The following is a 72089-nucleotide window of genomic DNA, read 5'->3' as shown; positions in this document are numbered from 1 at the left end:
TCCTGTTACCCCAGCAGCCAAGGTGCTGGGATGCTCTGGAATTCCCCCAGAATCCAGCAACTTAATGAGGTAGTAACCAGCACAGGTGAGGAGTTCCAAGCCTTTGCTCCTACACTTGACCAACATTCATACCAATTTTTAAATATCCCCACTACCAAAACTGAACATGATGTAAATTTGTTTTTTAAAAGTGTTCTGGATACCAGATGATGAGGTGATTGATCCTAATGCTGGAGACCTGGGTCACCTGTAGAAGGCAGTTGAAATGTGAGTTGAGTTGGTGGGAGACAAAAATAAACCTTTTTTCCTATCCAGTCTTCACTCCTTTGCTGTTTCTAATTGCCTCCATGTTAAGAAATAAATCTCTTACTTTGTTTATTTGTTAATAATAATTGTGTGCTAAGTAAGAGAAAGTGGCTTCTGACCAAAAGCTAAGGATCTCTCCTGAAGACAATGTATGGTTTTTTTGCTGTGAAGATTTAAGCCAGAAGCTTCAGTTGTGCAGAAGCCATTTTGTTTATTTCCTAGTCCTCAAATCTCTTCTCAGGTTGAGATTAGAAAGGCAGAAACTTCTATGTAAGTAAATAGATACTAAAAACATTTTGAAAATATTTTCAAGTGAAATGACTACTGAAGTCAATTTTACAATATGCAACTGATCTAAAAGTGTATTTGACATCTAGCTTTTTTAATGCTACTGTACTTACTACGTTTAGAAATGTTAACGTGAAGACAAGGTTTAATCAAATATTTTCATTAGACCTACATCTCAACCAAGAAGATTTTGTTGCTGTTACCCTTCACATGTGCCTTAGAATATGAAAATGATAAAGTAATAATTTCAGATGAAAAGCAAAGTGACAAATACTTTAAGCATAGCACTTAAAAGCTCTGTTGGGTAGGAAAGTCCAGTATTTTTAAAAAGCCATATTTTTATGCAATATTAAAACAAGAAATCTTCAATGATAGTTGCTTAAAATGTCTGCTATACACATAGGATTCAAAAGAGGCACCCCCGACTGTTTTCCATTCATATGAATGGGAAGTACATGGGTAAATTACCGCCTGCAGTGCAGGATAGTGGACGTTGTACACAGCTGTTACTGTAGCCCTGTAATTATGCAAGTATCCTTCCACTGTTATACAATTAGAAGGACCTGTCTTTCTTTCTTGCATTAGGCAATGTTTTTGTTGGTGTCAAGAGCACTGAGCTATCTGTACATGTTCGGTTGTTTGTGTCTGAGTTGAATATAACTGGCACATTACAAGCAGTTCATTTTTAAAATCATGTTTTAAAAATTTGAAAAATTTCTATCATAATAAGAAAGCTTATCTTATTCCAGCTAACTTATTAAATAATTTTTAAAAATTTCTTCCCAGTAATCGACTCTGTTTCACCCTTGCATTTTGTCAACATGGAATGTAGATAATATCAAACATTCTGCATAATCTTTCAGTATCACAAGTAGATCAGAGGACAGAAGTAAAAGTGTACACGCAGTCATTAAATATTTTGTCTGTTACCGTTGTAATTTAAAACACAGATTTTAAAAATCTAGAGGTAACCTTTAAAAATGGAAATTTGTTAAGATCATTGAGGGATGGAGATTTCATTGAAACTTAGATTATATAAAACAAATTATGACTTGCCAAAAAAAAAAAAAGAAACCTTGTAAAAGTTTACATATAACAGAAGGCATGTGATCAAAAAGATAAATGTTTTTTACTTGACTCAGATACTCAGCAACAGTTGCATATGGTGCCTGAACCATGAATTTACGGGTCACTTTTACAAAAGGAGCAAAGTTGGGTGGGTGGGTGGTTATATAAAACTGTTTTCAGTAACACTGACATGTATATTAATGGTTAGCAATGTATTTCTATTTTAGAGCCTAAATATAAATCTTAATTTCTAATTTTACTAATTATACACTAGCATTCATTTGCCAAGTTTAAATATAGACTAAATTGAAGGTCACATGGAAAACTAAGAAGAGTCACTTTTTTAACTTTTTAAAAATTTTTTATTATTTTGTTTTGTTTTGTTTTTTGAGACAGAGTCTTACTCTGTTGCCCAGGCTAGAGTGCAGCGATGTCGTCTTGGCTCACTGCAAACTCCGCCTTCCGGGTTCATTCAATTCTCCTGCCTCAGCCTCCTGAGTAGCTGGAATTACAGGTGCCCACCACCACACCTGGCTAATTCGTGTATTTTTGGTAGATATGGAGTTTCGCCATGTCAGCCAGGCTAGTCTCAAACTCCTGACCTCCAGTGGTCTTCCCGCCTAGGCCTCCCAAAGTGCTAGGATTACAGGCATGAGCCACTATGCCTGGCCTAAGAATGCCAACAACCAGGTTATTAAGGATTTGAACTTAGCATATCATTAGAAGAGACTAAATTTCAAAACAAATTCAATATCACATGCTAATAAAACCCCTATTTATCATTCATTCCAATCAGTTAATGATCAGATGGCATCAATAAGTCAATATTACTTATACTTCCCAGATTTCTTAATAAGTATGCAGGAGAGAACGCACAGAATTATGACAAGTACACAAAAATCTAACAATGCATTATTATATTTTAAGAGGCTTATCTCTTTAGTTTTATGTTTTCACTAAAATTACTACATTAACTTTTACATAGGAGAAAAATAATTCCAAAAACACTAGAAAATTCAAGTTGTTTTAGCTTATTAATTTGGTAAAACAATAATAAACCTTACAAAATTGTTGTTTAAAATGATGCTCCTTTGATTGATATTAAAATGCTTTTGTATAATATTTCAGAGAAGAGTACCTGAGATTTAGGATGTAGGACATTTTCAATCTCGTTTGAATTTCACTTTCAATGTCTGCCTTAAAAAAAAAAACAAATGGTTGCTAATGTCATAATGATGTTTAAACTCTGCTATATATTGAACACAGTGTCGAGAGTACTCGTAAATGCTTTGCATACAGTATCTGACTTAATCCCCATAACAACCAAATAAAACAAATATTTTGTATCCCAATTTGTCAGATGAAGACTGTGGCTCAAAGACCTTAAGTAATTTGTACTAATTAGTGGCTGAGATGGAATTACAAACAATGTCTCTCTGACTTCAGTTATAATCCGTTATGCTGCTACAATATAATATCTACTTAAAGCCTACTCCAAGCTGGCTTTGGTTGAAATTGAGTCACATAACTTTCCCTAAAAAGACACAGTCTTTCCATTGGCCAGGCCTAAATCACTGCCTACCTCCAGAGTTGGAATGGAATCAACACCACCAGAACTGCAAGGGGCTCAGAAAGAAAAATACGTGATTCCTTCTAAAGCAGCACTGTCTAGTAGAAATATAATGTGAGCTGCATATGTAATTTTAAATATTTTAGTAGCCACGTTAAAAAGGCAAGAAGAATTAGGTAAAATTAATAAATTAATTAAAATATATTTTGGCCAGGCGCGTTGGCTCACGCCTGTAATCCCAGCACTTTGGGAGGCCGAGGCGGGCAGATCACAAGGTCAGGAGAAGGAGATCATCCTGGCCAACACGGTGAAACCCCATCTCTACTAAAAATACAAAAAATTAGCTGGGCGTGGTGGCGGGCACCTGTAGTCCCAGCTACTCGGGAGGCTGAGGCAGGAGAATGGCGTGAACCAGGGAAGAGGAGCTGGCAGTGAGCTGAGATTTTGCCACTGCACTCTAGCCTGGGCGACAGAGCGAGACTCCGTCTCGAAAAGAAAAAAAAAAAAAATTATATATATATATATATATATATTTTATGTAACCCAATATATCCAAAATAGTATCTTTTCAATCTTTTTAATATAGATAATTATTAATAAATGAGATATTTTGCATTTTCTTTATATTTAAAGTAAGTTTTCAAAATTCAGTGTATATACACTTTCGTCACATCATAATTCAATTAGAAATTCTGTTCCTCAATTGCACCTTATTTCAACTGTTTAATGTCATATGTGACTAGTGGCCACAATATTGGGCAGCACAACTCTGGAGTCTAGAAGGCACTTGAAATGTAATGTTATCAGAAGAAAAATAAACGCCATTAGTTCACAAGACAACACACTATGGCTTCCTAAATGGTTTCCCTGTTTTCTGTCTTTGAACATTCTGATCATATCAGTAAGACCAACCATATGACCAACAAGTTAAGCAATACAGACTATCATTTAAATCTTTTTATCAGTTTGTCTCAATTTAGTTTTCAACTTAGTGTCTAAGTTCTGACCCAGCCTGAGAGTTTTCATTACTGCACTGCCACATGTTGCTTAGTCAACCCTGCAGGACTGGGTGTCATTTGGAAGGGGTGATATTCTTCCAGGGAACATTTAGAAACCTGCAGGGGCATTTTTACTGACTTGCTGACTTGAGTTTGCTATTGTCATTTAATGGGCAAGGAACAGAGATGCTAAATATCCTGTCAAGGACAGGAAAACCTTTTTTTTTTTTTTTTTTTTTTTAGGTGGAGTCCTGCTCTGTCGCCAGGCTGGAGTGCTGGAGTGCAGTTGCACGATCTCCGCTCACTGCAACCTCTGCCTCATGGGTTCAAGCGATTCTCCTGCCTCAGCCTCCTGAGTAGCTGGGACTGCAAGCACATGCCACCACGCCTGGCTAATTTTTGTAGAGACAGGGTTTCACCATGTTGGCCAGGATGGTCTCGATCTCTTGACCTTGTGATCTGCCCACCTCAGCCTCCCAAATGCTGGAATTACAGGTGTGAGCCACAGCGCCCAGCCCAAGAAGACATTTTCTAACCAAAATGCCAATAGTTGCTCCAGCTAAGAAATACGCGAGCTCTCCAGAAAAAGGAAAAAGAGCCAAGATGTGTACAGTTTGCTAATTTTCATGGTGTAAATTCTCTCATTATGGCTAATTTCGGGCAACCAACCTGAAATTTTTAAAAAGTGGATATAAAGTATTTTTAAAAATTCCTTTTTTTGGTGTAAAATTAGGGCTCCTAATGCCAAAAAACATGTTTGAAAAATATATTATAGTCACTTTTACTTAAATCATTAAAAAGCATATATAACAACTTCATAATAAAGATTAACTTTATCTGATAAGGGAACTGCAAACCGGAAAAAAATTAAAAGTTGACTTTAGAATATTATTTAATGTTTTATTTTTTGTGAAGAGATAAAGAGAGTACAATAATGTAATAGTTACATGTGCATATATATACATTATGTGTGTATATATACAATTTTAACAAAAATTTAAAAGCACTGACAACTGTGATTCTATTTGAGAGGGAGACAGAAATTATAATCTTACATGGGAGTTGTATTATCCTTAGTTTACTTGTATCTACTTGAAGAAACAGGGAAAACATGCTTCCCATTGAAATACATATATTTTTCTATCCCAAACTGTCAATTTTGAACTTAAATATTTAACTTACAAATTACTATTTTATCCTATATTCTTTCTGAACCTTAAATCCCATATAAACTTTGAAAATATAAAATATCCAAATACTACATTGAAAGAAATTCTTAGTTGATTTAAGAAAATCATGTAACTTTGAAAAAATTTTTGTTTTAATACTTTGTATCCTTGTTGTCTGAAGATTTCAAACTTTTAAAAGGCCAGGTACATAGTTTCATGATTTTAACCTAAAATTGAAGTATAACTCTACATTTTTGCATTCATGGTAATATATAATGAAAAAGATTAATGAAAAACACTTGAAAAGGTAAAATTTCTGAATTTAATGAGAAACCAAGCCAACGTATATTTGGAAACTATTATCTCTGGATTAAATAAGTTTATTGGATATTTATATCAATTTAGAAATACATACATGTATTGAAATACTAATAAACTGGCATAGAATTTTTTCTCTAAGAAATTACATCTCCCAAATATGTATAATGAGGCTGATATTTATTGCCAGTACTGTCATAATAAAACAAATATGCTTTTCATTTTAGGGAAGCATTGTTATCAAGAAAAAAATTAACAGGGCTTATACTATGAAAAATACTTTCATAGAGAAACCAAAAACATGACATCATATCGCCCCCTATTGTTTATAATGGGGTATGCGTCAGAAATAGTTTCCAAATTGTATACAAATAAATGGAAATTTTGGTAACTAGTGGTGACTTTCAGAGTAGATACAAATATTAAAAAAAAAAGAAACTGGGTTCTTAAGAGGGCACTTCCAAAGAGTTTAAGACTTACAACTTGAATAATTTGCCCACTGAAAAGGAAAATTTCTAAGAGCTCCAGAAGATACAAAGTAAAACCCGATTGAATGACAGTAACAGAAAATTTAATTTAATGTCTATTTTGAATTAATATGCTTAAATATTTTCTATCTTATGAAAATAATTACCCCAACAGACACCATACATGCCCATATAAAATGGGTATCATATAACATAACCCAAACATTCAAGCACCATATAAAAATACCCCGAAATACAATCTCTCCCAGAGGAAAGCAGGTGTGATAGACGGACTAGCCACATGATGGCAATATTTCACCATGTAGATGCAGATAAACCAGCATTTGAGAGTGAAAATCTTGAGTTAAAGAAAGTGCTTAAAATATGAAGTAAATAAAGGTCTATCTTCTGAAGTAAATATTACCTAAACCCCTACCAATTATCTCCATTTTAGTATGAATCAATATACCTTTTACAATTTTATTTGGTGGCTATGTTAATTTTCACATATAATCTACTCTACATGCAATGCATACATTATTTCAACCTTTTAAAACATTCTATTAAATTTAAATTTTTGATATGTGAGGAATATGATGACCCTCCCCCTCAGAACAGTTATGTATTATTGAATACTATGTTGCAGAGCTGAGCTATCTCCCTCATCTATTCCAAACCTAAGGCATCTCCCTCAACCAGTCCCCCAAACCCCTTCCTAGTAGGAGAACCCGACACACACCTTCTGGACTCCACAGCTGTTCCTGCCATCCAAATGGCAAATAGCCCTAGGGTTTGTGGGAATCTGATTATCCTTTAATGGAAATGCCTAGAGTGGGGAAATAAGACATTCTCGTTCTCCTGACAGCTGGGTCCAAATTGGCTTTCTAAGAGAATCTTCAAATGTCTATGATATTGATGACAATTAAACAATTGGGTCCACAACATTTAAAAGAACCAAGAGGTAATATTTGATTAATTACTGTGATAAAGATAAAAGCAAGTGACTATTTTTCTACCATGTAATACCTTCATGTTATATCTGTAACTTTATATGTAGTGAAAGTTAACTCATTTTCTGAAGTATTCTCATATATGCACTATTTATTCATTCACTGACTTATAAGGTGATAAGGGTGATAACTTCTCTACATATTAGCATACAATCCAGATCAAAGATGCTATCTTCTTAGAAATTAACTTATGTCATTGTATCATTCTGCGATCAGAGGGCAAGTTCTCAGCCCTCTCACGTATGGGTACCCTGCATCATGAGGAAATTCATTCAAGAAAAATACTAATTTCTTTTTACAAACCCACCACTACTGAAAGAGAAAGCTGCACACCACATTTCAAAAACTAACCAATAGCAATATTTTGGCTAAAAAAAAAACATGTTCCATCATTCAGAAATCAGTTGGAAAGCAATGAGTATAAAATACATACACACACACACACAAATACATAAAATTAGGACTACATTGCAGTTTGCATGACTAACGTTCAAGAGGACGTAATAATAAATATGCATTTCAAGGAAATCAATTAGAGATGAAAAATGATTAACCACATAACAAGTAACAGGTTACTGTGAACATCATAGTCATATATATAGATGTGTGTGTTTGTGTGTGTGTATAAATATATATATTTGAAATTACAGAGCAAAGATGAAAGAAAATATACTGAGTTATTCATAAACATTTTTGTACACTGATTCCACTTGTATTCAAGATCCCAAAACCTGTGCACCCCCAAAGCAGATGAAGCAGTTATAGTACAGAAATTCAAACTTGATAGATTACTGCTATATATATTTACAAAATAAAGATGTATTTTCTTGTTTCACTGATGTTACAGAATATTTCTAAAAATACATTTCTTTCATAAGAAAAAAATGTGCCATTAGAAATTTTCTTTTAATTTACAGCTAACCAAGAATTTCAGGATGCCTGATCAGTGTTGTTCCGTAGATCAGCGATCTGAGGAATCATTAGTAACCGTAATTTACACGCAGGATGACTGAGATGTAAAAAAGCCAACGAGTAAGTTGTGTCCTGCTGACTTGTTGTAGAGAGAAGAGGGGAAAAGGATTCTAAAAATTTTGTACAGGGGAATTTTGTTTCTTGGCAATAAGAAGCTCATACACACAAACATGGGTATTCTCATCCTTTACTAATAATATATATGGGTATACAAATAATTATGGATTAAATTATTTCATTTACCATTTAACTGTAAAAGATGAAATGTTAATGACAAGTTACTAGCAAAGTATTTTATACTATTTATATCTTATAAAAATAGTTATTTCTTGCATCTTTAATTTTATTCCACAGAACTTCTCTGAAATATCAAAACAAATGATGTTTTCGTCCTCATAGCATATTCTTCTTCCCACTAGGTGGCTCTGTTCTGAAAATTTTCCTTCTTAATTTTAAAATTATGAATATTTATAGTTTCTGTTTTTAATTGTATAGATACTTTTTATTAAACACACATTTACATTGTGCTAGGCACTTAACTAAATGCTTTATTAGTGTATCTTAAGAAAAAGCAAAAAAAGTAAGTAAAAAATACTTTAAGTATTTATTTTAGTGTAATAAATATTAGCTACCTGTTCTTGGACACTTACATATCAGGGATCCAAACTTTTGCCCTAATTATAGATCTGTTAGGATAATTTCAGCTACATTTTACACAGAAGTCAGTTCAAAATGGCCTAAACAAAAAGGAAATTTGGGGCCTATATATTAGATAGTCTAGGGTTGAATAATCTGTCTGTTCTACTCTGTCATTAAGGACCAGCTCTTTTGGTGTCTCCATTCTGCCATTAGCAGCTTCAGTTTAAGGCAGTTTCAAGCCGCATGGCTTTAAGATAGTTACCAGCACCAATCAAAGCCACATATTTTCTTGTTCCTAACTAGTTCAAGAGAAAGAAAACACCTCTGCCCTAACAACACACCAAAATTTCATTCTATTGGGCTAACTTGGCCAATTTGGTTATATGCCCAGTAATGTCAGCAGGGGAATGCAATGCACTGGCTGCCATATACCTAAGTTTCTGAAAACTGACAAGAGGAGCAGGAATTTCAGGATTTCCTGGGAACCCTCAAGTATCTCCTCTTGGATTTGGGGACAATGTGGTAAGTCGCATGACACCTACATGTATGTGAGGAATGCACAGATGTTGGGAAGTCAACCACAATCTCAGCTCCCTCACTGAATAAATACACCATCCAACCTAAATTACTTAACATTCATACCTAATATTTACCATCCCAACTCTGTCAATATGTTTTTGTTTCGTTTTAAAAAGACTTCCCTTTGAAGTCTTTTGAGGGTTTGTTTTTTTTCCGCAACAAAAAGTTACCTTCAACTCCTGAGCATACCTTTTTATAATATAGACATAGGTAAAATCCACATCCCTTTGAAAAAATGAACATGAAGAAAATATTTCACTTTCAAAGTAGCAAATATTCTTAGCTCTGGTATATGTGTACACTATGTATTTTTTGATACATAGCATATACATACATTATGTACTTTTTGATAATTTAGACATAAAATCAATTACCTATTCTAGTTAAACTTTCTTGTGCCTCACCCTAGACTGTGTCGAATAAGGCTAGTTTCTAACAGTGCATTTAAAGATAATAAAGAGCCCACCTGAGGTAAACATGCATTTTGAGGGGCATTGTATACAGGGTTTGAGGTCCAACAGGTTCAGACATTTGCATGTAATGAACACTGGTCATGCTGTTTTAATTTTTTTTATTCTTCCATTGCATCTACTATTTCTTCACATAATATTTGCCTCAAAAATAGTTAACTAAAGTTTTTAAATCAAATATTTACTTATCACAGTCATGATTACACTTAGAGCAGATTCATATTCTAATTACATTTTTTTCAGTTGTTTTAGATTTATTTCATTATGCAAATTTAAGATCAAGATGATGCTGAGCACTTCACAAAAGAAAAAATGCTATACAAATTATTTTAAAAAGAGAAGGATGCTTATTCTACAAATTAAATTACTTATTCTGCTGAATTATCAAAGAACTCCTATTTTCTAATCCCCAGTGAGAGTGATTTTTAATTTTTTACCATTTTGTTGTAATTTACTTTGCATTTTTAATTTATGTGCTTTTTCATACATACCACAAGGGTATATAAAGTCTTGACTTTTTTAAGTTATAGACATTATGTATTTCCGATCAATAGTTAAATTGACGATCAGGCATTTTCCATCTCTCTCTACTCTGTTAACTCTAGGATGTGTGTTTCACGTACAATAAGGAAAGTCTCCATGTCTTTCTGCTCAAATCTGTATTACCTTTCATTGTTTCTTTTACATAAGGAGAACATCTGGCTTTATCACCATTCAAATGCATGAAGTACTCTTTTGGATGCTTATTCTTAAAGGTGGCTGAGTGGCCAAATGCTGGCAGTCTGGTAGTTTACCAAAGGTCTGTGGTCTAGTCTGCTGTGATGGCTGTCGAAATTTGTCCAGAGCTGTTCAACCATCAGGCCTGCAATTCCTGCACCTTTACTATCAGTTGAAACTCCAAAGCTGAGAACAAAAGAGGATACTTCTTCCCATGTTGAAAAGAGAGATCAGAGAAGCTGTGTTGGACTTGCTAAATGATGACCGTAAAATAGTCAGACATCTTAGCCCACCACCTACCACAAGGCTGTATAAGAGGCAGAGGGGAGAGTGATTCTTGGATGACTTTGAGAGAACAGGTTTTTGGAGAGAATTGTCAGAGACCCCTGCTATTTTCCAGCTCTATAGAAAGGGGGAAAATGTGCTTCCTAGTCACCTCAAAACAACAGGAGAGCTTCAACCCTATCACTTGGAAAACTTGATCTCAGATTTTGGGAGTTGATGGGTTGCTAGAGTCAGTGCCTGATTCTCAACTGGAAATGTGTGAAAATTAAAAATGCAACAGGAGGCATCTTGATATATGAATGATAGGTGTGAGATGGGCAAGCATGTGTATGTATATTCCTTATAAGCCACATTGACCCAGGGAGGTCCCCAAGTAGTGGGACATGAAATGTTTGCAAAAAGGATCCAGCAGAAAGCAAAAAGAAGTTTGATCTATTATAAAATAAATGAATTCAAGGAGAGTCTAAGTCATCAGGAATAGAATAACTTTTCTATTTTCTGTGTGGTTATGCAACCAATAATATTTAGTTAGACTTATTGTATTTTGAGTTTGGCTTTTCAGCATTGAAGCTTTTAAATTTAAATTAGTGTTACAGTCATGGAAACAAGTAGATGGTTGAAAAGCCAAATCTACAAAACAAAATATATTCAATGACATCTAGCTGATATCCTGTCCCTTCTGCCCTGCTCCTGTACTCTGTTTCCTCTTCTCCTATAGGTAACTATTATTTTGTGGTTGCATTTGAATACACACCCATAATATATATGACATATAATATTTACACACATAATGCATATCCATATGTGTGTATATATAATATATTCATATATTGTATATTATATGTGTATATATAATATATTCATATATTGTATATGTATATATAATTAAATATGTATATATTATTAAATATATATTATATATGTATATATAATATACAATTTATACATATATAGTATATTATATAAGTATATATAATATACAATTTATACATATATAGTATATTATATATAGAATATATAAATATATTGTATATGATATATACATATATAGTATATTATATACAGAATATATAAATATATTGTATATGATATATACGTATATAATATATGATATATAATATATACATATAGTATATGATATATACATTTATAATATGTGATATATACATATAGTATATGATATATACATACATAATATATGATATATGTATATACATATATAGTATGTTGTATGTACACATATAATATACGTATATATAATATATAATATATAGTATGTTATATATACTTATGTAATATACATATATTATATGTACTTGTATATAATATATGTATATATAAGTATATAATATATGCATATATTATATATAGCATATTATATATACATATATTATATACAGCATGTTATATATACATATATTATATATAGCATATTAGATATACAAATATTATATATATACACACACACACATACAGACAAAGCGGTGAAGTTTTCCATAGAACTCCATTGTGTGGATATACCATAATTAATTCAAATTATTCCTTGTTGATGTATATTTGGTTATTTCCAGTTTTTGCCATTACCAATAGTTGTTGGAGTTAAGACAGAAACTTGGAGAAGTGAGGAAGATGAGCCTGGGAGCTAAGAATGGAACAAAACTTATAAGGCTTAGAAGGTCAGTAAAAAGTTTTGACATTTTTTTTTCCACGTCTTTTTTTTATTTATTATACTTTAAGTTTTAGGTTACATGTGCACAGCGTGCAGGTTTGTTACATATGTATACATGTGCATGTTGGTGTGCTGCACCCATTAACTGGTCTTTTAGCATTAGGTATATCTCCTAATGCTATCCCTCCCCCCTCACCCCACCCCACAACAAGCCCCGGTGTGTGATGTTCCCTGTCCTGTGTCCATGTGTTCTCATTGTTCAACTCCCACCTATGAGTGAGAACATGTGGTGTTTGGTTTTTTGTCCTTGCGATAGTTTGCTGAGAATGATGGTCCAAGGGCATCCATAAGCCATTGAAGAGTTCCAAGCAGAAAACTGACATGGTGTAATTTTGCCTAGGTCTGTGTGAACTGAAGAAAAGAGGACCAGGAAGGTGGCTATTGCACGAATTGCAAAAGCAGTTGTCTGGTAGGAAGATAATTTTTATTTTTGAAGTATGTTCTTTGCTTATCCTAAAGCCTACAATTTGAAATCATTTCCTAGGAGAGCGGATTGATATACACAAAGTTTGTAAGATACTTCAAAATAGGTTTCCAAGAATAAAAGTTCAAAATAAACTTTGATATTATAATATATTGCCTAGCCCAAATACATATATTTATCTAATATATTTAGAGCATATCAAAAGTTCTATATAAGTTATAAGCTGTTTAAGAAATATGCAGAGTAATTTCTATATGTGTACAAAGATATAAATCTAAAATCATTTTGTGGTCAATTAGACCGCTAAAAATTATTTAGTTTTTCAGAATCTCTGATATGATTTGGCTGAGACCCAAGTCTTTTATTTATCTTCCTACTAATCTTCAGTAGCTACTGTGGCTAATTTCATTGTCCGCAATATCTGTGTATATCTCCATAAGTACACTATGGCTGCACAGTGTGGTGGCATATGACCAGCTGAAGGAGGAGAAAAAAGCTGGGATTTGGTTTATTAATGGGTTAGCTTAGGATATCAACATAAAATGAACATGTACTACATTGCAGTCGTATTCAGGTGCAGCTTTGAAGATATTACAGATGGAAAACTTTCCAACATGCTGAGCTGCAAGCAGTATTCCTGTTCATCTATTTTGTGAAGAAGAAGTGACACAGAGTCCACTTCTGGTGGAGAGAATATACACAGATTCCTTGGCAGTAGCCAGTGGCCTGGGCTTCTGGTCAAGGAACTAGAAGGAAAGGATCGAGACAAAAAGTTATGGGGCAGAGTTACATGTCTGGCTATATGGAGTGGGCAGAAAGTATGTATATTTTTGTGTCAACTTTAATGCCCACCACAAATCATACACCATGGAAAGGGACTGGAAAAACAAGTAGTCAAAATTACTTGACTAATTGACATTAGCGTATGTCATCATCAACAACCCCAGATCTGTCACAGAGGGTACATTAAAGTAATAGTCATAACAGCAAAGACGGACACTATATAGGGACCCATGAGCACAGACGTCCACTTATCAAGTTCTGCAAAGCTATTCCTGTTTCTGAATGTGTAACTTGTTCAACAACAGAGACCAACTGTGCACCTGATTATTGAAAAACAATTCTCCATGTGTCTCTCACATGTCTGCATGTCTGCAGTGGCTCTGGTTTTCTTCAGAACCATCTTTTCAAGGGTGTTTTTATAGCAAATAACCTTGAAAGACAGATCTTGGCTTTCATTGGAGGAAAGGGCAGGTTTGTTCACTAGTAAAATAATTACTCCTCCCTCTAGGGAAAAAATACAAGTTACTTGTCATATAAAATATCTGTGTTCCCTAAAATTGCCCCTTAGTTTAGCTTACTGCATATGTATTCCTTTTCACAAACCTCTTTGGGAACTGGAGCTGGGGAAACCAGAACAAAAATGATGATTACTTTTAGAAGACGAGATTTACCGGAGGCTGGGGGTTCAGGTGGTGAACAAGGGAATGGGGAGTTGTTGGTCAAAGGGTGCAATGTTTCTGCTACACTGGAGGAATAAGTTTTGAGATTTATTGCACAGTTGGGTATCTATACTCAGTAGTAAAATATTGTATATTTCAAAACAGCTAAGAGAGTAAATTTCAGATATATCAACACAAGAAATCTTAAATGAGATGATGGATATGTTAATTAGTTCAGTTTAATCATTCCACATTGTATACATGTATCAAAACATCACATGGTACTCCATAAATGTAATACAATTATGATTTGTCAGTTGAAAATAATATTAATTTTTTAAAAATGATCCTCTGACTAATGCTATTCCTTTAAGTATTAACTGGCACATTGTCTCCTATCCAAGAGTCTCATTTTTTCTTCCAAAATCAATGAAACGATGGCAGACAAATTAATTACTGACAAATTAGGTAAAATGTCAGATTCTTCACAGTTCTTGACATCAATATGTCCTTATTAGTTGGGGAGAGCAACCAACCACTTGGCCCCTCCCATACTGGAAAGGTCATCAGTACATTTCTCTTAGAGGGATATATGCCTGTTCTGGGTTTGATTTTGCCATTTTTACCCACACAGTTTCAATCAGTCACTTTATAAGAATTTATGGAATTTCTAATCTAAAAGCAAGAATTTCACATAGCATAGCATCTGAGCAGGGGTTCTACAGAGCAGAGGTGTAAGAGGGAGCCTATGACCATGGAATCTACAGGTTAAATCACACACCTAACATCCAGAAGCAGCTGGTTTTATCAAAGGCTGGAACAACTTTTTAAAGGCAGAGATTTAGTACCAGCCCAAAGGTAATTCTCTGAAAAGATGAGATGCCATTCTTTGGTATGTTTTATATGAATTAAAACAGAGAACTTGGTATGGTATTTTGTCCTCAATAGTAAAAATACATGGATTCAAGAACTAAAGGATATACACAACAGTGACCCTACTTATCATCGCTCCCAATTACTCACTGGGGGATTTTGTGTTGCTCATCTCTACAATACTGGGCTGTACAGGAATGGGGGTCATGAAATCCAAAAAGAGTATCCTCTTACCTAGTAAAACAGCAAGGGTCTCATTAAATTATAAGCTACAACTGCCCCAGAACACCATGTCTTCCAAGGCTCCTTATATCCAGGGACTAAATAACGAGAATAGTAATCAACATACTAACAAAAATAATGGACCCTGAGCAACAGGTGAAGATAGGGGTGTGTTTGTTTATTAGTTTGTTTGTTCTGCAGTGGGGACAAGGAGAAACACATGGAACTCAAATTATTCACATGAGCACCTCCTGGTACTCCCTTGCCCATTGAACATGCAGCAACCCAGGCCTGAGTAGGGTATATTCATCAAGCATTCAGATCCTCAGGAATGAAAGTTTGAATCACACCACTAGGGAATCAATCAATATTTACTGATGTGATAGCTGAGCACAGGGATTTAGAATGGATTTTGTAGATGGAAACGAGTAAGCACCAATTGCAGCCCAAGATCCCCTGCAGTGACTGGGGCTGTAGGAGGAAAGACCCCTGGAAACAAAGATGCAACTTCTCCCAAACCAGGGTGGAGAAGTAAATCTATTTGGAGGAAATGGTGGACTATGGCAGCCATGAAAATGCACCACTCAGACCTCTTGCTAAAGGGACTGTAATTGACTGACAGCCATAACTGTTGCACCCAAATCTGCCAACATTATTATGCTGAGGCCACACTTGAGCACAGCAGAAATGCCTCTGATGGGTGGCTTTGGCTCAAGGGCTCCCCATTGGCTTGCCCAAAACTTTTTACAAACTACACTGCAGACACTCATTTCTTCTTTTATTCATGTGCGTCAGAACAGCATTGTGTATAGTCCAAAGAATTCCCCGTCTCCTCCAGCTTTTTTACACTTGTCCCTTACAAATGTTTTCCCCAATACATTTCTTGCCTGTCAAATTCTATCTTAGTGTCTGCTTCTTAGAGGACCTGAACTAACTCAGTGACTTACTGTCAATAAACACAACGAGAATAAAAGGTTTTATATTAGGTAAGCCACTACCAATACTGTCAACAGTGATCCTCATTGGCTGTCGTGGATACAATCATCATTAATTTCGTGAATTTGGATAAGAAATAAAAGCTGAATATCCTGACTTGCATTCTAAGTTCAAGGGATATTTCCATATTTTAAAATGGAAGGAGGTTCTATCTAACCTTCAATTTTAAGTAAATAATCTGAAATGCGGTGACATACTAAAAGGCAGTATCTAGAGAAGAATATATCATAATTCTTTAAATGCTTTCTATATGCTCTTGAGTTAATATCAGTATTTGGCAGTACCTGTCTGTGTGAAAGACATTTTCAAAGATTAAATATAGAAAATCTCATTACAGATCAGCATTAACAGGTGAACACTTGCAATTTAATTTGATCATAGAAAACTCTAATTTTGAACCCCAATTTAATGATGTAGTATTTCTAAAAGATAATCCCATCTTCCTAATTAGTAGCCTTGGATTTCCCAAAATCATCTCCAATTTTTATGTTTTATAATTTCATAAATAAGATTTGTAGAAACCTATTTTCTCATTTGTTACAAAAAGACCCGTAAAACATTCTTGATTTTGCCTCTTGGCTGGCCCACAAAACCTAAAATATTTGTTATCAGTCTCTTTAACTGTGACAACATACAGTATAGGTTATAACTATGACAGAGTCAAAAATTGAAACCATATAAAAATCTTGATTTTTTGTATTGTATATTAATTGAATATCAGAGGTTTTTTTTGAGAGCAACTCTATGATGCCTTTTTATTTAAAGGCATCATACTGGCAACAAAACAGATATGTGAATGGAAAAGTTCAATGAGTAGTTTCAGAATTATGCCATTTAGGTTTATATAACCCAGTTCCTCTAATACTCTAATACCATCTCAAGCCATTGTTTGTGGCTTGACATAAGACAAAGTTATTTGAAATTGTTCAGTATTTTCCATTATATTACAACTTTCAATATGTTATCAGATGCACTATTAATTTAATTTGTTATTATGTTACTGCCTAAAATGTTTTAGCTGTATTTAAGACAAATACAAGGACATACCAATAACAGTAATCTAGGATAAATATATAAGTATGCAGAAATTAAATGTTTGGTCAGACCAGGGAATTATTCATAGATTCTACCTGTTTTCTGTTATACTCAGTGGCACATCAAAAAAAAAACTATCTCAGAGTGAAATAAATATATAGGTTATACACAATTGAGAATTTAATAATATAACATGCTTAATGAACTTGTGTTCACATTAGTAATATTTAAAATGTATAACGTTAGAACTATGGTGCCCCTAATAATGATGGTTTTAAAAAGTATGCACACCCAAAATAAAGCTTTAAATTAAAAATAATAGATATTACTTATATTGCTTTTCTGAATGGAATTTCAAGACTGTTATTAAAAGTATAAAACAAATTAGACTGAGATTGTTAATGTCCTTTTTATTATTATAGAAGATAAATGCTTTGTTAGAATTAAATTCATCTCAAACTTATTCCTTCAACATGCTAATTAATAGAACAGGATCACGGATTTGTTAATTAAAATGAGATACCTCAGGGAATTGAAATTAATTTTGATGTCCTAATGGATACCCTTACATCAATAAATCTCCCAGATGTTTTGTCAGCATTATACAAAAATGTATAAAGGCATTTTTAGTTTGATTTTGGCTAAAATGAGAAGGAATTATTCATTTTAGGCTAGTTACAATGTATGAGGTAGATTAATGTAGTTTTTCATTAAGACTAATCTCTATGGATATGTTAGAAATTTTAGAGTAAGCTCTCAAACACTATATATCTAAGTCATTTGTTCAAATGTGATCCTGTTTAATAGTTACTGAAAGCTATAACCATCTGGCAGATGTTTTCTGGCCTATGTGAAATGAGTTGAGGGGCTCATTTCTGTTTCTATTGAACACATGTCCAGGTCACCAGAAATACCACCACAATTTGTACCCTAATTAGCAATCTCAAGCATGTTGTGGTTTGCATGGTAATGGAACATGGGCTTCTCTCCAAATTTGGATATAAATCTATTCAGATACAAATAGAAATGCCCTTGTAGGGTCAACATCAAGAGAGCTTGCATTTCTGTGTAGTGTAAATTTAAAGAACAAAAAAGATATTTTGGCTTATTCATTTGGCATTTTCTCTGAAAATTCTTCTTTCTCAGTAATAATTGTAAAATATAATACAGAGCAAAATCGTATTGTGGCTTTGGTTCTTAACATTTGGGAAACACAGACCCCTTTGAGAATCTGATAAAAGCTACTGAGCATTCACCAAAAAAAAAAAAATTATATACATACACCAATATTTCTATATAATTTCAGAGTTTTCACAAAATATCCTTACTTTAGCATAATTAAAAATCTTATGATCAATATTTTCACTATGATGCATAGGCTAATATCAATAAACAAGGCTTTTCATTGCAATACTAAGGTCAATAAAAATACATGGTAAGAATTTTTAAATAAAAGGATTCAATAAAATCTATATCATTTCTTTTATATCCTAGCTAGAATCACACACACACACACACACACACACACACACACACACACACACACACACACACAAATTCCAGATGATTTCCGAAGTTAGTAGTTCTTTAACATCTGAAGCTACATTTAAAAGTCTGTGGTCATATAGGCCACATGTTTATCAAGTCACCTGCATTACATGAGTCCCTCTATTTGGTTCATAAATATCAAGCACATACTATGGATGGCTAAATAGAATGTTCTTGGCCTGCTCAGAGAACCATTGCCAAAGTATAAATATAAAACTCATTTCATTGAGAGTTAGCAAGAATTTTCCTTTTACATCAAGTGTATATAATAGTCACATGGGTGCTATGATCTGAATGTTTGATTCCTCTGTCTTCCAAATTCATATACTAACATCCTAACCCCCAAGATGGTGGTATTTGGAGGAGGAAGGATCTCTCGGAGATGATTAGGTCATGAGGATGAAGGTCTCATGGATGGGATTAGTGTCCAGACATCAAATCTTCCAGTGCCCTGATCTTGGATATCTCAGCCTCCAGAACTGTGAGAAATAAATTTTTGTTGTTTATCAGCTTCCAAGTTTATGGTATTTGTTTTAGCAGCCCAAACACACTAAGACACTGGGTATGTGGCACTTGGGAAAATTCATTCAAAAACCTTTATTGAGTTAGAATGAAAGAAACAAGATAGGGGAAATTTCTGTCCTTTTGACAGAAACTAACATAAGGAAATAGTTGGATATAGCATAGCATAACAAAAGCTTTGCTGGGGAAGGACAAGTTGGCCTGGTAGCCTCTGAGAAATAGATCTAAGAGAGAGCTGAGGGTCTCTGGACTTAGCTCCTAAAAGGTCATGTGTGTGTTTCATTTGATTCTAAGTACTTTGTCCAGGACCATGACAGGTCCATAGAAAGGCTATAACAGAGATGTATTATTGTTAAAAATCCGATTAACAATGGAATTGGTGGTGGTGATGGTGTGTGTGTGTGTGTGTGTGTGTGTGTGTGTGTGTGTATGATTTATAGACCATCCGAGTTTTTTGAATAATCAATATGGATAATTATTTTTACATTTTATAAAAATTTTTATAGAAATCTGAAGACCAGAAGAGACGTATGAGGTAATATTACAGATTTTTGAGTTGATAGAGATTAGAGCCAGCATGTAGATACAATTGTTCAGGGAGAGGGTATAGAATGAGAAAATTAAAAAAGAGGATCAAGGATGAAGCATAGATAACACCAAAATTAAAAGTTAGGTAAAAACAAGAAAGCCGTCAGTGTCATAAAAGCAAAACTAGGGGGAAACACTATCAAATAAGCCAAAGAGGGAAAGTGTTTTGAAACAAGGGAGTTGTTAACCATCAATGCCAAGAGAGGTCAAGTGAGCAAGGATTTCAAAGCATATTTAGGTTTGGCAACCAGAGGGCCATATGTTACCTTGGAAACAGCAGTTTCAGAGATGCGATAGGCCTTTGAAATAGCGAGCGGAAGCAGATTGCACTTGTGTCAGTAGAGAATGGTGGGTGGTGGGCGGGGAGAGAAAGTTGACAAGGCAAATACTGACACATGTTTTAGGAAGCTTCTACTCAAATGAAAGAAACAAAGGGTTTGACATTGCAGAGCTGCAAAATAGGAAAATATTCCTTCACATTTTCTGCCATGTAATATGTAAATCCTGAGCAAAGAATTCCACACAGATTTATGATCTTCGTGCCAGGAACGGGAGGTCAAGAAAACATTACAATGAATTACTAGAAATAGTTTATGGAACCACCCTTCCTCTGTGTTTATCTGTCCAAATTACTTATAAAATGTGTCTGAGGTTAATGAGATAAAGCAGATAAGCCCTGGACCTCCCTTAAAACTCCGTAGCACTATCTACTTCTTCTATTTTAATTAGTCTTCTGTGGAACCACTTCCAAAGCTAATGTAACATTTCTCAGATTCTTCTTGGTTATAAAGAAGGTAAAATATAAGGGAAAAATTAAATAGAGATGATGTGTAAGCCCTTGCTTCAATTTCCTTATCTACAAATACTTGCAACCAAATCCTAGCCAGATCCTACTATAATCTTCACATTTCTTCCTTGCCATTGTTTTGTTTGTTCGTTTTACTTGACTAAACAATGGGTTTTCTTCTTGAGTTCTTTTGTACACTAATATATCCAAATGTAAATAAATTGAAACAGTCCAAATGAATTAGATGAAAATTTATGTATTCCTTTTTTCCTATATATAATAATTTTTAAAATGGAAAACTCTCAGATATAGTTTGTTTTTCTTCATTGATTTAAACTGGAAGATCATCGGACCCTTTGCTTTCCTCTAGCATGCCAGTAAGGAGGAGGAGTGTGGTGGGCTTCTGTGAGATTCCCTATGGTCTCCTGCTTTGGAAATCCTATTTCAGTTATAAATGAAAGATAAATCTATCTTGAATTATTTTCCTCTCACTCTTTTTTTAAAAATTTTTTGATGTCTTATTTCTCTTTTATTTTTAAATTTTTGTTTTTAATTTTTGTGGGTACATAGTAGGCTTATATATTTATGAGTTATATAAGATATTTGATACAGGCATGCAATGCAATATCCATTACCTCCTTTGTGTTACAAACAATCCAATTATTCTCTTTTGTACACTCTATATGTGTACAAAAAAAAATAGAAAGAATAGGACCTGGTGTGTGATAGCACAACAGAGGGACTATAATTCCTTCACTCTTTTATCAAGATATCTTGGTGGCAGAGCCACTTAAGGCATTCTGTGTTACTTGATAGGCAGGTTTCATACCTCCGCCTGCCTGGACAAAATTACAGATTGCTTCTAGATTCAGTATCAACATGAAAATGCAATATTTATACAGTAAATGGACAAATTATGCTTGCTTATTAATTGAATATTATATTGATAAATGTAAGAAGACAATAAGAGAACTCCCTAAAACAGATAAATGCCAGATTTTAAACAAGAACATGAAAATAATCTTTAGCCTGAGAGGTCACATGGTACTCCCTTTCTCACTTTCACTTTCTGAAGGAACTGCTCATATGGGATCGCATATTTGTTTAATAAACTATCTGGCTTTCAATGACTTAATGGACCTTTGTTTGTGGAGCAAAATAGGTAATACTGAGTTTTTTGTGAATAGCAACCTGAATATTACTTTATTTCTACTTAAGTGTAATATTTGAAAGCCTTATTCCACTGGTATATTAGAGGAATTTTGAGTGAACATGAAGTAATTGATCACAAAATTTTTAGACTTTCTAGGCCAATTGTTTTAAAGAAAATTTTGAGATAAAATCAAAACTTCCTGATTAAAAAAGAGGAAGTGGGAATCCAGAATCCCACCTGCTCAGCCTCACCGAAGCCCCCAATCTTGTACTGACGCTCATACACACAGCTGTCCAAGAGACCTCTTCTTGGGACCTGAGGTTTTCTCAAGACACATTTTAAAATTCATTTATCTGGTTTGTTACTTTATCACCTTTCTTTCCTTTTCTAACTTGGGTTATTTTATGGCTCATAATCACCTTCAACTGAAAAACAATCAACAAACATGGCTGGAACCAAATTTTGTAGAAAACATACACAGCATTTGTGAAATTAAGAGAAAATTACTCACCGTATCAATTCGCTGTAATTAAAGCTGTTTGTGTGTCTCTTTGTGTGTGTGTGTGCACGCAATCCCTTATTGTAGCATCTGATGCAAAATACGTTAAGTGTATGTGAATTTTCTTCCTTCCGTTTTCCTTCTTCAAGTATTCCCTTTCTCACATGAAACAAGGGATGTAGAGATACACCCTAGGCTTATTTTTTAAGAAAACAATATTATTTAAAGTCATTATTCTCTAATAAGAATTATTTTGTTGTGTTTCCCAAACCATGGGTATACATATTCTAAACAAGGGCTGTAGAAAATGGAATGAATTTGAAGGAATTTCCCAATAATGGCTTTTAGGACCGGCTACACTTTGATGGGACTGGTTTCCCACTTCTGAATTCTATCAGTGTGACCCTGGTGATGTAATAAATTTTAAAATCACAGTAGCTCCATTTTACTGGTTAGATGGGGCATTTTAAGCAAAAGACATCACTCATGGAGTCATGCTAGGTTCCTAATTCTGAATTTTTGCTCACACATGAGGCGTGGCTTTGTAGGTTGTGCAGTATACAACGTCATATTATCTATGAGAAGGCCACTAGATTGCACACAGGGCAAAAATCATTGATTCCAGTGATTTTTATGACAGACAAAAGTAACATCTCAGTTCTAACAAAACCAGAAAAGGGTCTCAATGTAGGGATTCCATGACAGATCTTTATTTTAGCCCCAGACACCCACTCTCTGTCCGTCTCCACCCATCCCCACCCTGCTCTCTGCCCAGGGAAGTTGACTTCTTTCTCCTACAAAACAAAATTTTCATGTCCTCTGTCTTCTTGTTGGCATTTAGTCAGTGAAGAGCCGGGAGATTGGGAAGGTGGGAAGAGAGTGAGGTCAGAGTAGCTATTTCCCTGTCTCAATCCCTCTCAAGACAGCCAACCTCCATGACTCTATTCTTCTGGATTCTTGTTTTAATTCATATATTTCTCTTTAGGACTGACTAATAGACTAAGGGGTATTTGTCTTCTGTCCCACACTCACAGATTTATAAATAATGCCTTTGCAAATGAGCATTCTGGATCTTCTTCCGTTTTGAAGGTGTCATCGAGTTTCTATTGGTACCCCGACTGTAGGAGGTCCCTTCCCCATGCACACTCAGGCATTGCATGACTAGCCCTTCCTTGTGCTCATGTTCCACATTCAGAATCTCAGTTCCACTGATATATGCCTCTGCATCTCCCTAATAGGAAAAAGGAAGCAAGGGGACAATCTGAAAAGAAGTATAGAGGCCGGGCGTGGTGGCTCACGCCTATAATCTCAGCACTTTGGGAAGCCGAGGCGGTCGGATCACGAGGTAAGGAGATCAAGACCACCCTGGTTAACGCAGTGAAACCCTGTCTCTACTTAAAAAAGTACAAAAAAGTAGCCGGGCGTGGGGGCGGGCGCCTGTAGTCCCAGCTACTCCGGAGGCTGAGGCAGGAGAATGGCGTGAACCCGGGAGGGGGAGCTTGCAGTGAGCCGAGATGGCGCCACTGCACTCCAGCCTGGGCGACAAAGCGAGACTACGTCTTAAAATAAATAAATAAATAAATAAATAAATAAATAAATAAATAAATAAATAAATGTATAGTAGAAAATCTAGCAGATACGCTTATGTTCATCTTCAATTAGGAGAGAAATAAAAATTCCTAGACACTCCCTTTTTCTGTGAGAAATGCCACTACAGATTGCAGAACAAAAATATTTTGATTTTTTTAACAAAGTGTCACTCGTTGTGTTTTTCCCACTTTGTATTTATTAATGCTTTATTGTTTTTAAACTACTTCCATGTCCATTCTTTCATTTAATTAACCTAAAAGTATATGCTTTCAAAAAGTTAAAGTTGCCTATCTGTGATTACACAACTAATAAATGATAATTGCAAAAAAAAAGAAATATTTTGATTTTAAATTTGTTTAAAGTGCCTAGTGCTCAAAACATGATATCAAACCATATAAAAGTTTTAAAATATGAGTTTTATATTCCATTCTCCAAATTCTGGTTCCATTGTATTTTTTAACAATTTACACATTTTTCTTGGGATAGATGTCAGAAAACAATCTTAAAATACTCTAAAAATATTCAACTCTCTAAATATTATAAATACATAGAAACACTTATAAGATTAACCTAACATAATGCTTCAAATTCCTGATTTATCAATTTGACAGTATCTATTTATTCTCAATATAGATTAGCTACCTAAGGAAATCACGCTTTCTTTCACCATATATATAAATGTGTGTGTGTGTGTGTGTGTACACATACACAACTGCTGTTATGTTTTCAAGGTTTATATAATTTATCTTCTATTATTTATGTATAACCAAGACCTTTGGGTTTTATTCATAGGTGGATTACAAAAAGTGAAGACCAATAATAGTATGTATAATATAATGGCATGCAATACTTCAGAACAAAGTTGCATGAAAGAAAAAGTACAAGTAACCTTAAGCTACTAAATATGAGCCACTAAAGGGAAAATATTCTCAGCATTAAGGTCAAATTAATTCTGTTTTCAGATAATCAATTGCTCAAAATCATGAGTGTGCTTGTTTCTCCACCTTGAACTGCAAATCTAGTTATATATAATTTTAAATGGAAGATAATTAAAAATAATCGTATAGTCATCAATATACACAAATATAGCATTATTTATGTTAAACTGTCAATGAATTTATTAATCCTAGGAAAAACTGATAATGAGAATGAAATCACGGCTTCAGAAGGGTAACCTTGGTAACAGTTTGGCTTGGTTTCCATGGTTACAAAGAGTACACTGAGAGACTCAAAGAATCACAATTTCCTTTGATTGGTAGATTCTCAAAAATGATGATTTGGAAAGTGACAGAGGATTAAAAAAGAAAATATATTTTTCTCATGAGGAATGAGACATTGGAAGTAATAATAGCATATTGATGGTTGGACACATGACAGACCTTTGAAAATTAATGAAACTTTTGCTTCTTCATTAAAATATTGGGTAGAATATCTCCATTTTTAACAGTATGAATCTGCAAACAAAAATTCCTGCTCCTGACTAACTAGCTAAAGTATATTAGATTGTTTATAATCTACTTTAAATATTAGCTTAAAAATCTATTACTTACCTTGTGAATGAACCCAGACTAAAACACATATTTTTTTAAATCTCTGTATTATTTTATGGAGTTTAATAGACAAAAAACTATGTTGTAATAGAAAGCATAGTAAGAAGAGCATTTAGAAAACTAGAGTTGGGTGTATCTCTGTAGCTAGTTGCATAATTTAGGTACATCATTTTAGTTGCAAATTGCTTTTCTTCTCACCAAGTAACTAGCAGTACGCACTATCAAAAATAACACAAAAACTGAAAAACTACCTAAGCTACTGATTAGGAAACACTATTCTGCATGATTTTAATAATGTCCTGCATGCCTTGAATCCCATGATTTTAAAACATTTTCTTTCAACTTGAAACATAAACTTGAAGAGATGCGTAGACAGTCCAGGTAAAAATTGTGGACAAAGCTCTATATACTTTCGTCCCCCAAGCCTCAGAAGACTCAGGAAAAATATTCAACAATCTTCAGGGCTTTTTCTGAGAAGGAAGAATGTTCAAAAGAAAAAGAAGAAGAAGAAGAAGGATTGAACAATCTTTCCCAGAGTTAACTTGGAAAAGCAAAGCAATTGAAGACTAAGCATTAAAAAAAAAAAAATGCAAATCCTCTGAGAGAGGGGAGGAAGGTGAAATGAGTGCACTAAAGGCCATTGATTTAGCTGGGATCGTAACGCCAACCTCAGTCCCCTCTACTATGCGGTGCCTTAAACCCTCAAATTCTAACCTCATAGTCAATAGATCAGTCATTCTTGAAATTTTGTGATCAAAAGCAGCAGTTTCTACTTGTGTTTCATTCCAGTGTGAGGAGAGAGTGTGGAAATGGCTACTGGAAGAAGTGATGAGAGAATTACCTAGGCTAACCACCTCAGGAGCAAGGTGGGCTCTAGGGTCCACTTTATTTTGAATGCAAGAGCACCCACCACAGAACAGAAGCAGCTGCACAGCCAACTTAGTATATTGAAACTTTATACAATATATTTCACAAAAAAATGGAAAAAGGAGCACAGAAAACACATCCTTTATATAAAATATCACAGAACCTAGGTTGAATTCTCCTCTTGAAACTTTGTGGTCTTAGGCTACATAAAAGTAATGCAATGTGAAATAACAGTGTTAAACTGAAGCTCTGTGAATTTTAAATTAGGTTGAAAAATTTACCCACACTGCATCATAACAATTAGAAGACCATGATATAGAAAAAAGAAAGCAGCATGTCAATACTGCAAATATACCATTATAAAAGGAAGGAATAAAAAAGAAAGAAAGAAACAGATAAAAGAAAGAGAGGAAGGAAAGAGGAAGATGAATGACCAAGGAGATAGGAAGGAATAATGGACTACAAAAATGAAATAAAAAATCAACTCTAGAAGAAAAATATTACCTAATAAAATAAAGAAAAATACTGCACTGTTTCTTGCCAAAGAACTTACAGAAAACACATTCAAGGTATCAGTATACTAAGTTTACAATAATAAAATAGCAGATTAAAGTGAAAATACAGAGGTAAGAGCAAAACTGAAGGGGAAATAACAGTATTAAAGAACTAAAAAATAATTGGAAAATAACAGGTAAAGTAAGTAACCTAGATAATATTAAATAACGTAAGTAGAACAGATAACACAGCCTTGCGGCCATAAAGTGAATGCAGAGAAACAAGACCAAGTGATTAAAGTAACTAGAAAAAAAAAAAAAAAACTATAGACACAGAGTAGGGAATAAAAGTAAAACCTAAAATCCAGAATAACGTTGTATGCTAAGTAGAGAACACAATCAATGGGACAAAAAATTTCTTAAGAAAAAAATCTAACATATAGTAGTCCACCTCTTGAGATTCAAGGGTAAAGATAGACTTCTTCAGTCATGTAAGCAGTAAAAGCAAGACATTTATGAGGTGGAGAATGCATATTGTCTTCAGACATCCACATAAATATTCAGAGACTATAGAACAGTCTACAGTGTAACAGGACATGAAATGTAAACAAAGAATGCTATACTCAACCAATCTGCCAAGCAAGTATAAAGGCAACAGAAATTTTCAGATACACCTGAATTAAGAAAATATGAACCCATGAACCCTTCATGAAAACACAGCATCATGACAAATATAACCACCAATGATATGGTAATGTTGTGGTTAAAAGGCTAATGATAAACTCTAAAAATTCTATATGTAAGACTTAGACTTAAATGTTGTTAAGAAATATGATTGTGGAAAACAACTTTTGACTTTATTAAATATGCATGATCAGTTTGTAAGGTTGAGGCTCTAAAAGAATGCAAATAAAACTTTTAGCTTCCAAGCCAAGAAAGAAAAAGAAAATAAGGAGGAAGAATTAATAAAACTTTATCAATTCAAAAGGAGACAATGTGACTTTTTTAAATGAATCAGGAAAATAATATGCAACATATAAAATAAGATGGTAGAAATAAGCCCAAATAAATCAGAAATTGAAATAAATATAAAAGTAATATACATATTATATACTTATCTACTGGGATATGTATATTACCAGATTGGATGGTTTTTTAAAAATCAGCTATACATATTTTACATTTAAAATTTTGGGGGTCATATGATCTAGAAATTGAGTTAATCACAAACCTGTTTAATTCAACATTATCAGAACCATCTCTTATTTAGGTATTGCTTTACACTAATGTACTTGATGCATGTATTGGTGTGTATCTTGAAATAGCTTTAAGATTGTTTTATGTTGTGTGTTTCAACTATTTTGTTGTCCTCTTGAGAATTAACTGTAGGGAACAGAGGCAGAAATGAGAAGTTTGTCTATGAGATGACTGCAATAACACAGGCAACAAAATGTTATGACTGGACTAGGATGGAAGTCATAGAGTGCTGAGAACTGGTTGGAGTCTTTACGTATTTTGAAGGAAGAGCCAAGGGATTCTGTATGTAAAATATACGGTATATGATTTTTTTTTCTATGAACTCTGCAGAGAAGTAAAAATATAAGGTATGAGATAAAGAGGGGAGTCACTAATGGCCACAAGATTTGGCCTAACTGGAGAGATACAGTTGGCATGGACTGGGTGGGTAAAGCAGATTAGGAGTTCAGTTTTCATCCTGTTGAGTTTGAAGTGTTATTATACAAGTAAAGAATGCAAAACAGAAGCCTGAGCTAGAGATATAAATTGGAACAGTCAACATGTATAGTTTATTTAAAGCCACGAGACTAGACGAGATAACCCAGGAAGTGAATATATAGATAAAGGGTTTAAGGAAGAAGACTGAGGCACTACAAAATAGATGTCTGAAAGAAGAGGCGTTGCCAGCAAAACAGACTGAGAAAGAATGATCAGTAAAACCAACAAAATGTGGCATGCTAAAAGCCTATTGAGGAAAGTGTGTCAAGAAGGAGGTTGTGATCAACTGTGTCAAGTGTTGTCAGTAGGTCAAACAAGAGGAGACACAAAAATTAATCATTGGACTCAAGGACAGGGAAATTATTATTAACTTTAACAAATGCAATTTGTGGAATAGTGAAGGCAGAAGCTTGAGTGGAGTGGGTTGAGGGGGTATGGGAGGAAAGAAATCAGGGGCTGCAAGTACAAAACTCTTCTGAAGAGTTTTGCTGCAAAGTGGAGCAAAGAAAGGGACAGCAACAAGTAGGTGGAGTCAGTCAAGAAAAAACATATTTAAGAAGGGAGAGAGGTGGATATGGTTAATGGGTACAAAAAATAGAAAAAAATGAATAGTACCTGCTAATTTGATAGCACAGCAGGGTGACTATAATCAATAATAAGGTAATCATACATTTTTAAATAACTTAAAGAGTGTAATTGGATTGTAACTCAAAGGATAAATGCTTCAGGGAATAGACACCCCATTCTCCATGATGTGATTATTTCACATTTCATGCCTGTATCCAAACATCTCATGTACCCGATAAATATGTACACCTACTATGGACATGATCATGTGGAAAGTGAAAACTTGATGAAGTAGGAGAGAAGAGAGAACTGCTGGTGCACTGTCTTTGAGTGTAAAGGAGAGAATGAGACCTAGCGCACACGTGGAGGGAGGAGGCTGCTGTATCATCCTGGGAAACACGGGGGAAAGCGGACTACATGTGGGTGGACTTGGACACTGGTGGGGAGATATGGTGGGGGGAGTTTTTTAAAGTCATCTTCTGATAGCTTCCATTTCTCAATTTATGTAAAGTCACCAGTTGAGAACAAGTGTAGGATAGGAGGTGTGGGGTTCTTGTGAAAGAAGTTTGAAATAGTCATCTAGGAGACTGGGTGACATGGACATCTTGAGTATTGAGGGCCCACTTGATTTTCAGGTTTACAAATATGGAAGTGAGACCAATAAGTATTCTTTTGCTTGCTTTGTATGTGTTTAGGCACAAGCTTGGAAAAGGAGAAAAGTCAGAATAAACCAGGATTTTTTTTTCTTTGATCAAGTAAGTACTATCTAACAAGATATGCTTATATTCGGGAGTGAAATTATAAAAATTCTTTCTGGAATTTAGGCTGGGTGACAAAGAGGATGAGGACATCAAGGAGGCAAAAGATAAGTGATATCAAAGACCTTGGTGCATCAAAAGCTTATTTCAGTGGGAGTACCAGAGGGAGTGGGCCAGAAGTAGAGGAAGAAAATATGGCAATAGGATACATGAATTTGATATTATGGTAGGACTGCATTTACAAGTCACAACAAATCTAAGTTATAGCTATAAAATTATGTTTATTTAAAACAGGCTGAGGTAGAAGAAGAGACAAGATCATTGGAGAAAAGTAAGAGGACATGAAAATGTTGGAATCATTTGTATGTACATGGAGTTTTCTAACAATTAAGATAAGGGTGATACAGGCCTACCTTAGAGGTATCACTGGTTCAGCTCTAGACCACTGCAATAAAGCAAGTCACACAAATAATTTCGGTTTCTCAATGCATATAAAAGTCATGTTTACACTGTACTCTAGTCTATAAAGTATGTAATAGCATTATGTCTAGAAAACAATGTACATAACTTAAAAATATTTTATTGCTAAATAGTACTAACAATCATCTGAGCATTTGGCCAGTCGAAACCTTTTTGCTGGTGGAGGTTCTTGCCTTGATGTTGATGGCTGCTAACTGGTCAGGGTGCTATTTGCTGAAAGTTGGGGTGGCTGTGGTAATTTCTTAAAATAATGCAACAATAAATGTTGCCACATCAATTGACTCTTCCTTTTTCAAAAGAGTTATCTGTAGCATGCAATATTGTTTGATAGCATTTTACCCATGGTAGAATTTTCAAAAGTGAAGTCAATCTTCTCAATCCCAGCTGCTTTATCAACCAACTTTTATGTAACATTCTAAATTTTTATGTCTTTTCAACAATGTTCACAGCATCTTCACCAGGAGTAAATTGCATCTCAAAAAACCTCTTCCTTTGCTTATCCATAAGAAGCAACTCCTCATTCATCCGATTTTATTGTGAGATTGGAGCAATTCAGTCCCATCTTCAGTCTTCACTTCTAATTCTAGTTCTCTTGTTATTTCCACCACAAGAGAATTGGTAATCACTTCCTCCACCAAAGTTTTGAACCCCTCAAAGTTATCCCTGAGAGTTCTTTATTTCAACTGCTAATGTTGATATTTTGACCTTCTCCCATAAATCGTGCTCTCAGTGGCATCTATTATAGAATGGTGAACCTTTTCCAAAAGGCTTTCAATTTACTTTGCCCAGATCAGAAGCTAAGAATTGACTTCTCCTCTTTAGGTATGAAATTTCTATCTAGTATCTTCTTCCAGTCAAAAGCTGTTTCATATACAATGAAAATCTATTTTTTGATGTAGCCACCTTCATCTATCATTTTAGCTACATCTTTGGGAAAACTTGCTGCAGCTTCTACAGCAGCACTTGTCGCTTCACTTTGCACTCTAATGCTATGGAGATGGCTATTTTCATTAAACTATGGAGATGGCTATTTTCATTAAACATCATCAACCAACTTCCGCTAGCTTCAAACTTTTTATTTACAGCTTCCTTATCTCTCACCCTTCGCAGGATTGAAGAGTTAGGACCTTGTACTGGATTAGGCTTGGATTTAAAGAAATATTGTGGCTGATTTGATCTATTCAGACCACTAAAACTTTCTCCATATCAGCAATAATGCTGTTTCACTTAATTTTCCTCAAGAATTTTTCTTGGCATTCACAACTTGGCTAACCGGTGCTAGCATTCGACCTATCAGGGCTTTTGACATGCCTTATTCAGTATACTTAATCATCTCTGACTTTGATTGAACGTGAGAGACATGTGACTCTTACTTTCACTTGAACACTTAGAGTCCATTATAGAGTTATTAATTGGCCTCTTTTCAGCTTGTGTCTCCGAGAATAGGAAGGCCTGAGGATGCGGAGAGAGATGGGAGAACACTCAATCGGTGGAGCAGTCAGAATACACACATTTATTGTTTGCCATTTTATAAGTTGATGGTTCCTGTGTTTCAACAAAAACAATTACAATAGTCACATCAATGATCACTGATCACATATTGTCAAAAAAGATACCATAGTAATGAAAATGTTTGCAATGTTGCAATGTTGCCAAAATTTCCAAAAAGGGATACGAAATGAACACATGCTGTTAGAAAAATGGCACTGATGAGCTTGCTCCAGATGCAGGGTTACAAACCTTTAATTTGTGAAAAACAAAAAACAAAAACAAACCAACAAAAAACCACTGTATCTACAAACAACAGTAAAACAAGTTATTCTTGTGTTGCAAATGGTGACAGAAAGCCAGGATCTCAAATCATTAAGAAGTAAAAAGGAATGTCAGATACCAGCAACAGAATGAACTTTGTTGAATTCTTACTTTTTTACTAAACACTTTTGTCAATATCTACTTAGGTAATTGTATGCACATGTACTTCATTATTTCTAATATTTGTAAGCTATTCTACAGTGGGCCTCCATCACATTTTACTTTTATCAATTTTTTTTTGTTATGAACACCTGAGTTGCCTACAACTTCTCATTATCTCTAGCTATCATGAGTGTCCTCTATGAGCCCATGGAAGAATTTCACTGAGGTACGTACCCTCTGTATACACACAAATACTGCCAGATTACACTCCAAAGTGGCAACACCAATCGACAAACCACACCAGTTAAGAATTGGAATATTCCAGGAACTAAGAATCTAATTTTAGGTCCCTACCCTGTTCATATATCATTCTCTCCCCACTAAGGTAACTAAATATCAGTCTGATATTTGTATTAGTCATATGCCTGTTTTATTTTTTAAAGTATAGTTTTAGTATACAGGCATGCCATTGATTTAGGCCATTTCAAATTATATAAAAATTTAATCATACTTATAAGCAGTTTTCTGTGAATTGCTTTTTACATTTGACACCATGACTATAATATCCATGTTATATGCACGTAGCCATAGGTCATTTATTTTCATTGATGAATAGCATTTCATTATATAGGTATGCAACTATCTCATGTTTGGTAAATGGACATTTTGGTTGTTTTCTATTTGAGGTAATAATGACCAATACTTCTACAAATAATTTTATGTACTGTTCATGGTAAAACTATGCAAGTTTTTAAGCCTATACACCTAGAAGTGGAATTGCTATGACACAGAGTATGTATCTCTTCAGATATACTAAATATTGCCAAACTATTGTAGAAATACACTCAGTTGCCAGGAGTATATAAGAGCTGATATTGCTTTATGTTCTTCTAATACTTTGTATTGTCTGTCCTCTTAATTTTTGCCTCTCCAGTAAGTATTTAATGGTATCTTATTTAATTTATCTCTACTATTGAATTGGGCAGTGTACAGACAAATTTGTATAATATTTCATATGCATAGAAATTATAATATATATATTCCATATATAATTATAAGCACATTTTTGACCCAAAATAGATATACAATAATTAAAGTAATTATTTTGGGGGAAAAGAACTGGTGGCAGGGGGAGAGATAATATTTTTAATTTTTATTTCTCATTTTACAGTATAATTAAAGTTAGTTTTTCATATCAATGTGTTACTTTTATTTTTAAAATATAAATTAAAAATTGAAGTTCAAAATTATTTTCAAACACTTATATTTAAACAAACTCATAAGGTTACTAAACAACATGTAATCTGTCACCAGCCAAGTCTTTTGCTGCTGGATCAATACACCAGGATTTTCATGTTCAATACAGTAGCCAATAGTCACATGTGGCTACTGAACACTTCAAATGTGCTGATGGCCACATGATGAAATAAAAGTATTTTTTAAATAGTTGGTTAAATAAAATATATTATTTAAATTAACCTATTTCTTTTTATTTTCAATGTGATTTCTAGAAAATATTAAATTGCCTACATTGCTTACAGTATATTTCTACTGACAGCAATGCACTGGAATCTATTTAGTAAATTGAGAAAGGCATGATGAAGGCAGTTAAAAAAAACTATACAAGAAAGTACTTCACTTGAAACAAAACAAAATTTGAACAGTGTTCACAGAAAGTGAAATAGGAATTTATGAATTATTTTATAAATAAGGTAGGCAACAGTAATTTAGTTGAGTATTTAATATATTTTTAATTGATTTACATGCATCTTTTTACATGCATCTTTTTAAGAATTTGCTTAATTTGTACAATAAACCCACTGCAGTTTCATGTCTATGTTATCGATGCCATTCATTCAGCCTGGAGTGCTCGTGTTTTATTACTCTACTTGGCACAATATTTGTACTATTCAGAATCGAGGTAAGATATCTCGTCCCGTAAGAAGTCTCGAAAGCCCCAATACCAGAGAGAGTGTTATCCTCTTCTTTATATTATACATACTTTAATTATAGGACTTTTTACATGTTCTGCTTTGCATCATAATTTGTTTGTATAGCTGCTTCTCACTGGACTACTCATTGCATTTTTTATTTGATCTTCTTAGCCTCAAAACATAGTACAGTACGTGGTACTTCCAAAACACTCAATAAATATTTTTGAATTGACATTTGTTGGATACCTCTTAAGAGCTATGGGTCAAAGTGCCTGGTCAAAAATTTCATATAAATCATGTGTATAAATAAGGTAAGTAGGAATATGAATCTGAGGTAAGCTAAAAATCTCAAAGCCTAAATTTTTGCCATGCCCATTTGATCATTATTTAATTCTGCAAAGAGTATCTTAATAACATGTTTTCCAAAATTTATAGCAGTCTATATTTTTAGTCATACCAAAAATGCAGTAGTGCATACATATAAAATATATATATATAAAATCATGACTATAATTTGAAGTCAGGAGCAAGACCATAGTTTTTATCTACTTTTCAAAGTTCAAGGTCAGGGCATGGTGACTCATGCTGTAATCCCAGCACATTGGGAGGCTGAGGCTGGAGGATTACTTGAGCCCAAGAGTTTGAGACCAGCCTGAGAAATATAGTGAAACCCCATCTCAAAAAAAAAAAATTACCTGGAAGTGGTGGTGTGCACTTGCAGTTCCAGCTACTCAGAAGGCTGAGGTGGGAGAGTCACTCCAGGAAGTTGAGGTTGCAGCGAGTTTTGATCATACCACTGCACTCAAGCCTAGGTGACAGAGTGAGACCCTGTCTCAAAATATATATATATATGAATATATATGTATATAAAAATATATATATACACACACATATATATTTTTTTTTGTATCAGAATTGTTAAAGAGGAAGACTCAAGCCAGATGCTTAGAGTGACATCTATTTCATCATTCTTTCAATGAGCATTTCAGGAAAGCAGATAATGGGCCAGGACCTGCATTAGCAGCTTCTCTCCATTAGGCAATAACAAGGAAAAAAAAAATTCACAAATAGCACAAACAGACCTTTTTCCACCAAACTTTAACCTTTCATTCAGGGAGGCAAGGTTCTACATGGTATATAGGACACATCCCACACTTCTAGCCACTGCTTAGCAAAGCAAGCAGGAACATTTTCTCAGTGATTTAGCCTATAAATAGCACCAGAAATAAACACTAAACATACACTATTAAGCATAAATTAACTCTAATGTGTTTTGCCTATATATTTAATGTATATTTAACATAATAATTATCTCAATTTCTAGAAAACTTTGCTCTTGGGGGACCCAACCTCAGAGAAGCTTATTTTCATTGCTGGAAATGCAAAGAAAATGTGCTGCAGAAACAATTTATACACCCTTGCTGGCACTGAATTGCAGCTGCACTGGCCGTGCATGATATGGCTGCTGTCAATGAAGGCAGTTGTATGCAGAGCACTGCTGGGCTGTCGGCTGCAGCTACCAAAGGGCATGTTGCAGTATTTTGGTGATATCTGAAGATGCAGACAGATGTTGGGAAGACAAAGTGACCACATTGAGCAAAGCACAAGAACGAAGGCAAAGGTAAATATCATTTAAATAATGGTAGAAATAAAGAGGTTTTAAAAATAGTAAAGCAATTCTTGGTGGAAAGAATTGGGGTCTCTGAAAATTGTTAATGTCTTCTTAATTCTTCCCTCCATCTACTTAGTATAGCTCCAAATTCTTCTCTTCTCCCCTTCCTCCCCCCCTTCATCTCTCTCTCTCTCAGACACATACATAAACATATACTCTGAACAATATCTAGATAAATAGTCGTTGCTATTTCATATCTCTGTAGAGGGCCATTTTCTGCTTGCAATTTCCATCTCGTTTCTTGTAATACAGCCTAGAATGTTTACATGCAAGAACCTCTCAGAATATTTGCTGTTGTTTTTAGACTCTTTAGAGGAAAGTACCACTATGAACTATTAAAAGTTCATATTGTGCATAACAAATCATGCAAATGCCAGAAGACAAAGACACTAGTCTTGCTCAAAGAAAACGTATAAGTCTGAACATTTAAAAAGAACTTCTATAGATGAAACTTTTGCTTCTGCCTTGGGCTTTACAATCTACTGATAATGAAATACCATTTGTCCCATGTTGTGTCTGTGCACAGGACTCCAAATTAGTTTTTCTCCATGTCATCTTGGTACATGGAGACCTAGATGTATCTGCTCCAGAATTATCTTTTTCTTAGTTTTGGACAGATTCTACCATGTATCCAGGATTCTTTTTCTTTCATTCTAAAGAATGGATATTGGATCAATATAATTTTAGGTAGGCAGAAAAAGAGGGGATTAAAAAATTATCTCTTATTAGAAGCTAAGAAGGGTGATCCAGTTTATTATCCTCATTATGTAAGAAAGAATATCTTAATAGTTATTACTTTCCTGTTTTAAAGTAACAGATTAAGGAAAAATTTGACATGTATGTGTGAAATAATGAATTTCTCATGTGAATGATACATTATTCATTCTAATTTCATTTGCTTTTAAGAGAGGATGAGTTATTTTATTTTCTGGAGGTAGTAATTAACTTACAATTTAAAAAAATTAAAAAATTGCAATATTGCATCCTTGTATTATGATACTCCACTAAACTGCATATTCCCCAGAGTGGAGTTCACATCATTAAACTTCGGTATGCTCCACAATGTCATGTACATAGTAAAAAGTTAGTAAATGTTTGCTGAATGAATAAATGAATGAGGCACTCCATAAAAAGGGCAGGTTTAAATCAGACACTAAAAATTGCACATTGATAGGAGGTTTACAAAAGGTGAATAACTGGCTAATAGAAAAACACATTCCCAGAAAAGAAACATCCAGTTTGCATTAAGAAACTGGGTGTTTCATATTTAAGATGGTAGTTTTAAATCACATGACTCTGGAAAAGCTATTTATAATATTTATTCCCATATTTGTTTTATTTCTATTATTTTTTATTTACACATACAGTGTCTTGCTCCATGGTGAATTTTTTACTATGGAAAATTATAAATCCAGGGACAATAAGACTTAAGCATAGAAATGCGTGCCTTAGGTGCTGCACGGTTGAATTCTTATGCGGATTCATATTTTAGCAGATCATGCCAGTAGCATCACTGAATGAAAGGAGCTATTTATCACTACGTATAAACCATTTACACACCATTCCCCACCTCTATGGTCACTTTTATAACCAATTATTCACAAAATGTGCTATTATTCTTATACGATGCAATATAAGAAAAGATTTTTTTAAAAAGTGCTTGTTACCCAGATTATAATGTAATCAAGACCTCTGAATGCTGCCTTCTCATAAATGAAAGACCCCTAGTTAATCCTCTACTACACTGACCAACCCAGTATTGGAAAGGATATGTGGCAGTAGGAACTCTTATCCACTAACGTTTGGAATGTAAATTGGCACAAGTACTTTAAGATCAATTCAGTGCTAGCTGGTAAAAATGAAGATCTTCCTACTCCATAAACCAGAAATTTTATTTCTGAATATATGCCTTCAAAAGACTGCTACAAATGTGCATAAGGAAAATTGCTTTACATAATAGAAACAATTTAAATGTCCATTAAAAGGGCAATGGCCACAAATTATGTTCATTATATTTATAAAATGAAATAACATATGCAGTGATTTAAAATAAATGTAATTTTATGTATTATCATGAATTTTTAAAAAATATAATCTTAAGAGAATAAAATTTGTTTTAGAATTATACCTAAAATAATATTTATATAACTCAAAAAACAAGTAATTATCTCTCACTCCATATATTTGCATATATATGTATGTATGTATATGTTTGTATATGTATGTATGTATGTATATAATTTTTAAGATACATACATTTTATAGTAAAGCCAGAGGAAGAATAACCATAAGTCCAGTAAAGTATTTCTGAAGCCAGTTCATCCCAGTCCTTGGTTTTGCCCCAGAACTGTAAGATTATGTCTTATTCCATTTTCCATTCTGGAGAATATTAGTCTTTGCTTTGATTTATAACAGGCGACATTTCTATTCTGTCACTATATAGATTTAATTGACATTTCTCTCACCTTGTACTGAGAGAAAGCATTTTGATGCGTCTTTCAGACATTAAAATGTAAGTCAAATACTGGCCACTAAATAAAGAGTAAAGTTATGAACATCACTGTAATATTGAATGGACAACTCTTTAGAAACACCTGTGATATGTCCTGAAAATAGTCTATGGGCAGAAGGTAATTGTGCAGCAATTATGGTGCAGTTTGTTTCCATTTCCTTTTGGCTGGAACGGAAGAAAAGGGGGGATATATGAGGCTCCTCTTGTTTCAGGAGGGACAGGACCAGAAAGGCAGATCATCCTGAGTAAATGAGCAAGCCCATGCAGCAGAGCAGCAGACCAGTGGCTCAGGAGAGAGCGATGACCAATAGGGAGTTTCCTGGGAAGAGGCAAAGCCCATTCACCCTGTGGTTTCTGATATTCATGTTCAAGTTTCCTGTTTCTTACAGCAATGCCCTCGATGTGATCTCAAGCCTTGAGTACTGTGTTAGACATGCCCACCTTGGGTTGGAATCAAGTGAGGGGGCCATAAAAACTGCAGGCTGGTGGCAAAGTGAAACTGATTCTTCTTGAAAAGGTCAAGGGCTTCATGGCACAGAGCCAAGAGGATGGTGTGACCATCTTGAGTAATAAATGGTTGCCCTGGTTCTTCTGGGAAGGCAGCAGGTGTTAGGAGAAGAGCACTGAGTACTATGAAGGTGAAGTTGAATGGCAGCAGCAATAGCAACAGGAGAGAGACCAGCTTGTGGAGCAGCATCTCCCAGCTGCGTGAACACACAGTGTTAGGACACTTGAAACATGTGAGAGTCCTATTAAACAGAGTTTGTGAGCCTCTCCTTGAGAAAAGCTGAGAAAAACAAAGGAATGAAGGAAAGGGAGATCTCAGGTTGGCAAACACTGAGCCTTTAAAAAGAAAAAAAATATTGGTATTGTCTTTGGCAAGACAGGGAGAGTGCATGAGGGAAGAAAAAGGCATTGACCATACCTCACCAGTAGCATTACCAGGTTCGATGATCTGAAAAGCCTCCACTGAAGATTAAATATTAAAAGATCCCATCAGTCAGTCATATGCCCATGTCATCATAAGCCCAATTCATATATGGTTGTCCTTGGAGAGTTCACAAATATGTTTAATTCACTAAGATTTTTATTTTTATTCCAAAATTTGTGCTGTGTAGGGCAGTCAAAATTAACTGGTGAATTCTGACCACATTTCAAAACATTTTGTTTGATAGCAGCATGATTTATATTCCTTTGGGTATATACCCAGTAATGGGATGGCTGGGTCAAATAGTATTTCTAGTTCTAGATCCCTGAGGAATTGCCACAGTGTCTTCCACAATGGTTGAACTAGTTTACAGTCCCACCAACAGTGTAAAAGTGTTCCTATTTCTCCACATCCTCTCCAGCACCTGTTGTTTCCTGACTTTTTAATGATCGCCATTCTAACTGGTGTGAGATGATATCTCATTGTGGTTTCGATTTGCATTTCTCTGATGACCAGTGATGATGAGCATTTTTTCATGTGTCTGTTGGCTGTGTAAATGTCTTCTTTTGAGAAGTGTCTGTTCATATCCTTTGCCCACTTTTTGATGGGGTTGTTTGTTTTTTTCTTGTAAATTTGTTTGAGTTCTTCATAGATTCTGGACATTAGCCCTTTGTCAGATGAGTAGATTGCAAAAATTTTCTCCCATTCTGTAGGTTGCCTGTTCACTCTGCTGGTAGTTTCTTTTGCTGAGCAAAGACACATGCACACGTATGTTTATTGCGCACTACTCACAATACAAAGACTTGGAACCAACCCAAATGTCCAACAATGATAGACTGGATTAAGAAAATGTGGCACATATACACCATGGAATACTATGCAGCCGTAAAAAATGATGAGTTCATGTCCTTTGTAGGGACATGGATGAAGCTGGAAACCATCATTCTCAGCAAACTATCGCAAGGACCAAAAACCAAACATTGCATGTTCTCATTCACAGGTGGGAATTGAACAATGAGAACACATGGACACAGGAGGGGGAACATCACACACTGGGGCCTGTTGTGGGGTGGGGGGAGAGGGGAGGGATAGCATTAGGAGATACACCTAATGTAAATGATGAGTTAATGGGTGCAGCACACCAACATGGCAGATGTATACATATGTAACAAACCTACATGTTGTGCATATGTACCCTAGAACTTAGAGTATAATAAAAAAAATTTTTTAATCTTCTTTGATAGTGTTAATAACTTAATTTTTTGTGTTAAAGTTTTTCTAAATGCTCATGACAAACATTAGAAAAAACTTAGGAAACATACAGTTTAATTTAAAAATATTAATCATATTCACACATCTTTTCTGCAAAACAACAACTTAAATAATGGTAGCTTTTTTCAACTCCAAACACTAAGAAAACTACAACAACAAAACCACTCCTCTTTGTCAAATAAGGAAAACTCAAACTTTTGGCAGTCTGCAAACTGTGAGGTTGACTTTATAATTTTTCATCACCAGGTATACCTCCTGAAGCCTCTTAATTATTTTTAGAAAAAGACAGTGTTGCTGATAATGCAATATATCCTGCATGTTCAACCTTTGTGAATCATACCATGTAGGGCAATTGACTTGGTGAGCAAAATCTCCATGGTCACCTGGGCAGCTGCATTTAGAAATAGGAGCTGTCCAGTCAAAGTTACAGCACTTGTTTTCTTTCCTTTCTTTCCTTAGAACTCAATGCAGTTAAATATCATCTGTAAATTTTGATTAGCTTTGCAAGGCTATTGAAGGTTTGTATATTCCAATGCCTCTGATTAATCAAATTCAATTAAAAATGAAAATAAAGATTTATTTATATAATAGTAGGGAATATATCCTCTTCTTATTTGTTTTGAGTTGAAGAGATGGAGATAAATCCAATAGAAAAATAACAATAATAATGTTCAAACATTTTCAACATGTAAAGAATTGTATTTAGAACTGTCAAAAATTTATACAATAGGATGTTTTATCACAGAATCTGGAAAGGAGGCTTCTAGAAATTGAGAAATACAGGATATTTCTGATATAAGACTGAATGCAAATGTGTATATTCTAAGAAATACAAAAACAACTTGGTAAAAAAAAAAGACACTTAAAATGAGTGTTGTGTGCTTTTCTTTCTGGTTTTTATTATTTTTAAATTGTTCCTTCAGCCACCAAAGTTATATGATGGTTTCTGAACAGCGTTTACTTTTGTGACAGTTTCATCTCACTCTGTTGTCCAAACTGATAAAGTCCAGAAGTCTAGAAACAGCAAGGGACTCCCTTCCTCTGTTATATGTAAGCTGACAAGAGGCAGACAAACACGTTCTGAAGTTTTGTGCATGCTGCGTTTTCTCTCCTTGCTGCAACAAGAAAAGCCTTTGTTTTCCAACCTGGCAACCTTTGAAGAAGTGACTCAGACATCTTCATGGCCTCTAAAGGTAAGAGTAAATATAACCAACTAATAATTTTTTCTTATATTAAGACTAAAAATATACAATTGTGGATGTGTTACAACCAGTTAGATTGGTACTTTAAAAGCTGTCATTTGTCACTTTTGAACATTGTGATTTTAAAATCTTAACTCCCAGGAGCACATTGAGTTACATGTAAAAACACTTTATCTGACAGACTGTAAAAGTTCAGATGTAAACGATGTTTTAGTTATCATGAATACAAACATAGTGAATTAATAAGAAAAGCTGCACAGCAAAGTTTAGAATGGGAATCTTCAATGTTAAACACAAGGACAGGGTGATATTTTAAGTTTAAAAGGTTTTGAAGAAAACTTTTCACACGTAAGTTAGAAAGTGTTAAAGTGCAATTTAATAATTTTTTTAATTAAAATTTTAAAAATTTATGTGGGTACATAGTAGGTATATATACTTATGGGATACATGAGATGTCTTCATACAAGCAGGCAATGTGAATTAAGGACGTAAAGGGGAATGGGATATCCATCCCATCAAGCGTTCAGCCTTTGAGTTACAGACAATCCAGTTACACTCTCTAAGTTTTAATTTCCCCTTTGTTATTCAAATTATGTGATATAGCCATTTATTATAAAGAATCTGACATGTGTTATTATTGATTCTTAAATGTGATGGGCTAGAAATAAGTATTTCTGAATTATAAAGCAAAAATATCTTGAAATTTCCTTATGGTAAATTAAAGATAGAAAACAAACAGAAAATATCTACTTTAAGCACACAGATCACTTAGCAGACTTTTGGGGAGTAGGACTGATGAGTTTTTTCTCAAATTCCTAAAACTGCAAAAATATCATTACGTGATCTTACTTTAAAGAAGGTCTAAAAAGACAAGAGATGTAGTTGTTTTTAAAGTAAGTTGCAATCTCACTAAAAACACTTGTGAAACTGTGTAAGAAATAAAATTATAATGTGCTTTCATTTCATTGTCAGAATGAACCATTAAAGCCTAGGCTATAATGAAAAGTTTTAGCATGAAGAATTATAATTAGTATAATTGGTGAAAACCTGTTAAATTAATTACAAATAGGATAATAGGGCCCATCAATTTGTAATATCCTAAATTAGTGATCCATTCAAACAAATGTGTATGCTTACTTGTTTCCTTTATCAAAACACACTTTTGGTCACTATTTAATATGAAACAAATGAGATAATCTTTCCATTTTTTATCAATCTTTAATGTAGACCAGTCCCTCAGTCCCTCAGAATCACTGAGAAAGGTCACACAAATTGTAAAACATAGATGTGAAATAGCAAAATCAAGAATTTAATATATGTGTCATTTTTTTCTATCTGAAGACAAATAAACAAAAAACCTTGACAAATATTTCCTTTCATTTAAGACTGACACTACCATTTAGTCCAAAATACTTCTTCACTTTATAAAATAAGAGTTACAGCAATACTGTAGACTGTAAGGTAAAGAGTTGCAGAATGTATAAAATATTTATAAGCTAGTTATACATTTTTAAAAGAGTAGATAGAAATTCAAAGCCAGTACGAAATTCAAAGGAGTTCCTTCTTCATCTGGTTGTCTGAGTCTTTGAAGAAACTTGTGACTGGAAAGTAATATTATGTCAAAATATGATTAATCTAACAGGAAGCAGTGATATTCCATAATGATAAAGACCCAAGTCTAAACTTAGAAGCAAAACTTCAGGTGGAAAACTGACCCTCCTTCTGCAACTGGCTCAAAATATTTAATGCATGGAAGGATAAAACACCTATTAGAGACTTCATACTACCTAGGAGAATATAAGTGATAACAAAGGTTTCTTGTGAATTAGATATCTTGTTTAAGAGGGCAAGTCAAATTATCAGCATTATCTAAGTAAAACATTTTTGTGGATAGTTTTCTTCAACAGTATATAAAGACATTATTTATAACATCATGTTTTCTTGTCCAGTAACTATATTGGCAATTAGCATTTTCCCAGGGAATGCAGACTAATTGTACATTTCACACATTTCATAGGCAGATCAATCAGCACTACTAAACCAAAAGACAGTCTAAATACCGGGTGCCATTAGAACTGAAGAGACATTTGTGTGATCTGGAGCACCCTGGCTTAGTAGAAATTAACACAATTTAAGAGCAAGTTGCTCTCAGAGTGATCTCAACTGAGCAAGAGCTGTCTCCAAAGGTTGCTTCAATGTGAACTAAAATCCCAGAAGAAGCAGCTAGTGATCTCAGAATAGTGATGTCTCTCAACAGTCTCAGGCAGAGACTCACTCACACTCTACTCCTAAATAAAGACTTTGGACACAATATCCTCTGAGCTCCAAGTGCATTAATGCTTCTGGACCTGCTGTGAAGTCTAAGGCCCTCCAGGCCTGGGCGGGAATGTACAGCTACTTGCCAAACCCTCCATAACCTACTGCATTTTGTTACAGCAAACATAATTTACAAGATAAAATTGGGGTAATTTGTGAATCCCTTTAACAATTAAGTTTACAATGAGAGAGAATCTAAAAATCTTGTACCAGCTATTGTTAGAAATTAATCCCTACACATGGTTTTTAATTGAGAGATAATATGTGCAGTGAAGTACATAGAGCACAAAACCTAGGCTCCATGATTTTTAAAATAAGGACCCATTCATGACCACCACCAAGATCAAGATATAGACATTTCTAGATTCTATAATGTTCTCTTTCTAGCCAATAGCCATGCATCCTCCCTTTCCCAAGATGGACCACTATTCTGGATTTTATCATTGTGAACTAGTTTTCCCTAGATCATAATTTTGCCTCTATGTTTTTCTGAAAGTGACAATGGTACATTTTGCACTAATGCTAAAGAAATAATGTTTATTGCCTTTTAATATTTTTGCGTCGTTATTGTTATATTAATGGCCATTAGCTCTTCTCCCAAATCTGACATAGTGTTACATAGTCTTTCTCTGGGTTTACTTCTTAGGATCCTATTGAGGAGCCATTCTCAAGAGCAGGGGGAGGTCTAAAGCCTATATCCTTTGTATCTGCCCCAGATGTGTGAGAAGTTCAGGATGGGGGTACTTGTGGAAACCGAACAGCTATAGTATTATCAGTAGGAAGCTGTATTTTAGTGGGGCCATTTGACAAGTTATTCCATTTGGTCCTAACCATAAAGCATGTCTACATTCTAAATATCACAGACCAGTACAAACTTAATGGCCCTACACTAATAATAATAAACTCAGTTTATTCTTACAACCTTAAGGTTAAATAAATAAATGAATGAATTTACTTCATGAATAAATAAATGAATGAATGAATGCAGAATATGCTTGAGTTTTCTTAATGATGAGAAATTTACTATCACCAAAGGAAACCCAATTCATTTTTAGAATTTATTTTTCACAGATTTAAAAGATAAAGATATTTCTTCACCCGCCTCCCGCCCCACACACAAACATTCATGAATTTGAGAGTCATTGCTGAAGTGAGAACATTGTAATTTGCTGCTAATTATATGGATTCCGCTTCAATTTTGGTATATGAGTAATGAGAATCCTTATTCAAATCTTTGTGTAGCTGTTATAAATTTCCTACTTGTTGTCAATGCAGAAGCAATTTCCTTGCCCTTTTCTTTTATATGTCTTTAGGACAATCTGATTTATTTGTCTTCATAATGGCCCTTCTCATATTTGAAAATACCTGTCACAAACCTTGCTTCACATCTATACCCAATCTAAAACAGCATAATGTGGATAAACTAACTGAATGCACTTGTGAAAGCTCTAACACTTTGTTGATTACTAAACATGAGAAGTAAAAACACTGATATTCTTTGAAAAAAAAATGATATCTAATGAGAGAGATATCCAAGTGGTAGTTGTGTGAGAAGAAAAAAAATAGTAGAAAGGCTATCATTTATATTTTTAAACAAAACGACTTTTGCATATACCACCTTATTAGGGGTTATACATAAAATTACACAGAGTAATGCAAAGTAAATAACAAACCCCAAAATTTCAAAATAAAAGATGATTAAAATGGTAACATATTTACCTGGCAATAATATAGAAAACAGATGTCTTCTCTAAAAATTTTAGTCAAACTTTATAGAATTCTTTGATTATGATATCTTTTATATTTTGTAATATTGGGTGAGCTACAAAAGGATGCATAGCTTCAAACTATTATTGGTTATATAAATATAGACTTATATAAATATAAATATATAAAAATAAGTATATATATAAATATACAGACATATTACTGCATATCTATTCAAGTAACATCAATTTATATGTATATAGCTATACATATTTATATAATATATAATTTATATATGTGTAAAGTAACCGATAATTACTCGCCACATTTTGGTTCATATATGTATATAATATATAATTTATGTATGCATATAAATATATATGCAGTAAGTATATATATGCAAGTAATTATATATATACAGATACATATACACATATGCATATTTTTTTCTAAAGTCTTATTTTGGCTAAATTCAACTTTTTCTCACAACTACTACCAGCAGTCTTCTGCGTTTCTTTTTTTCTAACTTAGGGGACAAGTAATAATGGCAGTGAGTAGTGAAAAGAAGGAAAAGGGCATTAAAATGAGAGGCAGGAGATAAACTATTCTATCAATCAAGAAGTAACAAATACTTTAAGAAGGACTAAATAAAATGGCCTAAATTTAAATATGGATTGGGATTTCCATTCTCTTGCAGATGCCCAGAACCAAAGAAGAGGTCTGCCTGGTTTTCTTCCTGGAGCTCCAGACCCAGACCAAAGCCTTCCTGCCTCTTCCAATCCAGGGAACCAAGCGTGGCAGCTGAGTCTCCCTCTGCCAAGCAGTTTCCTGCCAACAGTCGGTCTCCCTCCTGGTCTAGAATATTTAAGCCAGGTGTTTTTATCTTTCTATTACTACAGATATGTTCTACCCTTAAAATTAATACAAACTTTCTTTCTGGCTTTTCAATCAAGGTTGAAAGACTTTAACCAATAATTTACTGAAGTGAAAAAAGCATTATAAATCCTAAAATTATAAAATATTAACTTTATTTCTACTATTTTTAAAAGTGTATCTTATTACTACTTTTATCTTCCTTATTTATTTGACAGAATGATGAGACTAAATATTTTTGATGGAGCTGTTTAGCATATTTATCCACTTGTTCATTGTTCAAGGTGTCAGTAAATTTTTCCTCAAGAAATTGTCTAATATGCCAGGCACGGTGGCTCACGCCTGTAATCCCAGCATTTTGGGAGCCCACGGCATGTGGATAAGCCAGGAGTTCCAGACCAGGCTGCACAACATGATAAAACCCTGTCTCTATAAAAATTATCAGGGCATGGTGACATTTGCCTGTGGTCCTAGCTACTCGGGATGCTGAGGTGGGAGGATCACCTGAGCCCAGGAAGGTCAAGGCTACAGTGAGCTGTGATCTCACCATTGCACTCCAGACTGGGTGACAGAGTGAGACTTGCCTTGGAAAAAAAAAAAAGAAAAGAAAAGAAAAGAAATTTTCTAACGTATCTAGTCATCTACAGCTATTTATTTAAAGAATATTTGTCGAGTGCTTGCTATACTAGAGACATATAAAAAGCACGAAACCTAGCCCCTCTTACCCAAAAGTTCTGCAACCTAATTGGCAAGACAAAAAAAAAAAAAAAAGTTAATGCAAAGTGCAAGCCTGTGTACAAATGACTGATAAACACACTATTGTAATTTGTGCAGGTGTATAGAGGAGAGAGAGGTTGTTAAGGATCAAAGTACTAGAGAGACTTCAACAATGAGCTGAGTTCAATGTCTTCAACTGAATCTCAAAAGGAGGACGCAAATCCAAGAGAAAGCAGTTATAAAGTGAACATTGTCTGCTGATACCACTGCATCTCCAGGCCAATTTGCTTAAAAGAGCATATTGCTATTGGGTATAGTCACTGTTCTAGTCATTGTAGAGTAGGCAGGATTCAAGCCTTACAATAAATCAATCAAAATATCACTATCTGAATTTTATGGCATATAAAATTCAGCTACTGCTATTCATGTATGTATATTATTGTTGCTTTTGTATTTTATCCTAAAAAGGATTAGAAGTACAATTACACTAATATTGAGATGTCAGCACATCTGCTGCAATTTTCAGCTTGTTTGGCATTCTTTCAAACTATAAAGTCTATCTCCTTTATCAAAATGAAATCTCTGTGTTAATTCCCTTAAGGTACAAGAGATTTCTGTTATGCCTGATAGGGTTTAAGCTGCACGCAGCATATGTTCCTGGGAAAATGTTTATAATTGCAGATGCCTTCTCCAGAAACCCACTGGCAGACAAATGTACTTTAGAGACTGGAGAGCTCAGGGAGATATGTAAAAGAGCTGGAAACGCAAACCTACCATCTTCCATCTGCAGAAAGGATCAGCTGTAATAGCTGACTAGAGTTGATCAACTGCTGCAAGCTGTTTGGGAATGTTGTCAGACAAGGTTTTGCCAAGTATAAAAGTGATATACCAGTGCCAGAGGGCTGAGGTTTGATGATCACATATGGTCATCACATACTCTTCTTCCATTCATGAATGATGACACACCCGGAGCCAGATGCTTGACATGAATACATTTTTGTTGTGTTCAATAAGTAGAGATATGAGCCCATTGGCTTTGGTTCTAAAATGGAATAAATTTTCCAAAAATATACCTTCGTTAATCGTTCCAAGAAAAGAAAAATATGCCACCAATTGTTGAATATTCTACTTCTAAAAGGAAAGGTAATTTCCTCACTTTATACTAAAAGAACATTTATTTACTTTACTTTAAAGCAGTGCACATATAAAAGGATGAATGAGCACTTCCAAACTGTTATGCCATGAGTCTGGAAGAGACACAATATAAAATGAATTTTTAGATGCTAACTTTTCTCTAAAAGCCACAAAAATCAAACAAAATAATGAACATTTGGAAATAGTACATTAATCAATGAATAAACAGGAAATATACAATTAATATCGTTCTAAATTTAAAAATTTAAATAAAATATTTTAACATCTATTATCTTTTAATCAAGTCCATCCAATTACTATTGAGAATCTTGTTTCCATGAACAATTTGAAAATATGCATATATGAATGTTTAGCTATATAATGTACATTAAATCTAAGACTAAAATCAATAAATTCTTTCCAAATTAGATTTACATGTTCATACAGTCAATAACATTTTACTGTATAGTGTCAAAGAATAATTATTATAATTTAGTCACCTATACATAAGAGTAATGAGTTAAAGTCTACAAAACATGTAAATATCCAATTTATTTTGAAATATATATATCAAATGGAATCATTGATACCTGTCAACTTGATTTTTTTTAAATTAATTATTAAGCATACATCTAATCCTCTCATTGTATTTTCATTTCTACAGCTTTCATACTTAAGGAGTTAAGTTTTACTAGCCATGACACCTAAATGTATAATTCAATCTGTTTAGAGTTTCCAAAATTGCTAGTCTATCAATGAATAGAAAAAGAATGGAAAATGCCCCTTTGGGCCATGGTTTGTAAGTGGCTATGTGCTATTTAAGGAAAACTACAAGAACAACCTAAAACAAACAACTCCCTTAAATCCAGGAGATTTTTTTCACAGAGAGAGCAAATCAAATGTTATTACAGAGGATGGGGAGGGTATAAGAGTAAAGAAAATAGGAAAGGTACTCAAGTTTCATATCGTCACTTAAGACTTATTTCCCTTAAATTTAGCGTAGTGATGTCAGTAAAGAAACAGAATAGAATGCATGTCAGAATTGATGTCCATTTACAAGTTCTGTGATGGTGGGCAAATTACTTAATCTCTGTGGGCTTGTTTCCTCACATTTAAAATTAATGATATTTATCTCTCTGAGTTTTTGTGAGGATTAAATCAGATGCTGTCTAAACATCTAGCACAGTGACTACCTTATGGTAGTTATTCAATTAAAAAAACTGTTATTGTTGGATATTAGAGAGGTACTACTTTTTCATTGTCAGGTGGATTTCAATTAATAGTTTCTAAATTTCAATACTAGAACTTGATTCATGACAACAGTATTCAAAGTACCTAAACTCCCACTTTATTCTTGATCACACAGATCTCCATTTCTAAGTTACTTTTGCTTAGATCAACTACTAAATAATAACGTATATCCTTGTTGAGGCTTACCACTCCGTTTTCCTCAGAAGATAACAGAACTAATGCAGTACACTACTAAAGACTTGGTCTAGTATTTTTTTTCTAATAAAAGCTTTCTCATTATTGTTAATTTAGGTTTTAGAATATCTTAGATCATAAATTATTTTTGGAAAAATATTTTTTGTGAATCTTAAAAAAGAGACCACACATATTATTTTATCAATAATAAGATTTAAATAGAGAAAATGATATTAGTTTTACCCTCACCTTAGGACATACAAGGAGAATGAGGGAAATCATGTAGCTTCAAATGTTCTGAGATTGTGATGTCCAATCAATACCAAATTTTAGTAATGACTGGTTAGTTTAATAGTTATTGGTGAGTTTATTAATGAGAAGGGAGAATATGGTGAAGAAAATTTTAAGGTGAAAGGAAAAATGAAGCGTTAGAAAATACAATGATCAGCAGCATATTTAGTGTTCATGCTTTTGCATTACTGGATCTTCAAGTACTGAATATCAGATTGAAAATAAACACAAATAGGCCAGGCACAGTGGCTCATACCTGTAATGCCAGCACTTTGGGAGGCCGAGGTGGGTGGATCACTTGAGGCCAGGAATTTGAGACCAGCCTGGCCAACACGGCAAAACCCTGTGTCTGTATTAAAAATACGGAAATTAGCCGAGCATGGTGGCGTGCACCTGTAATCCCAACTGCTCAGGTGGCTGAGGCACGAGAATTGCTTGAACCTAGGAGGTGGAGGTTGCAGTGAGCTAAGATGGTGCCACTGCACTCCAGCCTGGGCCACAAAGCTGAACTCTGTCTCAAAAAATAAAAATAAAATAAACACAAATAAATTTCTTTATAAGAACATAACTTTCATATTTCCTTTAAAAAGCAATTTGCATTGCAGATTTTTTAATGTAATCATCATTTCTCAATTATCTGTGGATACTTTATCTCTGTAAATTAACTTTACTTTTAATTACATAAGTCAAATCTTGTAATGTATTTAGTGCCATAACATTTATTTGACTTAAATTGGTATTTTGTTGGCATCCACAGGAACTCATTTTTTATTTTTAGTCCAAAGGAAAGTGTGAATGAGAGAAAAATGTATACAATAATCTTTCAGGTTTAACAAATATATTCCATCACTGAAAGATATGAGTTGCAGTTTGACAGAGTGATAGTAGACATAGGCAGAGGTTAACAGGAGAGGCCAGGCATTCAAATCATTATTGTGTTGTTTCATGTCTTCTAAAAAAATTGAGTTGTAAAACATCTTAAACATTATAATTCAGAGATTGTTTAAAAATCTTCACAAACTCTTGTTTTCAAGATCTACTCTAATTTTCTCATTATTGCGGAGTTAACACAGAGTTAGTTCTGTCTCAGCCTCCTTTTTCTTTCTTTTTCTTTTTTTTAATTGAGACAGAGTCTCCCTCTGGGGACTAGGCTGGAGTGTACTGTGCACCACAACCTCGACCTCCCAGGATCAAGCTATCCTCCCATCTCCGCCTCTCTCCTGTGTAGCTGGGACTAGAGGCGCACGCCACGACAGCCAGCTAATTTTTGTAAAGACAGGGGTTTGCCATTTTGCCCAGACTGGTCTCGAACTCCTGGGCTCAAGCAATCTGCCTACCTTGACCTCCAGAAGTACTGGATTTATAGGCATGAGCCACTGCGCCCAGCCCCGTTGCTATTCTTATTCTTGCTCAATGCTGCCTTGGAATTTTCACGGTTCTTCTAAATTTTTCCTTAAATTAAAAAAAAAAAAATTACGTTCTTTTGCATTGTAAAATGTGAGATATTTTCAACTGTTTTCCTAATAGAAAGCATGAAAATCACTAATTTTATGTAATATAGTAAATAGGGTAATAGTAGTATCTCCAAAGGTTTTCGATGTGATGTTAATACTTTTTATTTCCTTTTATGTCATCCTTTACAGTTAGACCTGATAATTATACACCAGCAGGTGGAGCTGCTTGGAAGTAAGTGCATTATATATATATTACATATTTATTAAAACTATTGAAAATATTTTAGTTTTCAGAAGTTTCTTTGCATCTAAATATGTTATAAATGAGAAAGTTAAATGTGTAGAATAGAATTAGATCAAAAAGAGTACTAGGTCTTTTTTCAATTAAAAGCTGAAAGTAAAATTATTAGTCTTATTTAGATAAAATAGAAGCATAAAACTCTGAATCTTTGGTGATATTGCCATTCAAATTCTGACATTACATATACTTTAAAATAGTAAAAGGTATTTGATCATTTCCGTGGATGCTAATCATTTAAGTTTCTTAATAATTTCAAAAATGGAAGTCAAGGTTTTGACTAAATGAGTGATTTACCAAATAGGCGAATTATTTAAGAATCTACAGATTTACAAGCATGACTAACTGGATTCAAATTACTTGAGTATTTTCTGGGTTTAGTGCTCTATATTATGCCTAAATATATATAAAAATTGAAATAGCAGGATAGCATACACCTTTAGATATATTACCAGACAAATATTTTAGACAAAATCACTATTATCACCATGAGTTGTCCCAATAGTTCTATAACAATAATATAATTATTTTTTGAGTTATAAATTATTCTTTAAAGCATTTGTCCTTTAGTGAAAAGGTACACTACATGTTCTCAAGTAGGTCATATATCTGGAATAAACATTAATTAGTTATATAGCTTTATTCTCACCATTTACTTTTATTTCCATGGCTAAGTCCTAAAAATTTAGAGCATAGGAATAAATTTGTGTGAAGAAGATATCATATATTTAATAATTGATCAGACACTGTAGTCTTTTAATAACATCTCCCTTTTATTTAAAGTTATCAATACTAAGGAAAAAAATGTTTTTATAATTTTTTTTTTTTGTTCCATTAGTGATACTTGGTACTGAGACCTCCAACAAATATGAGATTAAAAACAGCTTGGGACAAAGAATTTACTTTGCAGTGGAAGAAAGCATCTGCTTCAATCGTACTTTCTGTTCCACTCTGCGATCTTGCACCCTGAGGATCACAGATAACTCAGGTCGAGAGGTCATTACAGTGAACAGGCCCTTGAGATGTAACAGCTGCTGGTGCCCTTGCTACCTACAAGAGGTTAGTTACTGGCTCTGGTTGTCTTTTTTGATTTTTAAGATTAGCATTTGTTTCTTTAAAAGGAATTCATCTGGAGCAATGAGGCAATTAACCTGCCAGTTGTTTTAATTATTAATAGTATGTTGCTCCTTTAGGATCAGATCAGCTTGAGGATTTGGTAATTCACTAAACTTTTTTCTTTCCAACCAAAAACTGTGGTGGCTTTCGTGATATAAACTGTTGAAGACAGCCCATGCATCATGTAAATGAGATAGACCTCTGGAATCTCTATAGTAGTCATGTAATTGTAATGTCTACAGGTTCCACCATTGGGCATATACACCCTTTGTCTTCTCCAACTGGAGCAAAGTCCAGGAAATGCTAAGTGATATTAAACTCCTCTAAGGTATCCTCTTGGATAGGTATTATTATTTAGCATGGAATCTCACAATGCATTTACCCATTTATGACAAAGCCCAAGGTTTGGCAAGACAATGTTATTGTTCTACAGGGAATAATTCAATTATTTTATTTTAATATATAATAGATTTACATTATTATTTAGTACACCTGTAATAATAACTTTCATTGACTTATGCAGTTAAATTGACACAGAACTTTTACTTACTTTACTGGCTTTGATACCATGATATTCTACTCATGAGCAAGAATAGAATCATGAAATCTCTAGGAGCTAGAAATAATTACTGTCTACATTTGGCAGTCAAGGAAGGAGAGTGGAGGTGGCTACCTATGACTATACATTCAAGAAATCAGGAAATATTATAGATGGGACTTGAGCCAGGTGTCCCAATTTAAGCCCAACCTTCTCTGTTAGAACCTGTGGATAAGTACTGGCCTTAGGGTGATGGGCAAATATTAATATGAAAGATGGTTATTTAGGGAAGTTTCTAATAACATATATCAAAGCTAATTCTCCAACTATTTTTAGGTAAGCATCTGACTAAGTGATAAAATGATTGAAGTGCTCGTGCATGGAGCCCAAGAATTTCCATCTGTCTACTGAGGATATTTAATATTAATATGCCCCAAGAGAGTGTAGTCATTATGATCACAGAAATATGCTCATTTAAAAATGTTTGATAATTAACTTTTTCTTTAATGGTAGTCCAGGGTCATAAATCAAACATAATATATATCTTGATACCTATTAGTAACTTTTAAAAAAATTTGATCAATAGCAAATTAATAACTTTAAAAGTGATCCCAGAGCAAATCTATATTAATTCTAAGCAGTCTAGTTGAAATCACTTTTATCTATCCAAGAACATTATAGACATATGCATAAGACTATGAACTTAATAAGAAAAGTCAAAATGAGATCAGATGATGGCGATGTCTTGGTTTAAAAGCAAACATTTAAAAAATTTGTACTCACCCCCAATTTATTTTACAAAATATTTGATTGGGTTACATAAATATGTAAAGGTAATGGAGTCAAATGCTAAAGTAATGCCGGATAATGCAAAAATCCAACTACTAGTCTCGAACACTTTGGAAGCCACGAACCAGCAATCAAACTGGTGTTTAATGACTATAACTCTGCAAGAAACATTTGTTTTTAATTAAATATAGATAATCTGGGAGCTTATAATCTGAGAGAAAAAATATGAATACTCAATAATTGATAAAGGAGGCTTAAAATAGATGTGTGTTGTGGCTACAATTAAAAGGAGTAGATATGAGTAACCACATAGGAACAGCTTCAGTGGTTGACCAATGGTTGTACTTGGGCTAAAATGGCAAAGAAGCCACTGTCCTAGGGTCAGAAGATAGTCGTGGGGTAGATTCTCTTTAGGGAAATAAGACATAGACTTTTAGTGCACAGTGTTAAACGTATGTTTATACAGTGAATTTCTTTGTTGTCTGTAAAATATTTTATAAAATCTGTATCCTTAGAAGCAGGTATTTAGAATGATTTGTAGAATATCAAAATAATTTTATAACAGTATATTGTTTACAGGTAAATAGACATTACAGTAAAATTAAAATATGATAACCTAAGAAAATCTTATTTTATCATTATCTCTTCTTACAGTTAGAAATCCAAGCCCCTCCTGGTACTATAGTTGGTTACGTTACACAGAAGTGGGACCCCTTTCTGCCTAAATTCACAATCCAAAATGCAAACAAAGAAGATATTTTGAAAATTGTTGGTCCTTGTGTGACATGTGGCTGTTTTGGCGATGTGGATTTTGAGGTACAATTGACAAAATGAAAGAAGTTTTCATTTAGGTCCTGATTTTTTTTTGCAACATAATTCAATTTTTTTATGTTCAAATTAATTTCATCTAAAATAAGTTCAGAAAATGACATATTTGCAATATAATGTAATCAGCCCATATTGTACATGCTAAGAATAGGAATATGTAAATCCAGAGGTATAAAGTCCAAGGATTTTTTAAAAATAATATTACAAAATTTATCACCTTGGCCATCATATTTGTCATAGACCAGTGTAAGTATTATCCAAAGTAATTTTAATAAATTTTACTATAATAAAAGCATGTTTAGCTAAATATAATTCTATGTGTTTTATGGACAAAGCTACTATATCTCTTTGATCAGAATAGTAAATGTGTTGCTATTTTAATGTGTCCAAAACTTTGAACATCAAAAATTTTTGGACACATAGCTTTGCCTTTTTAAGATAACCAATATTTCCTGATTTTGAAAATTAGCACTTCATTCTTGTTTCAGTATGTTTTGTTTATGTAGAATCACAGGACACATGGCATAAAGCCAATATATATAGTTTAGAATCACCTAAATTATGTATCTTCTTTCCTACGGCCCTTGAGATCACATATCCCAGTTTAGATCTCATTTCAGCAGCACGTTACATTAAAACAGCATTAACTCAAAAGCTGTGTTTCTAACACTTGCTAAGTTAGTTTTGTAAAAAAAAAAAAAAAAAAAAAAAAAAACCTTATTCTCGTATTTGTATAAATTGAATATTTAAAAAATAGAAAGTTGTAAATTTGATCTGTAGCAATATAAACTATCTTAACAGGTTGTCCTGGACATACATCTTAGGTAGAGGAGACAGCCTTATTGAAAGTGTATATTTATTTTTCATCCATTCATACATAAATATCTCAGCAAGGGCGTTTAGTTCTCAGGACTTCAGGAAACACTATGCACATAGAATACAATGCAAATTTTGCAAACTGAGCTGTTCTAACTTCACCCTATCCCCAAAGGATTTGGCATGACTTTCCTACGAGTAATATGATTGAGGAGGACTTTAAACATAAGAGTTTTAGCATTCATGCTATAGAAATGTCCTAAGTAACCCTCTCTATTCTCTATCTTTTACTACCCTGAAAAAAGTGATAGTTTCTCTTGAATTACTTTCAGCATCAGGATGGGAAGCAGAATAAACAAACAAATAGCTGATAAAGTTGATTCGTGAACTCCTTCTAGCTGAGAAGGACTGATTGATGTCTAGTTGGTCTTAACTTCCTATATGGTACATTAACCAGGAGGATTTTTTTAATGTAAAAATAGGATTTAGCATTTGTTAGAAAGTATTGACCTAATAAATGTCTGAGTATAATATAAAAATGTGATTTAACAATGGCCAATAATATTTAAATGTTTTAATAATTATAAAATTTTAGCAACTGAAATTTGAAAGTTTACAAATTATGCCTAGAAATTAATTTAATTCCTTCTGAAATATTTTTTCAAACATATCTTCTTTTACATTTTTAAGATGGAGAATTCAGGTTTAGAATCTGGACCTCAAGTAAAGAAATCGCCTTCATGCTTAGATCATACAATTGAACTATGTACCTGCTGCCATCTTGTGGTGGCTGAGCCTTAATTATTTATCCTGATATTCTCCATCTGCATACAAAAAAGAAAAAGAATTATGATGGACTAGAAAACTGTCAAAAAAGCAAAGTTTCTAAAAAGTAAGCTGAAAAGCTAAATTTACAAACCTATGCTTATATGATGGAATGAGTAACATGGAATTGTCATTTTGAAGATGACAAATAAAATAATTCAAATCTCTCATGAAGTAAACACCCTCAGAAGTATAAAACCAACTTTTTTCACTTTCAAATTTAATACTCCTTATTTTCTTTCTAAAGGTGAAAACCATTAATGAAAAGCTTACAATTGGGAAGATTTCAAAGTACTGGTCAGGATTTGTAAATGATGTCTTCACAAATGCTGACAATTTCGGAATTCATGTTCCTGCAGATCTAGATGTAACAGTCAAAGCAGCAATGATCGGTGCCTGTTTTCTCTTTGTAAGTATGGGCTTTGAGAGCATGAGTGATTTGTTATTCTCCCTCTTGCTTGTTAATTACAATATAGCCTATCCCATTTACACAGTTTTTACCCCCAAAGAGTATATTTTATTCGTAGAAGGATAGCTTAGGACCAATGTTCTTCAAAAATTAGAATTTAGAACCCTGCATTTCTGTTAGGCAGCCCCTCTCCAGTGATCTCATATCCCCTCTCTCAAAGATTGAAGTGCTATCACATCCTATTTATCATTTCCTTAAACACCAAGTTTCCCCTTGTTTTTACGTTCAATTTAGATTTTTGGCTTATTTTCACTTTAACTAAAAAATATGCAAACATAAATATCACATGATTTATCCTGGATAAAGTTCCAGACTGGTTCATTGCATAATAGTGAGCTAGATGATATTAAGAATGTTGCCTTCTCAGTATGAACATAGATACATGAAATGATTTGATGAGTTAATAGGTACCAGTTGCCATTATTTCTAAGATACTATGTTCTTGTTATTACTTTCCAACTTACAATTATATTGAAAACCTTTTCTTCTTTGGTGTATGGAGATTGGTGATAGAAGAACAGAAGTCAAATAATACCTGTATCAAAATGCTTGACCTATATCCTGTTCTTAGTTTTCCCTCTAATATTTACCTAATTTCCTACCATTTTCAATGCGGCCATAAAAACTTCTGGAGTTTTTATTTTTTGATATATAAACACATATATTTTCTATAAATACATGAAAAAGATGTGTATACACAGGCACACACATAAGTGATTAAAACAAACAGCATAAGAGTTGAGAGTAGGTTGCAGACATGATGCCTTTTCCCCTAATTATATTAGTGTGCATTTCCTAAAAACAAGGAATTTTTTTACACATCACAGTACTATTGTCAAAGTCAGGCACTAAACACTGATTCAATGCTATTATCTAATCTACAGACTTTATTCGGGTTGCACTGATTTGCATAATGATGTCCTTTCTAACAATAGAAAATCCAAGATCATGAAGTATGTCCATTTTGTCACATCTCATTAGTTTCCTTTCACCTGGAACAGTTCCTAAGGGGTGTGTGTGTGTGTGTGTGTGTGTGTGTGTGTGTATGTGTGTGCATGAACATGTGCACACGCATGTGCATTTTCCTGAGTCTCATGACACTGGCATTTTTGTTTTTGTTTTATTTTTTGAGATAGAGTCTCACTCTGCCACCCAGGCTGGAGTGCAGTGGCGCAATCTCGGCTCACCACAACCTCTGCCTTCCGGGTTCAAGCGATTCTCCTGCCTCAGCCTCCCGAGTAGCTGGGATTACAGGCATGTGCCACCACACCCGGCTAATTTTTTTGTATTTTCAGTAGAGATGGGGTTTCACTGTGTTAGCCAGGATGGTCTCGATCTTCTGACCTCGTGATCCACCCGCCTTTGCCTCCCAAAGTGCTGGGATTACAGGTGTGAGCCGCCTTGCCCAGCCGACATTGGCATTTTTTAAGTGCATAAGCCAATTATTTTGTAAACTGTGGCCTAATTTCAGTTTGTGTCATGGTTAGATTCAGGTTATGCACTTTTGGTAATCATGAAATTTTTATAAAGCTTACATTCCTTCTCATGTTTTATTGTTTTCTGGGGTTTCAGAATGCTAAATCTGATGGTTTACATTAATGCCCTATTTACTGAGTCTCTTCTAATGATATTTGGAAAATATATGAACTAAAAATTATTCCCTGATGACTTCACTGAAACTCAGAATTTAATACATAGATATATATATGTATGCATATATGCATATATACATATACCTATACAAGTATGTATATATGCATATATACATATACATATACAAGTATGTATATTAGGATTATTTCTCCAGGATTTCAGAGGAATTATTTTAACTTACCAGTCTCCTATTATTGGTAGAAGATGGAAGTAATATCTATAGAGTGCTAGGTTTTTAAACTTACTAAGTTGTCACTTACTCTCAACTCCCATTTTCATCTGCAAATCTAACCAGCTTAGTCCACCTTGCCTGTTGCCTAATGTCATCTCTTCCCTATTCTCCTCTATCCACTGGACAGTGCTTTTAACTTGTCACCCTTCCTTTGCTTACTGTTCCCATCTTTGATCATTCTGACTTCAACACCAACCCCTCCACACACACACCCTTTCCCCAAGATCTTCATTAGGCCTTTCTGATTAAGCCCCACACTTAAGGTTAATATTTAGAAATAGATCCTTTTTAATCTGCCCTACCCACCTATTTTACATAACGAGCTGATAGTTAAAATGTACTGCCAAAATTGGAACTACAATTCTCTGTATTTTAAACCTTATCAGTTTTTCTTATTGTTTCAGAAACCCCCTAAACATATGTTCTTCTTGAAAAAGCATGTATTTCTTAGTCCATATGCTTTGAGAGATTGATGAGATGTAGGTTCCATAAAGGTTGATCTAGGTCATACTCAAAGTGTGGTGCAAAGTGCAAGCATCTGCACCACCTAGAAGCTTGCTCAAAGCAAAGAATCTCAGATCCCACCCCAGATGCATCAGGACCTGCACTTGAACAAGATGCCCAGGTGCTTCCTCTATGCACTATAAATTTAAGAAGCACTGATCTAGATAATACCCTCATCATCCAAAAGGATAACTTAAACTCCAGCATTTAAGGGAGAAATGTTCACTGAGAATAGTTAATGACTCCCATTCATTTCTCTTTTTTTTCTTTTTACCATCATATTGTAAAACACTTGCCTTTTTTTGCCAGCCAATATAGCTTTTAAAACTATTTCATACATGTATTACCAAGATAAATTACTTTCCTTATACATAATTTTATAGAAAGAATTATGTTTTTAATTTTTAATTGCTGTTTCTATTTTATTCAGGTGAAAGCTTTAGAAAGCTGCTGGTAGAAGGTCATTTCCTGATTTAAATACAAATCTAAATTCACAAATGAAATCTAATTTTTGGTCTCTTCTGGTTCCAAGATACTGCTTCACAACGCACCACTCCTCCAACTCACCACTCACTCTTTGAGTTCTCTCTGGTATAGTTTTCAGTACTCCCTCAAATAACCACCTAATTGCTGACCACATTATCTCTGGTAATATATCTAATTTTTGTTCAAATATTTGTATCCATTATAACTTCCTACACTGACCCAGAATGCATACAGTCTAATTCTGCAAAGGGTTCATCACCCAAAACTTTGACAATACTGTGCAGATTTAGATAAAGTTCCCAAGTTACTTATACTCTGAAAATTCAACATGAAAATAAAAAGTCACGTAGCTTAAAATTTTAAAATTTTTCTTCTCCGGATAAATCATATAATACTGGAACACTTTGACAATACTATACAGATTCAGATAAGGTTTCTAAGTTACTTATACTCTGAAAATTCAACATGAAAATAAAATGTTGTAAAGCTTAAAACTTTAAAATTTTTCTTCTTCTGATAAATCATAATACTGGAACACCACTGGAAATATAATTGCTTTACATAATCAAAGCTTGCATGTCAAACTTTTGATCTTAATTGTTGTCTTTTTGTAAATTCACTTATATTCAGTTTATTTATTTGTAGGATTTTATGTTCTTTGAACATTCACTGGCCGGATTATAATAACCAAGATAATGAAAACAATAAAATATGCAGAACATATTTCAGTAAGTAAAAAGCAAGTTTAAATGATCTCTTTCCCTTTGAAGATGTCTATATTTGACGCTATCTAATTCTTTTTCATTTTCTTCTAGAAATCCCTTGGGCTCTGGATTTCATTTCTGAATGGTTTGAATGTTTGCTTTTTTGTTAAAAAAATGTTAATTATTATATTTATTAAAACAGTTTAATGAGGCAATTATCTAGTTGTGAATGCATGATAGCTAAATATGTGATTACTGGCCTGAGCACAAGGTTGCTTTGAGAGATTACCATTCTTTCTTTTTATCCTTTTGAAGTTATTGCAATGGTAAGCATGAAAGACGAGAACTAAGGCTTGCAGCATCACTGATGAAAATTCAATGTTTAGAGAACACTTTGAAGTTTTTCTGGTACTGAGGCTGGTTACTAATCAAAAGGACTGAGTTTCTAAAACATTTTTTCAAAAGTAGTCCCTTTATACTTTGTTTATTAATTTTCTTATTGTAGTGAGATATTATTACTTTACACTGGAAAAGTTAAAAGTTGGGTAAATAATATATCCAAAGATGAAGAGGAAGATAGATGGTATCAATTCATTCTAGTGGTAAGAGGCACAGTTACATTCCATAAAGAAACTAGTATTTACAAACCAAAGCATGCTTTAAATACCTACTCATGCCAGAGATTTAAATAAGCATATAAATAGACCTCTAAGACCTGCAGTGTTGTCTAGCACGAATTTTATCTATTTGCAGTGAAAATTCAATCAATTAAGGGATCTAAGGCTCTGAAAAATAGACAACTCAAGGACTTAAAAACAAGCAAAGGAAACCAAATAAATAAAATCTTAATCCATGAGTCAAATGCAGAAGTAAAAGAGTCCAGTACATTCAATTAAATTAATATATTTCACTTCAACATTTATGGAGTTTTCCTGATTACTATCCACTAGTTATCAACATATCTCCAAAACCTACACAAAAGGAAAATTTGTTATGAATGACAATAATTATTCTCTCCTTTTTCCAAATGGAACAGATTTCTTTTAAGCAAGGTACCATGTAGCCATGTAGGCTCTATTTTAGACTTACACAAATACCACCTACAGTTTTATGCATGTATAAGGGTGTTTCAAGAAATTCCAGGCGATTCTTCACTTAGAAAAAGAGAATGTATGCTAAACATCTAAGTTAGTCAAGTTAGAATCATTTGAAATTAGGAGATGATCATTTCCTAGAAATAATATTCTGGGTGGTAGTAAGTTCCCCAGAGAACACACAAATATCAATTTAGTTCTAGGCTCTGGAGTAAGGGCTTTATGCTGTATAACATAAAAATGAAAAGCTTCTCTCCCCCATACTCTGGTTCAGTATTCTTCAGTTTCTTTGTCCTTATTTACACCTTAACATTTTCTGATAACCCCCTCCTTTGGCATGCAAAGAATATACATTGCCTCAATCGACCATAACATATCTTGTACCTGAGGCAGAGTAGTTTAGGAATTAACTACCAAAAAAAACTATATTTTAAAATCACATGCAACCTTTCTCCCAGTCATACCATTTATTTTTTCAGTGTAACTGGTATCACCTTCATTCTGGAAGCAATGCAGTCATAGAAGGGAACAAAAACCTTGTATGCAATAGACATAACCTGGAATCTAATTTTGCTGTTTGCCAGTGCTGCAACCTTAAACTGTGATCTTTGGGGATCTCCTTGAGATTCTCATATTACCTTGAAGAACTCTGGTGATGATGAAGAAGAGCTGAGCATTCCTTCCCTTTCCTCTCAATCTATTGCATTTCAAATATATGGGATTTATGGTTTTCTTATAATCAGCTAAAGTAAATTACACTTTTAAAGCTGATGCTCATTAACTAATAAAATGGAGGACAAATAACATGCCAGGCACCATGCTCTATATAAATTTCTGGTAGGGTAACGAAATGATAACAAAGGAAAATCAGTCAGTATGAGGATGACTGCCTGGGAAATTGTCTTCCCCACTTCCCACTCAGCACTCCTGCTTCATGTCCCAAATTTTCTTCCTAAAGATAATCTTGCTTTCCTATCTTCTCTTGTCCTTTACTTTTGGTTTCTAAAATATAAGATTTTTATAACTGATGTCACAGCAGCAACAGCTGAGATTTTCACCATAGGGCAAAAATGGGAAAAATAAATTATCCTTTTTAAGTGCTGCATTTTACCATGATAAATTGCTTTGGAGACTTTTTTTAATATTAAATGAACCCTAAAATATTGGACAGAGCTATTCAACACTTACACCAAAGGGAGACTCACTAAAGATTAAAATCCTTCTTAGAATATATCACTCATTTAAAAATTGGCTGCATTTAAATAAAAACCTGATGTAGTGCTTTCCTTCCAAGTTGGCATAGTACAATAAACTGAGACCCATTCTGTCTCTCCTTTCTTATTAAAGGTAAAATTGATCTTCTTATCTCTTTCATGCTCTACTTTTCCCTTTTCCACCAAACATAAGTCCATGAGAGACTAGCCAGACCTTATGATTTTTAGTGAAAAGCATGCAGCTCTAGACCAGGACTGACACTTGTACAACAGTGTTTCCTAGTGCACTACTGCTTCTTGTCCCCAGGACAACCCCAGAATACAGGCTCCAACTCTGTTTACTCCAACTCTGTTTACTGTGTTTACTGGGAAAAACTTGACCAGATTCACACAACTCTCATTCATTCATCATTTAAATAAATATTTATTTACTTGCTCTTACATGCCAATAAGTAGACCCTTCTCTTACAGTGGTAACAGTTTAGTTGAAGAGATAGCTTTTAATCAAATAATGACAAGAACACAGATTACATTTCAGATATGAGAAGTGTTTAATGGAGATGGACAAGATGCTAAGATATGGCAATTTGACTTGGTCAGAGAATGAGGGAGTGATGCTGGATTTAATTATCACTCAAATCAGCCTCCTTGAACATTTGAAGGCTAGGGTTTTTCAAGAAGCATTTGGCAAGCAGGGGGCTAGGGAATGGGTGCTGCTGATTGGTTGGGGATACAAACGTAGGGGTGTGGAAAATGGTCTTCATGCACTGAGTCCACTTCTGGGTGGAAGCCACAGAGGAGTTGCTGGTCTAGGCAGGACCATTTGGTTATTTGAAATGCAAAAGCCTGAAAAGACATCTCAAAAAGCCAATCTTAGTTTCTACAATAGTAATGGTATTTACAGGAGTAATTGGGAAAGTTGTAAATCTTGTGACCTGCAGTATAATGGCTGGTAATCATTTAATTACACCTACATCTTAGCAGAGTTCAGGCCCCTTTCATCCTTTTAACCTGGTGGCCTTTCATTAGATTTATAGAGGCAGTTTTGTTCTGGTAAGGGCTATTCTCTTTTAAACTACAAACTAAATTTTTCCAAAGTTCTTTGTCTCACAGCTGAGAAAATCAAGAAGGCGACATGCCAAGAGTGAGGTTAGAGCAGCAGTTTAATAAGCAAAAGAAAGAGAGAAAGCTCTCTGCCGCAGAGAGGGGTCCCAGAAAAGGGTTGCCATTTTACAGTTGAATACAGAGGCTTTTTTAAGAAACCAATGAGGGTTGGGCATCTAATTTGCATAAAGTACAAATTTCTGGTAGCTCCACTCTGTCCTCCTAGTGTGCATGCAGGCCCTTACCTTGAGTTACTCCATATTGCTTTGTTCCCCTTACTGCACATGTGTCAGGGGATGGAATTTTCCATTGCAGACATGTCTGGGCAAGTCAGCTGTGTGGCCTGTCTTATCTATGCAGTGTGGCCATGTCTTAGGCAAGCCCTCCTATGCAAGTTCCCTTATTTATGCCTGCAGGCTGTACTTTTGTTTGAAAGAATTCAACCCAGGACCCACCCTAACTGACTACCTGACTAGTTTCTTCCTACCTACTCTCTGTGAGGGAGAAAGGATTTCTGGCCTATGCCGTTTACTGACAGAGGAAATATTAAAAGAGGATGTGGTTTATGGGAAGAGCATAGGTTCAGTTTTAGTCATTGAAATTGCAATGCCTTTAAGTCTTTCAAAAAGAGATGTCAAAAAGGAAAGTGGGTATCTTTTCAACTAGAATATTTCTAAAAAGAGATGTGAGTTTAAGAGAACTACATGGACCCATTAAGATCTGAATAATTTCTGGTTTACTTCAAGGATGTTCCTAAAAATGTGTTAAATAATACATGGACAATTAATCATTTTTTCATTTTTATTTATTGTATAATTGACCAATAAAAGTGTAATATTTATCATGTACAACATGATGTATTGAAATATATCTATACATTGTAGAATGGCTAGCTTGAGCTAATTAACATAAGCATTATCTCACTTTTTTTTGTGCTGAGAACACTCAAAATCTACTCCTAGCAATTTTCAAGAATACAAAACATTGTTATTAACTATAGTCACTCTTGAACTTTTTCTTATTCATTCACTTATTTAGCTAATATGTTTGAAACCACTTCTATGTACTAGGCTCCATATTAGGCACTGGGGATATTATACTCAATGTTACATTGTCCCTGCTCTAAACTCTCTTCAACAAATATTTCTGGAATACATACACTGCACTAGGCATCAATGTCAGCATTAAGTTATAGCAGTAAACAAAAGCAACAAGGTTCCTGCCTTTGTGGAGCTTACATAGAATAGAGTTGATAATAAACCAACAGATAAAAACATGATAAGGTTACCACAGATAATCACAAATATTGACGAGGAACCTACCACTCAATATCTAAAACGATAAGCTGAACTTATTACTTGTTCAGGCAAGGGAGAACTGGTTTTGCAAGACACAATTTATAAGCAAAGAAGGTAAATTATATAGGGTTTTGGGAAAGTGTGGAGTTTAAATGCTGGAGTATTCACTTTAGCTATGTAAATATGTTCACTGACTGGCTGACCCTTAGGAATCTATTCACTGGACTAAAGCTATTGCTGATTTTCTGATTTTCAGAAATCATGTAAAGAAGATGTTTCCAATTGTCTTTCAGAGTGTGTGTACTTTTGTAATCAATCATTGATTGATTAAGCAGGTTTAATACTAGTTTTGATTGTTACTCGTTTGATTGTTAATGCAAGGAGTGAACAATCAATTCTTTCCTAGAAGGATGAGAATTTTACACCCTCAAACCCATGAAAAAGTAATTCAGGGTAACAAAATAGAAATAGAACTGCTGTTACATTTTAGCGTAGACCAGAAAGAAGAAAGCATGACTTAAGAATATTTAGGAAAAGAGTGTACCAGGCAGATATAAAAGTAAATGCAGGGCAGGCGCTGTGGCTCACGCCTGTAACCCCAGCACTTTGAGAGGCCAAGGCGGGCGGCTTGCCTGAACTCAGGAGTTCTCGAACAGCCTGGCAACAGAGTGAAACTCCATCTCTGCTAAAATACAAAAAATTAACTGGGCATGGCAGCGTGGCCTGTAGTCCCAGCTACTCGGGAGGCTGAGGTAGAAGAATTGCTTGACCCGGGAGGCCGAGATTGCAGTGAGCCGAAATCGTACCACTGCACTCCAGCCTGGGCGACAGAGCAAGACTCCGTCTCAAAAAAAAAAAAAAAAAAAAAAAAGAAGCAAATTCAAAGGCTCTGAGTCAAGAGCAACTGGGCAAATTTGAGAAGCACAGGAAGCCAGTATGGAGTACAGTAAACAAGAGAGAGGAAGAAATGAACTGCTGTAGGAAAAGTAGCCAGGGGCTAAATCACATAGTCTTGCAAGGCAAGGTTAGGAAGAGAAATTGACAAAACTTGGCATTTCGTTAGATATGGAATGTAAAGGATTTTAAGAACTCTAGTATATAAAATCAGTTCATTCCAATTTTTGTCATTAGAAACTGAAGGTATGGCCATGACACTCATAAGAGCAGGTTCAATTCAGTGTTACAAGTGCTACAATAAAAAGAATGTACCACAAAGGCACAAAAAAAGGAAGCATTCAATACCATTTAAGGTGGAAAGTTAGTACCCCTAGAGAGTAGCTAACAAATAACCCATGAGTTGAATATGTGTCTTCCATGCTAGGTGGGGTCAAAGCTAGGAAGTGCTTGGCTGGGAGAACATTCCAAGCCAAGAGCACAGCACAAACAAAGGCACGGAAGAAATAGAAATATAGTAGACAGAATGAAGAATGAAGAGGCTGCATAAGATCAGAATGTGCTTAATGAGGTCAGACTCTCTTAGGCTAGGCCACATTGTCCCACGCAACTGTGCCCCACGTATCCTCCAAGTGATGGTGCTAGATGATGATTCAACTAATATTTTCTTCTGAATTTACGTACTTTGTCTGTATTTGGCCAAAGCATCTTCTAGGGGCTTTCGAAATTGTTTAGAAACTGTATTGAAACTCGGAAACTGAATCTGAGCGAATTGACAAGTATTAAGGAGGAACAAAACAATATCTTTCTGAAGCCATAATATCTGGAAGGAAGGAAGCTAAAACTTGTTAGATAAATCAGACTTCCCTACAAAAGAGAGGTTTGGATAGATGATCTGAAGAATTCAGGTTATAGCCCAGACAGGTTGCACACTGAAATTCTAATTCATTTGAGCCTTAATTAGAGGTTTATGGACATATTATTTTTAGATTTGTTGTATTTTATTTTCGAAATGAAAACAAACTGAGGAAATAACATAAACGTTTACTACTTCATAATTTACTCTTACTCCTGTTTTGTAAGTTTTATTATTGTTTCTTTAATTGCTAAAATAAGGGGAAATGAAATTATTGTTTATCATATTTTGACTTTTCAAATTAAGCATTTTTTCCTTTCTATACACTTTGATTTTTATCATTTCTCCTTACATTGTGTTTTGCTCACCTTAGAAGAAAAAATTCTTTTTAATAAAATTTCTCTAAATAAGTGTAAATGGATTTTGTCTATTTCTTATGCTGTGAAATTTTTGCCATTAAAAATAGGTGGGAACTGTACTTAGTGACATGTATTGTGGTTCATTCTAACTGTCTAGGTGTTAAATTTAGGCATCACATATTTAAATAATTTGAATTGAATAATTTAAGGGATCTATAATATATTTTAAAAAGAAAAAAATTTTCATTAAAAATCTTGTTAAAGAAATGGAAAAAACCATAGTAGCTTTTGCTGACTGAGCCTCTATTTTATGACTGTCTGCCAAGTATTATTATCAGCATTATTGAAAATGCATTTCAAGGCATTTTTGATTTAATTATAAATATATTGTTTTTAAAAAACAATTACAATGGAACTATAAGAGATTTCAAATATTAAAATTTGATATTTTGCCCAAAAAAAATTAAAACACGATAAGACTATTTGTTTCACAAATATATAAAGCCTAGCATTAATGAGCATTATGAGACACTGGGCTAGACTTCTTACATATATTTCTCATCTGATTCCAGTGCCACACATTATAAGCCCAAAGGTACAGATGAAAAAAATCAATGCTCAGGAAGGTTAAGCAACTTGACAGATTTTACAAAACTGTTAGCTTTTTGTCGACCTTCCAGAATGAAGGATATGAGTGGGCAGGGAATGGCACAATGAAAAAACTTTTAAAATAAAATAAAATGGGAAGCCAAAAAACTAGGGGAGAGATGCTTTTATTCCTTTAAGACCTGAATTAATAATATTCTCATCAATATTATGTGCTCTTTCTATTTAGAAAGGTAACATATAAACAACTTTAAATCTTTTATCCACTGATAGTATATCTGTGGTGTTATTCTGTGGATATCTTTGTGGTTATTATTCCACATAATAGATAAAGTAGCCAATATGTAAGCCTGAAAAAATACCTTTGAGAAAAAGTTTACATTATATTGGAGTAATTAATAAAAAAACTTTATTAAACATAAAAGATTTGGAAAATATTTTCCAATATCAATAAATCATAAAAGCAGTTTTGGTCTACCATTTCATTGCCTCTTCAATATTAATTTTAGCTTAACCAAATAATAAAATAAAATAAAATATCAGTATTCATTTTGGCACCTATATTATATTCTTAAGTACATTGAATGTTTTAAACTATACCATATTTTTAATTACGTTGAAAGCTAGCTGTAGAAAATACATAGAAAGACTAATAGAGAATTAAACAGTTGTTACTTTATAAAATCCAGTTACATATGCCTAGGTAATATATACGTTTAATAAGTCTTTCATGCTGCAGATGGCAGCAACACTTCACATTATGATGGCATTGCTTAGCTACACCAGCAGAATCTTGAAAATACAAATTTCTATTGAGTATTCATTTTGTTCTTTCTGTAATCTGGGAAATAAAACACATCAATTTTGTGTGTAGAAGGGTAAAATTTGATGTTATGTTTTTAATAAACTGAGAAACACTATATTTGTTAATGTATTATGCACATGATGAAAGTTTAGTAATTACTATTTTTAATGAGCAGACTGAATTGATGGACAGTTTCCATCAATTTAGTGAATGCATATATTCCTATTTTTCTAAGGAAACTGAGTAACACTGGCTTATCAAACAGTTAAATAAAAGCACCATAAAATCAAGCATATAATTGAAAGTAGAGTCCCAACTCTGATTTTCTATTTGTCATTTAAGAGCTAAACCATCAGTACACAAAATCTAAAATTATTTAAAGTTATACAGAAAATCCACTCATTTTTGGTCATTTGTAGGTTGCATCCTGATCGCCTTCAGAGGAAATTTATAGGCCAAACCAAGACACATCCATGGAGTCAAGTCCCAGTTTGGTGACTCAAGGTCATTGAGCAAGTGTGAGTAGGTCTAAGAATGGATACAAATGCCCCACCATTTTAAATAGGCTTTTAAGATAACAAGATGATAAGAACATAAAACCATAATATTCTATCTAGAGTTAAGGTCAGGGGTCAGAAGCAGGAAAAAGCAATATAAATGTAGAAAAATCAACTTATCCTATGTTGACTTTTAACCCAGGCTAAATGTTTAAATAACATAGCTATTTTTTAAAAATATCCATACCCAGACCTCATTCTGTACCAATTAAGTCAAAATCCCTGAGTATCTTTTAAGTCACTTAATTCTTTTTTTTAAAAACAAACTAGTAATTCTAATGTACAACCAGCATCATAAACAACTTCCTTTCTAATGCTGACAAAATAGTATAACTTTTATTTTTAAGTCCGGATCCAAAATTTGGCTTTCAAAAGCTACAGTAATCAGTGTCTGGCTTACTTATATAGACTTTATTTTAACTTGAGCCTTTATATTATAGTACTGTAATGTCCCTCTGGAATCCCATTATAGATCTCTAGCCTATTATCTTTAAGCAATACTAATAATGATATCATCTTATTTTTTAGAATTATTTAGAGTATTTCAAAGCACTTCCACACATATGAATGGCCTGCACTGGACCTCACAAGAAAACAGAGGGTTTCAACCATACATAACATCAGAGATGACCAGGGGCAACCTCCATATATTGAAGACTTACAAAATGAGAAATATAAAAATTAAATTACTTTGTTTTATTTTGTGCCCACAAGTCTTTTTACTATACAAGAGTATATGCAAAAAGACTATACATAAATATATAAAATGCTCAACATGGTAAATTGTTTAATAAATTATGGTTCACATATAGAATGGGGTTCTGTTTTCTTAGAATGAGATTTTTAGATGATAAAATACATAGAGAGATAGACAGGATATAAATTATTATATAGTTGGTAAAGGAAAAGCGTTTACTTTGCATGTGTGCAGAACTATGATTCAATTCTTGTAAAATTAAAAAATAAGTACATACAATGTGCGTGTGTGTGAGAGAGGGAGAGAGAAAGAGAGAGAGAGAGAGAAGTGGAAAAGGTTAAATTTCCTAATTGCTACAGCAGAAGCACAGGTATGCAAATCACCTAAAAGCCATATTGATTTTTTTAAGATATACATTTAAAAGAATGCCAGCCAGGATATAGATCTACTCTAAGGTATTTCAAATTAGTAGCTCACCTTTCAAAACCATGAGATAACTTTTTTGATCAACAGAAATATTGTAAAGATTTGAGAGAAGTATTAAGCTCCTAGATCTAACTCTGGGAAACCCGTATGATTGTGATCAAATTCAGAACAACGCATATTTTTTTGTGGAAAATAAGTTCTTCCCAGGGGCTGTTCATAAATTTGACTTAGTCAGACAACCTTAATGAGCGAGGTTATTCTGGCCTACAAAACACAGCTGGGAAAAATAGACATGCAATCATCAATAGGAATATGTGTCTTCCTGATTTTTGGCAGCCAAGTCCCAGAAACACAGTTACCGGCTCTCACAGCGTCTCAGTACAAATAAGAACTACAGGAACTAAGACAGTTTGGTTCTTAGTAGAAATTAAAAAAAAAAAAAGGCGTACATAGTCCAGAAATATAATGATGTTTACTCTATATGGAAAATTAATTTATGATAAAAGGATGTTTTTCAAAGGAATAAGTCAATAAATAAATGACTATTTATTCATTGAATAATCATTCAATAAACTCTGGTAAGGAAAACCTTAGCCAATATGGAGCCACTTTTGTTTAGCTAGTGCATTTCCAAACTCCCTTTTGTCCATATCAATCTCAGAGGCTAAATGGGCAGTCTGTGTGTGTGATAGAGAGAGAAAGAAAGAGAGAAAGTAATATGAAAATGTTATGTTCCTTATTTGCTACAGCAGAAGCATAGGTACTCAATCATCTAAAAGCCATGTAAGATGTTTTTGATATATGTTTAAAAGCATGATAGCCAGATTATAGGTCTACTCTACAGCCCTACATCTAT

General features: G+C 34.0%; 1 protein-coding gene across 2 annotated transcripts; it reads left to right on the top strand.

Annotated features, from left to right (window-relative positions):
• Positions 1 to 41992: 41992 nt before the first annotated feature.
• On the top strand, positions 41993 to 70809 carry PLSCR5 (phospholipid scramblase family member 5). 2 transcript variants are annotated; one of them, XM_063703536.1, is made up of 8 exons: positions 41993 to 42139; positions 46869 to 47008; positions 52255 to 52297; positions 53202 to 53422; positions 55461 to 55622; positions 57523 to 57684; positions 61265 to 61347; positions 70639 to 70809. In XM_063703536.1, the coding sequence occupies exons 1-7, from the start codon at positions 42127 to 42129 to the stop codon at positions 61301 to 61303; spliced, it is 780 nt and encodes a 259-aa protein (XP_063559606.1). In that variant the 5' UTR covers positions 41993 to 42126; the 3' UTR covers positions 61304 to 61347; positions 70639 to 70809. The 2 variants fall into 2 exon arrangements, with proteins under 2 accessions (XP_063559606.1, XP_004037859.4); XM_004037811.5 differs by lacking the exon at positions 70639 to 70809 and adding an exon at positions 61435 to 61538 and having other exon boundaries at positions 46869 to 47044.
• Positions 70810 to 72089: the final 1280 nt, after the last annotated feature.

The sequence above is a fragment of the Gorilla gorilla genome, chromosome 2, assembly GCF_029281585.2.
Source record: "Gorilla gorilla gorilla isolate KB3781 chromosome 2, NHGRI_mGorGor1-v2.1_pri, whole genome shotgun sequence".
In the NCBI taxonomy this organism is placed as follows: domain Eukaryota; kingdom Metazoa; phylum Chordata; class Mammalia; order Primates; family Hominidae; genus Gorilla; species Gorilla gorilla.
This window is presented reverse-complemented; position numbering and strand designations above follow the sequence as displayed.

Coding starts and splice junctions, on each gene's coding strand:
- PLSCR5 (XM_004037811.5), top strand. Junction 47,045..52,254: donor GTCTAGAATATTTAAGCCAG/GTGTTTTTATCT, acceptor CATCCTTTACAG/TTAGACCTGATAATTATACA. Junction 52,298..53,201: donor GCAGGTGGAGCTGCTTGGAA/GTAAGTGCATTA, acceptor TTGTTCCATTAG/TGATACTTGGTACTGAGACC.